The 72089-nt window shown below is 37.5% G+C and overlaps 4 protein-coding genes across 5 annotated transcripts in view; 3 read left to right on the top strand and 1 right to left on the bottom strand.

The window, feature by feature from the left end:
- The first annotated feature begins 15117 nt into the window (after window positions 1-15117).
- LOC132184279 (AAA-ATPase At2g18193-like) lies at window positions 15118-17861 on the top strand. Its single transcript, XM_059597847.1, has 2 exons — window positions 15118-16149; window positions 16972-17861. Exons 1-2 carry the CDS (start codon window positions 15178-15180, stop codon window positions 17485-17487), a joined length of 1488 nt encoding a protein of 495 aa, XP_059453830.1. The 5' UTR covers window positions 15118-15177; the 3' UTR covers window positions 17488-17861.
- Window positions 17862-29711: 11850 nt separating this feature from the next.
- LOC132184234 (E3 ubiquitin-protein ligase RING1) lies at window positions 29712-40095 on the top strand. Its single transcript, XM_059597788.1, has 2 exons — window positions 29712-31105; window positions 39819-40095. The coding sequence occupies exon 1, from the start codon at window positions 29957-29959 to the stop codon at window positions 31094-31096; it is 1140 nt and encodes a 379-aa protein (XP_059453771.1). The 5' UTR covers window positions 29712-29956; the 3' UTR covers window positions 31097-31105; window positions 39819-40095.
- A 4279-nt stretch (window positions 40096-44374) lies between these two features.
- Window positions 44375-56360, top strand: LOC132185670 (uncharacterized). 2 transcript variants are annotated; one of them, XM_059599437.1, is made up of 3 exons: window positions 44375-44735; window positions 44990-45105; window positions 55023-56360. In XM_059599437.1, exons 1-3 carry the CDS (start codon window positions 44619-44621, stop codon window positions 55828-55830), a joined length of 1041 nt encoding a protein of 346 aa, XP_059455420.1. In that variant the 5' UTR covers window positions 44375-44618; the 3' UTR covers window positions 55831-56360. The 2 variants fall into 2 exon arrangements, with proteins under 2 accessions (XP_059455420.1, XP_059455419.1); XM_059599436.1 differs by having other exon boundaries at window positions 44990-45120.
- A 4329-nt stretch (window positions 56361-60689) lies between these two features.
- The window catches only part of LOC132183610 (dolichyl-diphosphooligosaccharide--protein glycosyltransferase subunit STT3B), an 11604-nt gene continuing 204 nt past the window's right edge, over window positions 60690-72089 (bottom strand). The window contains exons 1-6 of the mRNA XM_059596965.1: window positions 71071-72089; window positions 70251-70787; window positions 62675-63129; window positions 61877-61999; window positions 61695-61754; window positions 60690-61079 (exon numbers count right to left, since the gene is read on the bottom strand). The exon at window positions 71071-72089 is cut by the window's right edge and continues 204 nt beyond it. Of these exons, the coding sequence (XP_059452948.1) occupies window positions 60950-61079; window positions 61695-61754; window positions 61877-61999; window positions 62675-63129; window positions 70251-70787; window positions 71071-72003 (2238 nt within the window). The 5' untranslated portion in view covers window positions 72004-72089 and the 3' untranslated portion in view covers window positions 60690-60949. The remainder of the gene's footprint in view (window positions 61080-61694; window positions 61755-61876; window positions 62000-62674; window positions 63130-70250; window positions 70788-71070) is intronic.

The raw sequence follows: 72089 nt of genomic DNA, 5'->3' as shown, positions 1-72089 counted from the left end.
AACAATTTACCAATATCAAAACTATGATCGAAAGACTGATGATCAGGCAAAGTGATTGGAGGAAAATAATGCCGAGGTAAACAGCTTATTGTCTAAGGGAGGTAGTGCAAGTTGCTCGGGAGAGAGTTCAACTGCACGAAATCGTGATAAGCATCACGGTTCATCAAACTCATACACACCAAAGCTAGCCAAGATGGACTTCCCAAAATATAACGGGATAGAGGATCCCACAAGCTAGATATGCCGGGTAGAACAATTTTTCAGCTTCCAACGAACAGAGGAATAAGAGAAATTACCTATGGCGGCTTATCATCTTGAAGGGGAATCACAAATGTGGTATCAATTATTCAAAGACAACGAAGAGGTAGTAACATGGGAATCTCTAAAGGCAACGTTACACATTCGGTATGCACCAACAACATTCGAGGACCACTTCAGGGACCTCACAAAATTGTAGCAAACAGGTGTGATGAGGGATTATAAATTCTAGTTTGATCAACTTCTCAGCCTAGTGGGGAACTTATGAATCTAAAACCAATTAATGCTTTGTAAGCGGGCTCAAAGGCAATCTCCAAACGGAGGTACAAGTAGCGAGACCCAAATCGGTGACAAAGGCGATTGGGTTAGCCTGGTTATATGAGGCAAGGAATTGGAGTTTAAAAAAACCACCCATAAACGAAGATCGACGTTCGGGACAGAGAGATGCAGCCCTACCTATTCCTTCGTACAACTTGGTACGGCCAAGACAACCACCCTCTCGAAGATTATCTCCGGCCGAGATGCAAGACCGGAAAACTCAAGGGTTATGCTTTAATTATGGCGAGAAATTTGTCCCTAGGCACAGGAAAAAATTATTTGTAATTGAGGGGGTTTATACGACGGAGGAAGAGTGGGAGGAGGCAGATTTAGTCGAAATTAAAGGCAAAAAAGGAGAGGAACCTGTAATCTCACTTTATGCACTCACCGGAACACCCTCCCCACAAACGATGAGGGTATGAGGAGCATTGGGCAAGCTGAGCATGACAATATTAATGGACTCCAGAAGCACCACAACTTCATCAAGGCACAAGTAGCTCTACGGCTGGGTCTGAAACCAACCCAATCTAGCGTCATGCAAGTAGGGGTGGTTATCGGTCATATTTGTCCAGTTTTGGGGGTTTTCAGTTACTGACTGATAAGCTATCGGTTAGTGACCGATTGATAAGGGTTTATACTGAAAATTATCGGTTAATCGGTAATCGGTTAAATCAGTTCAGTTAATTCAATTTTCGTGGGTTTTTTATTGGGCTTTTTATTGTTTGCTAATTGGGTCAAAAATTAGTTGTTTTTAAAGTCCAAATACATTTTGTTGGGCTAAAATAGCTTATTAAAAATTAGTTATTTTGGGGGCCCAAATATTATTATTATTATTATTTGGCTAAAATAACTTATTGAAACTTTTTTTATATTGATCTACCACATCTTTTTTATATTATAAAATAAAAATCAAACTGCCAAATGACTACAATAAAAGCCACGATGCTTTAATCCAGTAAATCTTTTACAAACAAGAAAATGCTGCATTAATAAAACAGAGAAGCCTAGCTAATGCAGTTACAAACTTAATTCCATTAGTTCTTTGCAATAATCAATCTGATTAGTATTTCAATTGATATTTCCATCAAACCTACCTAAACCCAAATTAAAATTCATCCAAGAATAATAAACAAAGTATAAACTAAGTAAAGTCACTTAGTAAAAGGAAAATAAGTTAAATAACCCACATAAAGGGCAACACCGATGACACAAATATAGTAGAAAAAAAAAAAAAAAAAAACATAAAGATAGTGATCAATATGGATAAACATAAACACGGTTACACAATAATTTCCAAGATCCACCTCAAACATGGATTATCTTCAATTCCATAAATTTGCTTCCTTCAATAATCCAACAAATCAAAACAAAAACATAGTGAATCTCTATTAGTGATTAATATTAAAGAGTAAGAAATAAATATAAAGTAAGAAATGCAAAAAACTTACCAAATCCTTTCAACAAATCATCACTCCGTAGTTCATCCATCAAGCCTTAATCGGCCAACCAAGTACATTTGAACCTGCAAAAAAGGCAACCTCTGCAACTAGATCACACAGACACACACATACAAAGTACAAACATTGCAGGGAACTTGGCAAAATAAGAGACAAAAAGGCCAGATTTTACAACTCAGTGGAATATTATTCCGCATCCAAAAGCTCTAAACTCATTATGGTTCTCACACTCATATTTACTAGTATCCCATCACACCCAGACCAAGGGGTGGGTATCGATCAAAACGGTTCGGTTTTGACTCTTATCAGTTATTAACCGATAATTTTCGGTTAAACGGTTTCTTAACGGATACCGAACCGATAAGAATTTTAATCGAAATTATCGGTTATAACGGTACACGGTTAAACGGTTCGGTTAAACTGGTTAACCGATTATAAATCTCACCTTCTTCAGTGTTCTCTACTTCACTAACCCCCAAGTACCAAAAGGTAAAAACTCTTACCTGAATTGAATCTTTGATGCTAAAAGAGACGTATGTGAGAGCAGATGGGGCGGATGTGGCGAGAACTAGAAAGAGAACAAAAAAAAATAGGGAAGAAACCCATTATCCTGCAATGATGAGAAGGAAAAGAAAGAAAAACAATGAGGAAGAAAGAGTCTGCTGCGTGGGAGGAGGAAAAAAAAAGAAAAAAGAAATATGTGGCGTGGGAATTGGGAAGAGAAGGAAAATAAAGAAAAACAATGAAGAAAGAGTCTGTTGTGTGGGAGGAGTAGAAAAAAGAAAATAAAAGAAATATGTGGCGTGGGAATTGGGAAAAGAAATGGTGAGAAGGAAAAGAAAGAAAAACAGAGGAAGAAAGAGTCTATAGGGGCTTGAACCCATGACCACGAGGATTTGAGCCTTGTGCTCTAGTTCCCTACCAACTGAACTAGACTAGTTTTGTTACTAGCCTTCCCCATACCGGTTCTTATCGGTTAAAACAGTTAACCGATAACAAATGGTTAACCGGAACGAACCGAACCGATAAGAATATCGGTTAAACGGTTACGGTTAATATCGGTTCAGTCGAAGCCGGTAGACGGCCGGTTAAACGGTAACGGTTAATCTACCCACCTCTACCTAGACCTAAGCTACACAAACTAAACTCCCTCTTCACAATAAAAAAATCAACGATTACTCCATCAAAATCCAAGCAACAATAAAAATCAAACTTCAGTTTGATTGGAACCCAAATCATTGTCGATGGATCTATCCAACCCAAATGTTATAACTTTATTAATGAGCCACAGATCCATTATAACAAGACAACAATCATATCTATAGATCTAGTTAAACTAACTTGGAAAATGATATCCAAAGACTTGAAAAGCCAAAACAAAGCAGGGAGGGTCTGGAGGGAGACAATGAATAAAACAGATTTGCGAAAACCCAGTAACAAAAGATAGAGATCTGAAGGAAAATAACCAAAAAATTATAGCCAATGTCAAGAAAATTGGAGCTAGAGATTACCAAAAGGAAAATAACACCAACAAAATACTAGAGTCTAGAGATTACTTGCGAGGTTGCGACTCAGTGAGAGAGAGATGGGGAGACGGGCGTGCTAGTTCCGACGGTGCGAGAGAGTGAGAGAGGAGACTTAAGAGAGTAGATGGGCGTGCGGTGCGACAGTGCAAACTGCAGAGGGACTCAAGGAAATTAGGTTAAGGGAAAAGAGAGCTTAGAGAGGGTTATATATTGAAACCAAAACGACGTCATTGTGGTTTCAATAAAAAAATCCTTATTGGTCATATTGGTTTTTCGATAGCAAAATTAACCGACCTTTAAACTAATCGGTTTTAACTGATTACCGACCGATAACTATTGGTTGCGGTTAATATCGGTTTGGTTAAATTTGGTAAGCGGTCGGTAATCAGTAACCGGTTAATTTGCCACCCCTAGATGCAGGTTACGGTGGACAATGGGGAGAAGCTTCGTTGTACAGGTATGTGTGCAGGAATGTTGTTGTGGCTCCAAGGAGAATTATTTGTTATAGATTTCTTTTTGCTACCCATGGATGTGTGTGAGGTGGTGCTCGGTACACAATGGCTAAGGACCTTGGGTCCAATTTGGTGGGATTTTGAAAGGTTGCAAATGAACTTCTCGTGGAAGGGAAGAAAAGTGGATTTGAGAGGTTTAAAACCTCCAGTGCACCGTGTGGTAGAGAATAAAGTAATGGGTAAGGAACTAAAAAGAAGAAAAATTGGGTGGCTTTGTCACATTATGCCAACAAGGCAGTGGGTACCCTCGGAGGGAAGCTTGCATGCCATAACATGGGGTGCCTAACAAGTTGGACCAAGCTCAACAAAGAATCAACTCATTGACCTATTAACTCTATTTTCAGAGCTTTTTAATGAACCACAAGGGCTGCCACCAAACAGGTCACACGACCATACAATTCAGCTCAAAGAGGAAAGGGGTCCTATTAAAGTAAGGTCCTACAAATATCCTCATTATCAAAAAAAAAAATGAGATTGAGAAGATTGTCACAGGATTATTAAAATCGAGGGTCGTTCGACCAAGTAAAATTACATATTCGTCACCGGTATTGCTTGTAAAAAAAAAAATTGTTCGTGGAGACTTTTTGTGGACTATCGTGTACTTAATCATGTGACAGTAATTACGGATAAATTCTCAATTCCTTTAGTTGATGAGTTCTTGGATGAGCTCAACGACGCCCATGTCTTCTCCAAATTAGATCTCAGATCAGGGTATCATCAAATAAGAATGGCAAAGGAAGATATCGACAAGACCGCATTATGGATGCATCATGTCCATTATGAATTCCTAGTCATGCCATTCGGGTTAACCAACACACCTTCCACCTTTCAATCTCTCATGAATGAAATTTTTAAAGGATTACTTCGGATGTATGTTCTTGTTTTTTTTTTTTTTTTTATGACATTTTAATATATAGCAAGACTTGGGCAGAATATTTAAATCATCTATGGGAAGTTTTGGAGATTTTGAAAACTCACCAGTTGTTCGTACGAAGGGATAAATGTCAATTTGGGCAAGATACTATTTGTTATTTGGGACATGTGATTTCAGAGCACGAGGTGGCTAAGGATCCCGAAATTTTTTTGGCAAAGGTGCAATGGTCTACACCTTTGTCTGTAAGGGCGTTGAGAGAGTTTTGGGGCCTTACAGGTTATTATCAAAAATTTATTCAAGGCTATGGATCCATTGCAGGCCCGCTAACGCAACTCTTAAAAAAAGATGCATTTGAATGGACAGAATCAACAGGAAAAGCCTTATCCACGTGAAACAAGCAATGACTAAAGGCCTGGTACTAGCACTACCAGATTTTAACAAACCATTTGTTGTGGAATGTGATGCGTTGGGAGTAGGAATTGGGGTCGTACCTATGCAAAATTCATGACCTATAGCATTTTTCAGCCAAGCTTTAAACGAGAGAAACTTAGCCCGATCAACATATGAAAGGGAGATGATAGCTCTCATTGCAACGGTTCAAAAATGGTGACCATATTTGTTGGGACAACAATTTGTCATATGAACAGATCAAAAAAGCTTGCAGCACTTGTTGGAGCAAACAATCACGACAAAAGCTCAACAAAAGTGGTTGTTAAAATTGATAAGCTACAAGTTCACCATTGGTTACAAAAAGGGTCTTGAGAACTTAGTAGCAGACAGCCTATCCCGCAAAGAGCATCAAGGTCTAGCAATGGCTCTCTCAAGCCCCGTTCCCAGTTGGGTCAAATCCATTAAGGATGAGATATCATGTGAAAAGTAGCTACGAGACTTGGTGGCCAGAATTCAACAAGGGGAAGCTATTGGCCCATGGAGTTTGAAATCAAATTTGATTTTCTTTAAAAATTGCATCTATTTACGTGCTCCATCTCCTCTCACAAAAGCCATAATCTAAGTTCATAGTGGTTCTCATGAAGAATTCCATAAAATGTGGCATAGACTTAAATTAGTATTTTATTGGCAAGGGGCATGTTCACAAATAAAAGAATATTTGCGTGAATGTGATATCTGTCAATGAAATAAGGCTGAGCTCACGCTACCCAGTGGATTACTACAGCCTCTATGATTCCCACTACCATATGGGCAGACATTTCGATGGACTTTGTCGATGGATTGCCTAACTCCCAAGGTAAGTCTGTAATCTATGTGGTGGTAGGCAGATTCTCCAAATATGCCCATTTTGTGGCTCTGAAACATTCGTATTTGGCAATCATAGTAGCTCAAGAATTTTTTGGTCATATTTTCAAGTTGCATAGGATGCCCACATTCATTGTGTGGGATAGAGACCCTACATTTACAAGCAACTTATAGAATAAGCTTTTTCGTTTACAAGGAACTAAGTTCAACTTTAGTTCAACTTATCATCCACAAATAGATGGGCAAACTGAGGTAATTAATTGAACTTTGGAAATGTACCTTAGGTGTTTCACTGATGATAAGCCAAATGATTGGGTTAAATGGTTGCCATGGGTAGAATTCACATGCAACACGAGTTGGCATTCAAGCATGGGACGTACACCATTTGAAATGATATACGGACATCCCTCCCCAAGTCTTCTCTCTTATATTTTGGGGACTGCTCGAGTGGAGCTTGTGGAACAAGAATTATTGGAGCAGGACACATTGTTGAGGCAAGTTCGGCTTAAGCTTGGGGAGGCTCAAAATCGAATAAAGCAAGCTTATGATAAAGGCCATAAAGAGCGGGTGTTTCAATCGGGAGATCTTGTGTACGTCTGCCTCCACCCCTACTGAACGCCAATGAATTATTAATGGCATCAGTATCCGACCTATCAGCTAACAATATTTGATCTCATGGAATTACGAAACCTTTGGCCACCGCTACAACAATAGAATCGTGGAGCACGGCAGAATCGTGAATAATGATAAGACGATTGTCAAAGACCAAAGTTGGTTGCCATATGTCAGGATGTGTAGCAAGTTCGTTAGGGTGTGTAACATGTACAATATGATGTATAGCAAGCACTTCGGGGGGAACAACAGGCACGTCAGGTTGTACATTAGGCATAATAATGGGTTGTGCTGCAGGAGCAACATTTAAGTTGATGTTGTTAATAGATGATGATGATGATGCCATATTTAAGAGAGTAAGGAAAATAATTGAGAATACGAAGAATTTGGGAGAGATGAAGTATTGGGAATAAGTGTGCAGAAGAGACTAAGCATCAGAAATTGAAGAAATTTTTTCAGTTTTTGGAAGCAGCAGGTGAGTGGCTTTAAAGAAATTTTTTACTTCAGGTGAAATGAACAGTAAACAGCAAAAGTTAGGCGACCTCGAGCCGTGAAAGATTTTTGTCAAAAGATCTCCTTGACGTAGGATCTGATCTGCTGTCATAAATTCGACTGACTTTTAGCGCTCATTTTTTTTTTCAAATTTACTATTCACTCAACGACTTTGAATTCCATGCGTGGGCAACCGAATCCCCTTATAAATTCATACCTCTTTCTTCATTGCAACGCATGCCTTCTGATCATACCACTTTACTTGAGATTTTCTGCTAATAGTCTTCCATACAATGAAAGCTCGACTTGTCTCCTAGTTGAGCGTATCCTCGAGAAAAATGCAACATCACGACTTGATTCACAAACCCAACACCTTATACTCTCAATAGTAAACCATTGAAGTAAGATTATCTTTGTTCATGTCCTAGTGAAGCAAGATTTTCCTTGATCATGCTTCTCAGGCTAAATGTCTCTCTTTTCTTCAAGTATTCATACATGGCAGAAGAGAGAGAGCATCCGATGTCGGTATTTTGAAAGTCTTTGAAAGGAGTCACATGCATATCATGTCCTAAAATGCTTATCAAATCTTCATTTCTAGAAAATAACAGGACTATCTGTCTCTTTTTTTTTTTTCCCTTGACCTTGCAAGACCCAAGAGAGAGAAATTATAACATGAGTGTTTTGGGACTTCCAGCTTGGAAACTTACCCATATCCTGCTTTGCTTGCTTATTAATTTCATCTCTAGAACGCAGCAAAGCACAACATATATTAGTCAAGAATGGATGAGAATCTTACATTTGATGTCATCGTGTGTTTCGATTGAGTTGGAATAATAATTATAAGTTTCTTTTGCTGAGTTATGATTTATCAAGTAAAGATGTAGTACAAAGAGATTTTCGTTGATATTGTAGCATCGACACAAGATTTGGGATGAGAAAATAGAAACGGTTGTGTATTTAGAATGAATCGAATTATGATGTCGCTTTTGAGGTATATTCATGTAATGACATTTTTGGGAGATATAAATTGTAGAATGTTGGCGCTATTTACTTTTATGGATTTATGATGGTGAGAAGTTAATGATTATTAGAGCATCATATTAATATTTCGTATACATGATTTGGAATACTGAGATACCAAAGAAAATATAGGCAGAGATGATTTTTACACCTTTTTGATAAGATTGATTAAATTAGATCGAGGAAATTATTGCGGGCTGATGAGGTAGGATTTTTAGTGTGAACTGATGAACGATCGCAGAAATCGAGACTTTAGACTGTGAATAAGACTTACTCCTAGAAGAAGGAGATGAAATTTCAATATGATAAAAGTAAATATTAGAGAGTAGGCTCTGATGAATGATTGAAATGAATATTTTAAATCTGAGTCGCTCAATTTGAAGATTGGACGATAATTTATAGACTTTAATTTCAAGGGCGAAATTTCAATAAGGAGGGAAGATTGTAGCACCCCAGATTTAAAATCCTCATTTAAAGATATTAATTTGAAGATAATATTATTTTAATATTTATATTAAGTAATAAGATTTGTTCTTGAAGAATTTATGGATCATATGAGTATTATAGGAATGAATTTTTATTTGAGATCATTACATCCTAACGTTTAGGATAGATTATAACTTGATAATTTAGTTGGTGACTTTAAGAGATATGATGGTATAATGATACATATTATACATTTGAATGAAAGTTAGCTTTGAGGGATAGTTGATTTGGTGTTAGCAAAAGAAGAAGGGTGTGAGAATTGTTAGATGAGATTAAATATAATTTTAATAAGGATTGGGCCCAAAGTGTTGTTAATAATACTCATTTCTTACTATATAGGACCAGACCCCTTCATGCATAATGCACACAATTTTCTTTCTTTTCCTTTATTTATTCCTCTATTTCCACACTCCCCTCTCTTTTTCCATGAAGTCAGACCCACTGTCTTTTCTTCCTTTCTTATTTTTCTACCAACACACAAATCCCTTTCTTCCCCCACTTTCCCCAACACCACTTACTCCCCTTCTTTTACCACGCGGCTTGGACTTTTCTTTTCATTTTCTTGACTTCACCTACTCTCATTGCTTTATTACTTAACGGAGAGCAAGAAACGAAAAGATAGAGAGAGGGGGCCTTACAGATGTAAGAAAGAGAAGACAGGGGGAGAGAGATGTTGCAATAGAGTGAGAGATGGATAGAGAAGCATGAGAAAGAGAAAGAGGGTGAGATGTTGAGGGGGAGAAACAGAGATTGAGAAGATGGCCAAGAGAGAGATTTACAGAATAATAAAAATGGGTTTTTCAAAGGTAAAATTCTTTTTCCTTTAGCTATGGGTATTTGATTTTAAGTTGAGTAATGGATCTTAAATGAGAACCTTTTGATTTAATCAGGATGATATTGGGTGGTTTCACTCTTGAGGATTTTGAATTAGTTTTGGGAGTTGATTCTCTATTTTTTGGGCTAAGTTATAAGATGTTTTGGGTTGGATTTTAATGGGTTAACTTCCCTAAAGGAGTAGACTGGAGTTAATTGATTTTTGTGAATTGTTATTAATTTAGTTGTGAATAAACAAAATGGAACAACAAGATATTTTTCAAGATGATTAGTTAGCAATTTAAAGACTGCTCATAGCTTCAGTCTAGAGGTAAGTAAATTCACTACCCCTTCTAAAATTTCATGTCATGCTATTCTTACATTTTTTGTATCAAATTGTAAATAATTATTTTATTTGCCTATCATGGAGATATGTGTATGCATGAAAGATTTCTTAAAGAATGATTTAGAAAGCTTCTATTTCTTTTAAATGCTTTCTAAATACAATAAGTTTATATTTGGGAAAGTTTCCATTTTGAGAAAAGAAATTTGAGAAATGATGATGATTATAAGAAATAAGAATGATAATAAACTCTCCTACATGTTGCCCTAAGATGCATCAAAAGAAGTACAAAGAAAAGTACAATAGATGAGATAAATGTTTATGAAATGAGGGCACATATATGGAGGAGAGTATTTTGGCCCCAAGAAAGAAATAAATGAGTTCGGTACCGATACTCGAATGGAGGCAAAACCACTGAAGGAGGCTATTCAAGAAGGTGGTATTCCATCATAATGACCGATGAGTACACCAAGAAGAGTTAATTGACGGTCGAGCATGGCTGAGGCACAGTTCAGTGCCATAGTCACAAGGACCTGCAACCCTCGTACACAGGGGTAACAGTGTACATGGGCCCTATTATGAGATAATGACTAAAGATAAATGCATGGATGATTTATAACGATAAATTATAATGATGTTTTATATTGATGAATTATTGACGATAATCTATTGCTAAATGTTATAGTATGTATATACAACGAGAGATGCAATCGTACATATATATATTGTTATGACTGGTTGTATATTTAATTGTGCAAACATTTTTCAAAACTAGGGAAAGGGAGTAAAACTATTTATGGTTGTGGATTTTGCTTACTAAGCCCCCTTTGGGCTCATTTAGTTTTATTTCTTGTTCTCAAATAAGGAGCAAGCTGGAATACAAGGCCGGAATGGGGGCGGAAATATATTATCCAATAATTTATAATAAGCACTCTGATAGACTTTATAGATCTTTGCAAAAAATTTTGTTGTAAAAGAAGAAAAGTGACAAACTCAGCCTTAACGGGCTGGGGATGTTATAGATGTCCTCCTAGGCGTGCTGCCATGCACCATCTCCAAGGTCCTTTATAAAACAAATATGTTTTACAGGTGGAAACACATACACAAAATGATAATTTCACGACTTAGTGAATAGTACACCCTTGTAAACATGAGAATGGTATGAACCTTCTTTTGATGGAAGTCAGGGTAAAACATTACATATAGTAGTTCATCATCTTTGAAACAATGTAGAAAATCATGTCAATGCATTATATACTTATAAATATTTACAAAAGAGTCATAACTCTACTCATTATGGCTTATCCGTGTACTTAACCACTTCACAGTAGGGTTTGCATGTCCAATAAGGACATCAAGTACATTTTCGGTGCCCCAGAATGCACATAGTAAGTAATTCCCTTGTTAGCTGACCGAGTTTTACGTCGGGTAATCCACCTAACGTTTGGGATTGCAGTTTTAATAAGCGCAATTTAAAAAATTACATTTTTGAAATCGTTACTTTTTAAAATCGTAAAAGTGTTTGGTAAAACATGTTAAAAAATACTTTTTTTTTTTTAATCAAATATTTGTTATGCTAAATCGTAATTTTGGTTTAAATTTGCACATTTTCAAATAAGCATCCCCTAGCCTGTTTATAGAAATCACAGATTTTTTTTGTTCCTATTTTAGATTAAGTGCTTTTTAATAGGGCTGGCAATTTTGATACGACCCGCGAACCCGACACGAACACGACACGAAGTTAACAGGTATTGGGTTTGGGCTTATCGGGTTCGGGTCTTAATCGGGTCTACCCGATTAAGACACGATTAAATTCGTGTCTGGCGGGTCCATGGGTCGACCCGCCAGACACGTTTAATAAATAGGTCAGTCGGGTCTGGCAGGTCAATCGGGTCTGGCAGGTGACCCGCCAGACCCATTTATTTTTTTATTTTATTTTTTAAAAAAAAAAACTATGTCTAAGTTCTAACTAAGTTAACCCTAACACTTACTGACTCACTCACGCCTCACGGCTTCATTTCACTCTTCACTTCACGACTTCACAGTCTTCACTTCACTGGCCTATTCTTTGTTTTTCCGTTACTTTTTCTATGTGGGTCTATATATTAAAACATTATCTTTTAAATCATTATTTATATATTAAAACATTCTCTTTTAAAACTTTTTATTCTTCTTGAATGGTTATGATAAATTTGACTAGTCATTTGGCCTAAGAGATCCATTTATTAAATTATTTTTTCCAATTTTGATTAAGGATTTTTTTTTTTAACGGGTCTGGTCGTGTTACCTGTTTAGCGCACGAGTCGTGTCGGATCGGATCGTGTCTACCCGATATGACTCGGTTATGTTAAACGGGTTAAGCGGGTCGTGTCGGGTTACCCAAATATTTTCCGTGTTATAATCGTGTCAGACCCACTAACCCGTTTAGCTAAACGGGTCGTGTTCATGTCTCGGGTAATCGGGTTGCGTGTCTTAACGGGTCCTAATTGGGTCTACTCGATTACCCATTTTGCCAGCCCTACTTTTTAAATCACAATGCCAAACACCATACGTTTTGTGATATTTTTTAAAAACACAAATTATTCTTGTGAAATCGTAATCCCAAACATACCTTAACTAGTGATGCGAGCAAGGGAATGCGCTTTGGTAGAACTCACACACATCTCTTTGGCCACAAAGTCAAGTCTATACAACTAGTATATCCTGTTGCATGTTCATTTTCATAAAGTTACTCAATATTTTACAATAGTGACCATGACATACATGTAGAGATTCATGTTATCATGTGTATGTAAATCAAAGGATAATAATCACTCAATCATCCAAGGGCCATGAATTGTAACCACTAAATCCACTTTAATAGACATCATAAATCACAATAATAAACCATTCCAACGACTAGAAAACTTTCATATTTTCTTTAAAATCGCATATGAAACAACTCCTCTGCAATCTTTGCAAATGAGTTTGCTCCAGATAGAGTTGCTCGCAAAGTGCGTCTCATTTCACCCAAAGCCCATTGTCATTAAACATGATAGAGTGTCGCTTGATGCGGGTGGCTTTGCTGCCGCTATGCGACTATATCTCTTCTCCATCACTCAATTTATTGTTAAGCGTGAAAGATTCCTTATAAACAAATTGACATCTTTGAATCTAGCCAATGTGGGACAAACGTTTTCTTCCTACACTTCAAAATTTTGGAACAACTTAAAAGAGGAAATCTTTCAATTAAATGAAAACATTTGGCCAGTAATTAACCATGCTCAGGAAGTAAAGCTTAATATCAAGAGACAATGTGATCCGTTAACCAACCATATGAAATTAGATGCGCCTTACCTTATAGTTAGGGTTGTCAATTCGTGTTGACGTGTCGTGTGTAAGGAACAATATGAATCTGACCAATTTAGTTAAATGTATCAAATTCTTCAACCCTGAAATGATCCATTTAAATTAGTGAGTGACGTGACACAACCTGCTAACCTGTCTAATAAACACGATGTGTTGGGTTGATTCGACCCGACCCGATCAGCACAATTCATTTAATCAATAGGTCTTGTTTGGTTGACAAAAACACAACATGTTTGGCAATTTTCGATGTGTATATGAATTTAAATTAAAAAAAAAAAAAAAAAAAGAAAAAGAGAATTTTCATTTTTAAGAATTTTATATAAAATTGAATTTGAATTGACTTATTCATTAAATGGATTAATTCTAATAGAGCCAAATTAATCTGGACTCAATTATACAAACATTAATCCCACTAATTTTATGTTAAATTTATATCAAATTCACAAATCATATAAAAAATCATTAACCTTTCTTAGGTGTGTAATCATGTGAATGTTCGGGCTTCGAGTGTCGCATTTAGGCGTGTAAATTAATGCATGCGAATTCCTTGTTGGGCCGGGTTACTTAATTGCCTGAAGTTAAAATTCAGGGGCCTATTGACGTAGACCATGGACCCATAAAAGTGTTTGGGAATCCTTGCGCAGATTCTACGGTCACTGACAAGTGCACTGGCGTCAATGCTATTATCAAAGCGATGGCGACTGGAAATTCTACTGGTTTTATACTTTTATTAGATAGGGCTATTCAACTTTTTCAAGAGTCATTTGTCCAAACGCTTTGGCCATTAGTAGTGGGATGACTGGTAAAAGACACGTATGCTTTTAGAAGGATTCTTTTTTCTTTTATATATAATAATCTATCGAAGTTAAGATAAATCAAGCGGCCAAATTGAACAGCTAGCTAGTTAATCAAGGGTGAAAATTAAACCAAATCTTATTAGAAGAAAAATGTGTTTTTTTTTTTTTTTTTTCAAAGAATAAATTTATTTATTTTTTAACATATGGTGTTCATCTTTATATAGTTTTTTTTAAAAACAAAATTGTGAAATTTAAAATTAATTTGCAAAAGAGATAGAACATGGACAAAAAAGATGAATATATATGGGGAAAAATATAAAAAAAGCTTTTAAACTATCAGCCGTTTGCAATAGAGTCATTCAATGTTCAAAAGGTACTAAAGTAGCTCCTAAACTACCAAAATGTATCAAAAAGACCACTTTTTTTTTTTTTTTATATTCTTATAATACTTATATTCTTTTAACAAATAAAATAATAAAATAATTGTAAAAATAAACAATTTTTAAAAAATACAAGAAAACCAATGGGCGAATAAAAACAAAAAAAAAAGTTTTTTAGAATAAATAATAAATAATTAGTCACTATAGTCGGCCTAAAACAAATTGTTTCATGCGTATTAAAGTAAAATCAAATATACAGTTATTGAGATATTCCAAAAAATAAAAAGTACTAAAGTAGCTCATCAAACTATCAAATTGATTTTACTTTAATATGACATGAAACAATTTGTAATTTAGGCCAACTATAATGATTAATTATTTATTTATTCTTTTTTTTTGTGGTATTTATTCGTCCATTGTTTTTTTTTAAAAAAAAAAAAAAATTGTTTTGTTTTGTTTACAATTATTTTATTATTTTATTTGTTAAAGAATAAGAATATTATAGAAATATAAAAAATAAGTGACTTTTTTTATATATTTTGATAATTTGAGAATTATTTTAGTACCTTATTTTTTCCCCTGTATATATTTCCATATCCAATGATCTACTCGGCCTACTCACATCCAAGCTACCTTTAAATGAAACGAAACGGTGGCCACCAGAGCCACTGATCACTCCCTTTGAAAATGTTTTCTCTCAAGGAAATGCCCTCCTCCGCCTCCACGCTCTTCTCCGCCTATGCCTCCTTCGCCGCCTCCATGATGCTGGTGCGGTCCATGGCCAACGAGCTCGTCCCCCACGAGCTCCGCTCCTACCTCAGCTCCGCCTTGAGCTACCTATTCACCCCCCTCTCCTCCACCCTCACCCTCGTCATCGACGAGTGCTCCGGCATGGCCCGCAACCAGGTCTACCAAGCCGCCGAGGTCTACCTCCGCACCAAGATCACCCCCGCCACCGACCGCCTCCGAGTCAGCAAAACCCCGCGCCAAAAGCACTTCACCGTCGCCATCGAGAAGGGCGAGGAGATCAACGACAAGTTCGAGAACTTCCACGTCAAGTGGCGCTTCATTTGTACCGAACCCAAGAACCAACGCTCCGGAGAGAAGCGCTTCTTCGAGCTCATCTTCAACAAGAAATTCAAGGACCAAGTGTTCGATTCTTACCTGCCGTACGTTCTGCACAGATCCAACGCCATCAAAGAGCAAGAGAAGGTTGTCAAGCTGTATAACCGCGATTGCCCGTGCGATGACGTGGAGGGAGGCGGTTCGGGCATGTGGGGCTCCGTCAATCTGGAGCATCCGGCCACATTCGAGACGTTGGCCATGGACCCGGACCTCAAGAAGGCCATCGTCGACGACATGGACAGGTTTGTAAGGAGGAAGGAGTTCTACAAGAAGGTGGGTAAGGCTTGGAAGAGAGGATACTTGCTGTACGGTCCACCTGGAACGGGTAAATCGAGCTTGATTGCCGCCATGGCTAATTACCTCAAGTTCGATATCTATGATTTGGAACTCACAAGCATTTACGGAAACTCCGATCTGAGGAGGATTCTGTTGTCCACCACCAATCGCTCCATTCTGGTGATCGAGGATATAGATTGCAGCGTGGAGATGCAAGATCGCCAGAATCCTGGCGAGTTTCGAACTTCTTCCAGCAAGGTTGGTATAAAGTTTTCCATTTTTCGTTTATTTATAAAATGATCGGTTTTTTTTTTTAATTTTTTTTTTTTTAACAAAGAAAAAAGCAAAATTAGTCCTTACATGATTTACAATTAGATCATGCGGTGTCAAAATGAACCGAAAGGTTATGCCAAAAAAAACAATTAATCTCTACAGTTAAATTTGGTGCACTAATTTAACCGATTATGTTAGGGTAACACTAACTTAAATATGACAAATATCACAATTTTATTGATTTTAATATTTCACGTTATCAGAATCTGTCAAGTCAGTGGCAAAATTTGATTGAAGGGATTAAATTTTTTTTTTTTTTTGGCATATTTCATGAACTTTTAAGTTTATTTTGATATCACGTAAAGTTAATTGCAAATAAGGTAAACTTTGTAGACTAATTTTACAATTTTTTTTTTAATTTATTTTAAGAAAATGAGAAGCTAATAATGATGGAAATATTATTTAAATTAATTAATAACTTCAGTTTATATATTTTTACCAAAAAAAATCTGTCCTTTCAAAAGCTCCTCCACTACGTACCAAAACAAACAGCTTTGCCTTTTTGGTTAAGCGATTCATGCATTTGCAGGCCGAGTGGGTTTACTTTTTTGGAAACCATCTTATCTTTAAAAAAGAATAATATTCTATCTATAATTTAATAATTTGTCGTGTTCGTGTTGCTGTATCTATGCAAGAAAAAACACTAGTTTTATTATTTGTATTTATAACTTTAATAGAAACTTTTTAAGTTGCAATTAAAGGTTAAAGTTTTTTTTGTTTTTTGTCTTATGAGTTATGATTTTGCAGTTGACACTCTCGGGTCTACTGAACTTCATTGATGGTTTGTGGTCAAGCTGTGGGGACGAGCGAATTATTGTTTTCACCACCAACAAGAAGGATCGGCTTGACCCTGCATTGCTGCGTCCTGGTCGAATGGACGTGCACATTAACATGTCATATTGCACTAGCCGTGGGTTTAGAATCTTGGCCTCCAATTACCTCGGCATTCATCAGCGCAGTAACCACCAACTCTATGGAGAAATTGAAGCCCTAATAGACAGCACAGAGGTCACCCCAGCCGAGGTTGCAGAGGAGCTAATGAAGAGTGATCACCGCGATGTTGCTTTTGAAGAGCTTGTTAATTTCCTCAAACGTAAGAAGGCTGCAAGCAATGAAATTAAAGAAGAAGAAGGGGCCAAGAAGACTGAAGTTCAAGAAGCAAAGAGGTTGAGAATTATGAGAATTGCTAGAAACTTTAGGAGAAAAGCTATAAGAGGAATGGGGAAGAGGAATAGGTCGCGGGCGGTGAGCCGACAAGTGTAAACGTTATTGCACTTGAGTAATGTTAAAAATTATATGTTTATTCCACAACTATCTTGCAACACTGACATAATAATTTTAGCCAACCATTTAATTTAATTTTTTTTGACAAAAATTAATTAAAATGTTGGTTATGATCGACTATTACGTCAGCATTGTGGAATAAAAATGTAATTTATAGCATTATTTAAAGCTCTTTTTTTATATAAATATGAAAAAAAATATATTAGTTTTATGCTCAATAAAAAGCATATTTGTGTCAACTAACTTCATTAGTTTCCTACAATCACTAGATATGATGATTCTAAAGTTCATGCTAATCAATGCCTTGTACCCCTCTAGGTACTATAACTCTACTTATTTATGTGTCTGGAAAAGCTTCCATAGCTTGACTGAGGTTTTATCCTTTCTTCTAATACATGGGGTAAATTTGGAGCAAGTAAAAAAGAGGTTATTATTAATAACTTTATTATAATTCTTTTATAAATTTAGTCATTATAGCTTTTTGACCATCTTATTCTTTTGCAGCAATCTTGGATAAGCAAAGACGTATTACATATCTAAAAGGCTCTGAAAAATGCACAATTCACACCATATCGAAAATTGTTCTAACAAAAGTCATGACTCCCCAAGCTAACACTACTTCTAGGTTGGTTGGAAAAATCTATTGCGGTGCAAAATTTACTACGCTTGACCTTACCAAGATTGATCAAACTAATTCATAATGATAAATAATACAAAATTCATAGAGTTCGATCGATCATTTGATCGTATCACAGTCAATCGGACTAACGCAATAGGATCGATCAGACTAATTATCAATCCTTCGATTTTGTCACAATCGATCTAACTAATGAATAAAGATAATACAAAATCCAAAGAGTTTATGACAACAAAAATGGACCGTGTTTTATTTTTTCATACCCCCAAACTTGAATTATACATTGTCCCCAATGTATGTATAGAACTAAAGAATAAGATCAAGAGTATAGAAATACTTGAATGAGCAGATGGGGGCATATCATACCCCCAAACTTGTATGCCGTCCCAAAAAAAAAAGTGATACTCCAACCAAATACCAGTCAAGTGCAACACATTGCTGTATAAATATAATCAAAGAATGAAACATCAATGGATAAAATAAACCTGGAGGGAGATCATGTACCTTGGTGGAGTGAAGTTCAAGTGCACAGGGTCTGCACTTGAACCTAAGAAGTTGACTCATCTAGTCGAAATATATGGAATCAGCCAAATCAACGGAATCCACATCCTTGATGCACTCAGTGTTCTCGGACCCTTAAATTTAAATTTGAACCACCAATCTTTTCTTCTCTTGGACCAAGAGAATGAATTTTACCTATAGAAAGGTAATTCATAATGTCCGCAAATCGAGGTAGATCACTCTGAGCATTCTCAAGCAGTTTCTCATCTGGAAGGGATTCATGAACTAGATTGAAATGAGGAGAATACTCAAGGAGTTTTTCTACCTCGATGGCCTCTTTTTGTTCTTGCAGATTACTCTCATTGCCTCTTTGTAAGTCATAAGCAATAATAATAGGGAGAGTGTCATATGTCCTTAGAAGTGAAGATTTCAGATTACCTCGAATGGGGGCTCTGGGCTCATATGGTGTCTTAGGAATAGGAGTTGAAGGTGAAGAAGCCTTAGTGCTCACTTCCTTCCCTTTTTCCCGATGTAGATCCGGTAGGGCCTCAATTTGCTCCTGCTTCCTCTCTTCAACGTGGTTTTCGATTTTCTCTCAATTCCTTAGTGTGGTGATAGCTTGCTCAGGATAAGAAGTATTCTTATCCACCATGTCGTGTTATTCAGGATTGGCCACCGGCTGTGACGTCCCACATCGCCTAGGTATGGAGATGAGGATGTGCTTAAATGTATACTACACCCTTAATGACGACAACGCGTTTTAAAGCCGTGAAGGTCATGATCCCATTAGAACTCTTCAGTTAAGCGTGCTTTTGTTGGAGTAGTACCAGGATGGGTGACCTCCTGGAAAGTTTGGTTTGGGAGAGCCAAAACCAGACAATATTGTGTGTCATTGAGGTGGGGTGTTACAAATAATATCAGAGCCATTGCCTAACCTAAGATGGGGGAGCATGCACAAGCCCATGAAAATTGCTAGCGGGCACTCGCTAGGACGGACGCCAAGAATGGGCTAATCTCATGAGGGTCGCCAGCGAGGACACTGAGTCCTAAGAGGGGGTGATTGTGATGTCCTACATCGCCTGGGTATGGAGATAATGATGTGCTTAAATGTATACTATACCCTTAATGACAACAACGCGTTTTAAAGCCATGATGGTCATGATCCCATTAGAACTTTTCAGTTAAGCGTGCTTCTGCTGGAGTAGTACCAAAATGGGTGACCTCCTGGGAAGTTTGGTTTGGGAGAGCCAAAAATAGACAATATTGTGTGTCATTGAAGTGGGGTGTTACACCGGCTGACCTTGAAGCTCTTCTTCGTCCATCCTATTGAGGTGGTTGATGATTTGTTCACTGTGAGCTTCTATCTTGGCTTCTAGTTTGGCGAAGAATTGAGGGGTATAAAGTTCCTGTTGAGACTTCATAGCCTGACTCATCTCGTTCGCAAGTTTCGACATCTTTTCTAACAAATTCTCCTAAGAAGCTAACATATTTTCTTGACTTTTCAATATCTGATCTTAGAAGTTGGAATTCGATTGAAGAGATGGTGTGGCTTGATATTGCTGCTGTGGAGTTGCTTGATATTGAGAGGAATATGATTACTCATTGAACTGCGAATATGGTTGATGGTACAGTTCATGACATTGTGGAGCACAATTCCTAGCAGCTTGAGCTTGCCACGAGATATTAGACTGGTTGCCCCACGCCGGGTTATAGGAATCGGAATAAGGGTCATTCCTCGGTCTATAGAACGGTATGTTCATACGCTCATAAGAATAGTTAGAAAATTGTCCAGCAATAGGGCAATCTCTAACATGGTGATAAAAACTATAGCAATATGAACATGGTGTTGGAATGTCTCCCCACATGACTACAAAAACATAAAGAGAATAAAATAACAAAAGAAAAATAAAAACAGAAATAAAACCTCACAAACGACCCGAAAATGTAGCTTTGGAGTGCTGAAATTGAGGTGCAGTAGCTGCTGGACTGGCATACTGGCGTAGGTACACTTTATCGCACTGTCGGCAGGGACAGGGTGCAGGTGCGCTACGCTTGCTGGTTTTTGGCAGAGTGCGTATATGCGCTCGATCGCACTTGAGGGTGTACTCGATCGCACTGCTTATGATGGGCTCGATCGCAAGCTGGTTGGGCTCGAGTGCAGGTGTTCTGGGGGTTTGCGCAACTCCGCGCCTGTGAATAGAAAAACTAAGGGGAAACTTCAAAAAGCCCCCCTGAACTTCCAGTCGTTTTGACAAGCATCCCCTAAATTTCCAAAACTCTCATTTAGGCCCCCTGAACTTTGGACCCTTTTAAAGTTAAAGTCAAACAATTTGACTTTTTATACCCATTTTACCCTCCCCAAAACTAGTCGTTTTGTGTCCTGAAACTACAACACTTACCCAGCCCAAAACGACGTCATTTTAGGCATTAATTTTTTTTTTTTTTTCAAAAAAAAGCAAAATATTCAAAAGAAAAAAAAGAAAAGAAAAGCAAAGTATATTTTTTAAGGGTGGTGGAGGGACCACCCCATTTTGGCTCAAGAAGGTTGTTTGGAGCAGCCCACACGGCAAATCACAGGGAAGTAGATTAAGAACCACCCTCGGTTACCAGCCAGCCAAAAAAAAACAAAATAAAAAAAAGGGATGGTGCTTTTAGAGGGTGGTGGGACAATGCACCCTTGAGAAATTTTGGGAATTGGTTCGACCACCCTCTAAAATTTGTATGGGAATTAGCGGCTCTATAGGCATAAAGAAGTGTAGAATATCAATGCAATTATTTTTTATTTTTTGGTTACAGTTTCCATTGGGGGGGGTGTTTGAAACCACCTAATTTTTTTTTTTTTTTTTAATATTAATATTATGCTCAAAACGACTTCGTTTTGGGTTGGGTGATGATGTAGTTTTGAAACCCAAAACGGTGTAGTTTTAGAATCCAAAACGACGTAATTTTGGTTGAGGGTAAAATGGGTATAAAAAGTCAAATTGTTTGACTTTAACGTTAAAAGGGTCCAAAGTGAGAGTAAACCAAAGTTCAGGGGGCCTAAGTGAGAGTTTTTGAAAATTCAGGGGGTGCTTGTCAAAACTGCTGGAAGTTCAAGGGGGGCTTTTTGAAGTTTCCCCAAAAACTAAAAAAAAAAACTAAACTAAACTAAGCCAAAAGAAAAGATTAGAAAACAACAAAAAAATAGAAAATAGAAAATAGAAAATAGAAAATAGAAAATAATTAAGCTAAATTTAATCTTTAAAACTTAATAATGAAACCGTTAATCAGTCCTCGGCAACGGCCCCAAAAATTGATGTGGTATTTTTGTGACCAAAAATATCAATTATAAAAATAACCACTCGCAATAGGACAAATCTTTGTAGGATACTGCTATAGAGAGGGTGTCGAACCTCAAGGACTGCAGAGGTTTTGTTATCAAATTCGAAAGATCAAAATTAACTTAATTAAAAAGATAATTGATTTGATTTTTAAAAAAACTAAAGTGCATGAAAATAAAAGAAATTTAAAATAAGAGAGAGAGTGTAGGGTATTGACTTCATCTCTATCCGCACAACAATGGCTAATCATAATTAATTCTACAAATTCATTATATGCATGTTATAAATAAACAAGAAACTACCTTATTAAAGAATAAACATAATCTATCTTCGGTTGACACAGATCGTCCACCTAACCACTAAGATGCAGTACGACCCGTCTTCCCTAGGTATAAATTATCAAATTCTTTAACAGAATACATACAATCAATGAATAAGTGTAACCCATCTTCGGTTGGCACGGATTGTCTACCTAAATTACACTAAACTAGGGTGTAGTACAATCCGTCTTCCCTAGGCATGGCCTATCAAATCCTATTAATCATATGTCAATTAAACCCATTGTATAACCATCATTCTCATAATCACAAAAAACAAGAATGATTTGAGATCAACAAAAGTAAAATACTTTTTAAGACAAGAAGAATTTCACAAATATTGATTTTGGAAATTAAGAACAATTGCATTTAATAATTAAGAACAAAATCAAAAGGTAGCAATTCTCATAGTTATACAATCAACATGCATAAATTGAAAATCAAGAAATTAAATATAATCAAACCATTGTGCTTGAATAGGGTTACATCAACACCCCACGAAGAGGTTTAGCCGCTTATGATTTTCTAAGCTCTAAAGATAATTTTCTGATTTCTAGTTCTAGGAAGCGGTGTGTCTTTCTTCTCAATGCTTAGATGTCTATTTATAGAGATTAGGAGAACCCTAGAAGCCCTAAGAATCCCAGAAAAATCGTAATTCAGTCTCCCAGTCGAATTGGGAAACCTAAAAAAACTTTCATTTTCAATTTCGGACTCCTTTTTGTCTCTGCCACCCGTGTGTGCTCGAGCGCACTGTAGCTGCGGCCCACAAGATCGGTATGGTAGAGATTGTGCAGAAGATCAATCCCAATGCATACCAGTTGAAGTTGCCCAGCCACATCAAGACGTTTGATGTCTTCAATGTCAAACATCTTGTTCTATTCATAGGGGACTTTTTGGATGATGAAGATCTGATTTCATATGTAGTAGGAGGTCTTAATTCCTCTTACCAATCGTTTATCACCTCACTGAGTTTTTCTACCCGAGATGAGGCAATTTCTTTTCATGATTTTCAATTTGACCTACTCAATTTTGAGCACCTACTTGATACCCATCAGAAGACGGTGCCACCTGAAGCAACCCAAGTTGCCTTCTTCACTCAAAGAAGAACAAATTTATGCCTTAGAATTGTGTCTATACCAGACCATTTGTGCCCAACAACAAAGCTACTACATCAAGCATGGATCAGCATGCACAGGTTAAGTCCAATTCAAATAATTCTCAGTTTTTTACCACTAATAGATCTCCCTGTCAGATATGTGGTAAATCAAGCCATCAAGCGTTGGATTGCTACCATCGCATGGACTTTGCTTATCAAGGAAGGCATCCACCTTCTCAATTGGCTACAATGGCAGCCCATACTCATGTTGCAGATGAAGAAGAACAACCTTGGTACCTTGACAGTGGTGCTAATTGTCATGTAATTGCTGACCTTGAGAACCTAACTAAGAAACAACCATATCAAGGCAATGAGAGTGTCACTGTCGGCAATGGCAATGGTTTGCAGATCTTTAATACTGGAACCTCTCTTCTTATTACTCCTCATTCTAAATTATCACTCAAAGATATTTTACATTGTCCTAATGCATCTTCTAACCTTCTTTCCATTCAAAAATTCTGCAAGGACAATAACTATTATTTTATTCTTTCATCATCTTCTTTTGTGATCAAGGACATGCTGACCAAGGAGGTACTCCTGCAAGGGCCGAGTAGAGCTGGGCTATATCCCATTTTTCTGCAACAGTTTCGTTCCAATAAAGCTTCTTGCAAAACTACTTCTTCATTTACTGCTTTCATAGACGTCACTGCACCAATAAATGTCTAGCATTTACGGTTAGGTCATCCCTCAACACCTGTTCTTCAGCAACTCCTACAGAAATCATTTCTCACTGTCACAGGTCCTACAAAAATTCAAACTCTATGCAAACCATGTAATCTCTCAAAAAGTAAAAAATTGCCTTTCCCTGCTTCTAGTCATGTCTCACATAGTCCCCTTGAATTAATCCATTCGGATGTATGGACCTCTCCGGTTATGTCTGTTGGAGGTTGTAAATTCTATGTCGTGTTTATTGATGATCATTCTCGTTTTGCCTGGATGTATCCATTAAAACATAAATCTGATGTATTACTGTGTTTTATGAAATTTAAAGTTTTGGTTGAGAATTTATTTTCTTGCGAAATTAAACAATTTCAAACTGATAATGGTGGTGAATATGTTTCACGTGCATTTCAAAATTTTCTTGAAACACATGGTATATTACACCGACTAACCTGTCCATATACATATGAGCAAAATGGAATTGCAGAACGTAAACATAGACATATAGCTGAAATTGGTCTATCTCTCCTTGCCCAATCAAATCTTTCAAATAAATATTGGGTTGATGCTTTTTTGACATCAGTTTATTTAATCAACCATATGCCTACACCAATTTTAAATCACAACTCTCCATATTTTACTCTATTTTACAAACACCCAAATTATTCTTTTCTTCTCTAATGACCTATTATCAGCATCCACTTATATTTTTGATGTTGATGTGGCTCTTGAGAAGAAATATCAATGTCGGCATGAATGTCGACACCGATTCATTATTAGTAGTATCAACATTTATCGATGCTAATAGTTAATTGTCGCCATTAATTTTTTTCCCACCTCAACACGAGCGTGGTATAATTTCATGTCATGATATTAGTGTCAACTCCAAAGTAGACGCTAATACTAATGTATAGCATTAGGATTGAGTATTAGCATCAACTTTTGGGTCGACGCTAATAAGGTCGCTGCTAATGAACAACTTTCTTGTAGTGTTGTTGGCAGAATAATATGTTCCGCCACTCCCATTATTCTTTTACTTTTTTTAAGAGGAATTCATTTTTAGTAGTATCGACATTTCTCGACGCTAATAGTTAATTTTCGCCCCTAATTGTTTTCCCAACTCAACCCGCGCGTGGTATAATTTCCTGTCATGATATTAGTGTCGACTCCAAAGTAGACGCTAATACTAATGTATAGCATTAGGATCGAGTATTAGCATTGACTTTTGGGTCAACGCTAATAAGGTCGCTGCTAATGAACAACTTTCTTGTATTGTTGTTGGGAGAATAATATGTTCCGCCACTTCCATTATTCTTTTACTTTTTTTTAGAGGAATATTTATTAATCATTTTAAACAATAAATATTATTGTGGAATAACTATTCTTAAAAAAAAAAAAAAAAAAAAAAAAGGAATAAAATAATAAAATAACTATTCCATAAAAATATTATTTCATGTACCACCTCATGCCAAATTTAAAGAAGGGTCATACTAGGACAATGGCATAAAAGAAAAGGATTTGGCTTAAGTAATGTTATAACTTTTTCAACCATTCAGAATTATTTCTAAATTTTTTAATGAGAGAGTAAAATTAATTTGGACAGTTGAAAATTTACGGCACAATTTTTTTTAGGGTATTTGTAAGATAAATTTTCAAGTCAACGTGTCAAAACAAGTTACACCTTCAATGTTTATTTATTTTTATTTTTAGTTTTAATACCCTAAGTTTATCGAAAAGGTGTTATAGATCATTCTGTTAGTTTTTCGTTCGAAATTTTGTTGTCTGTTAGTGTCACATCAGCATTTTTGCCACATCACTTTAAAATATTAATTTTTAATTAATTTAAATAAAAAATCAAATCTTGAAAAAATAAAAAATAAAAAATTGAAGGAGAAGCAAGCGGTTGGGCCACCACCCCAAATCCCCGTGGGGGTGGCTTGCAGGGGCGAAACTTAAAAGGGGGAATTAATTTTTAAAGGTATATTTTATAAAAAAAAATATACCTTATGGTTTGGGTGGCTGAAGTTCCGCTCCTAGTGGCTTACGACCACCCGCCCAACCCCAGGGGTGGAACTACCCCTGGGCTAGCTCAGAGGTGGTCCACCAAAAATAGAAAATAAAAAACTTTAAAAAATAACTTTTGCACCCCAAGTTTTTTATTTTAAAATTTTGCTCTTCAAACTAAATATTTTAGTTTCACCCCTGTCCAACCCTATTGGGAAAGGCTCGCAGGCCATGCCACCCCCTATGGGATAGTTTCCGGCCACTTCCATGGGGGTTAGCTCTAGAATCCCAAGTTCTCGTTTTGCAACACCAAAAACCTAGAAACAAAAAAGGCCACAAAATAGAGAAGGCCATAAAAACATAACCACCAAGACGAAGGCATTTTTTTAGCATTATACAGGAGCTTGAAGTGGTACTAGACTCACGTGTTACTCGTGTAAGCATAGCTCACCACTGAATGTTCAGAATCTCTTTGAAACTATTTTTTTTTTTTTAATTAAATAAGGAAAGGGATACAAGGGCTTCTCTTTGAAACCATTGTATACTCTCATCATTGGCGATATACAAATTGTCCCTGAAAGCCAAAATGTCCAAGCAGTCATCTGCTAGACATTTAATCAAACATCTGGCGATCATGTGCGAACTACCATCTTAATCTTGCCCCGCTTAATTGTCAAGTGCCAAAATATTTATATTTTAGCCCTTAAACTTATATGTGTTAATTCCTTAGTGTTGCTAGTTTGTGCTATTTTACTTTTTTTTTTTTTTTTTTTCATAGGTTTTTGGAAGAAAAGAAAGCATTCCTAGAAGTATCAAACTTAAAGGATAAAATTGGGAAAAAGCTAGAAGACTTAAAGCAAGCAAAAACATTCTAGTAGTGCAATCGATTGTAGGTCCCCTGCGATTGAGCGCACTTCCAGAGAGGTCCAAACGTGAAGAGCGAGGAGTGTGCTCGTGCACACAAGAGAAGACTCGATTGCATTGCGATCGAGCGCAGAAGACATTCGATTGATCGCCGAGATGCGATCGAGCGCACATGGGCTACGATCGAGCACACCCATGTGCTAGATAATTCCAGAAGCTGTGGCCAGACTCCCTTTGCTTTCCATATTAGGGTTTTTCTAGTCATAGTTACACTAGGACTAAACTCTACGATTTTACCAGGGTTTCTAGGTTTTCTAGAATATTCCTAAGCCTATAGATAAGACCTCTAAACCTTTAGAATAATCATCCAGGAATAGACACAACTTTGGGGAGAGGAATTGGAGGCTACTTCTAAGAGTTGTTTTCGGTTCTTTCTTTCCCTTTTCTTTTTAGTTTTATTTTAATTATGTGTAACTAACTCTTAAGGAGGGCTAGATTGAAGCCGTAATTATATTTATTTAATATTTCAATATTGGCGTCTTTGTAATAATCATATTGTATTGCTTAACTTGATTAATTCCTATTTTCTTGAATTCCTCATATGTATGTAATTGGCCATTATATGCATGTGGTATGTATTAGTTAATTAAATCAATTTGGATGATCGAGTCCTGCGTTTAATAGGAGTAACAAAAGAAATCCACACCAGGTTTTTGGGTTAATCAACATGGGGAACCAGGAGTAGACACTCATGCCCTAGGCCTCATGTGTTTGTCGATTTCCATAGATTTATGCTTTCTTAAAGAACAACTTAGTAGATACCCATGCTAAATCTTTTAAGAAAGAAAAGAATTAAAGTAGACACTCATGCCTAATTCGTTGCTTATAAAAATCAATAGCTTAAGGAATAGACACACATACCCTTAGGTTGACAAACATTAAGTATTCATAATATAATTTGATCATTGGCATATTGTTATATTATCTAAGTATGATTAGTGGTGGATATCAAAACCCAACCTTTATCTTATCTTTATCTTTATTTCTTTTCCTTAGTATCAATATCAATCTTGTGACAATTTTTTGGTATTTTAATTACTTCTAAAACAAAATCAATAATCTCCGTGGGATCGATCTCGTACTTGTTGCACTATACTATTGTTTGATCTAGTGCACTTGCGAGTAAAACGTACTAAATATTATCTATTAATTTAGGTAGTATTTGACATAACACTAGCTACCTCCTTAGATCCTTTAGTATGAATCTTGGTGTTGGGTGCTGGGGTTTAAAGTAGAAGAAGATCAGATTAGAGGGTACATTCCGTACATTAGTTGGGGAAGTTTGGGGACTCACTGTGATGTAATTTGGTGTGTTTTATAGTTACCTTTGGAGCTTTCCAGTTGTGATTTCGAAGGTTTCACATTCCACAATTTTCTGTTTGTTTATTGTTCAAATCTCCCAGCAACACTAACGGTCTAACATTGATAATTAATCTCCATGGAAATAAATATGAATGTGAATACACAATGTCGTCAAAGGGCGACTAAGGTTATAAGACTAGGCTCAAATCTCCTAGCAACACTAGCATTGATAATTAACTTCCATGAAAATAAATACAAAGATAAGTACAGAATGTCATCAAGGATATAGGGTGACTAAGGGCATGTTTGTATATGCGTTTGAAAGCTTAAGAGTGCGTTTAACACTCGAAAAATTCGTTTGATGAAAAAAAATATATGTTTGGTAAAAAAAATTGAAAGCACTTTTAAGGTTCTAAAAAATTCAAAAATGATAAAAAAAAAAAAAATTATTTTTTATTTTATTTAAAAACTGTATTTATCAAACATAATCATAAACAGCTCTAAGGTTAAGACTCGCAAGTCACCTCAAAGGGGTGTGGGGTGGCCTACAAGCCATGAAACAGGATCCTCTCCGGTCCATTTTGGACCGGAGAGTATCCAATTCATAATCATGATTTATTCTCAGAAATCTTAGAGTCACAAATAAGACATATGGTCAACTAATAAAAAATATTAATAAAATATTATTTAACATTAAAAAAAATATAAAAAACAAATTAATAAAAAAATAATGAGTGGCTGGTCACCCCATCTTGGTTATAGGAGATGGCCGGACCACCTCCATTTTAACTCCCTAATGGCTAGCGGGGGTGGCTGAACCAACCCTATGGCCCTTTGGGGTGGTTGGACCACCTCCAAGGGCAAACCCATTATTTATTTATTTTCATTCGGCCCTTGGGGTAGCTGGACCACCCCCAAGGACCAACCCGTATATATATTGTTTTGGCTTTTGGGGTGGCTGGACTGTCCACAAGGGCTATGGGATAGCCAGACATTCTTTATTTTTATTAATTTGTTTTTGTTTTTTGTTTTTTTTAATATTATATAATACTTTATTATTATTTTTTATTAGTAGAACACGTGTTTTATTTGTGCTTATAAAATTTTTGAGAAAAAATCTTAATCATGAACTGAATTAGATTGAAGAAGATCCTATTCCACTATACATCCCTAGGAGGTTGGTGGTGATTGCAAGCCGACCACCCTAGGGGGTTTGGGTGCCAAAGTGCCAACGAAATGATTTATTACATCTTTTGGATAAACTTACCGTGCTAAAACTGAAAAAAAGACATTTTAAAGTATGATTTTGTTTTGGCGCATGGACCAAAAATTTATATAACACTGGAACCAAATAAAAAGAAAAAAAGGGCAAAAAAAAAAAAAAAAAAAACTGCTCGCCTCCTCACCTTCCCGTATCGGCGCGTGCTATCTCCAACAACTATACGCCATTGGCGGTTCTAATTTCACACGAAGTTTTACACAACCCCAACTATCTCTTCTCTTAAGCTTAACGATATCATTCCGTTAAAATTCGTGAAGGCTGTGGTCTACATCGTTTCCGTCTCCCCATAACTGGTGCGACTCTCTCCCTCTCTGTCTCTCTCTCTCTCTCTCATTTGGTTTGATAATGTCTAATTCCGGCGGAAACCCCGTTGGCGGAGGAGGCGGCGCAGCCACTAGCACCTCAGCGGCGCCTCAGCTCTACTTCTGCCACCAGTGCGGCCGTACTGTGACCCTCATCCCCTCTCCTAGCTCCGATCTCGCCTGCCCCGATTGCCACGGCGGCTTCCTCGAAGAACTCGAAAACCCCAACCCTTTCCCCAATCCCATGCCCTTCCACAATTCCTTCTTTACTTCCTCCTCCTCTGACCTCCCCGGCGCCCATCCCCTCCTCTTCTCCGCCTCCCCCAACGCCGTCCCCATGTTCAACGATCTCTCTGCCCTCTTCGGCGCCTCGGCGGGCGCCGCCCGCACCTCGCCCTTCGAAGAACCTGACGCCTTCAACCCCTTTGTTTTCCTACAGAACTACCTCCAAACCCTAGGCGGCAACGTTGAGGTCGTCATTAACTCGGCCGGCGACACAGGATTCCGCAGCGGTGTCGCTTCGCCCAACGTCAATCTCGGTGACTATTTCTTCGGACCGGGCCTCGAACAACTGATCCAACAGCTGGCCGAGAACGATCCAAACCGGTACGGGACGCCCCCAGCATCGAAATCGGCCGTCCAGGCGTTGCCGGACGTTAAGATTTCAGAGGATTTGTTGGCTTCGGATTCGTCGCAGTGCGCGGTGTGTAAGGAGACGTTCGAGCTGGACGAGGAGGCCAAGCAGATGCCGTGTAAGCACATTTACCATGCGGATTGTATTCTGCCTTGGTTGGAACTGCATAATTCTTGTCCTGTATGTCGCCATGAGCTGCCGACCGATGATCCCGATTACGAGCAAAGGACTCTTAGAAGGTCTGTGTCTTTGGGGGCTGGGAATCAGACAGCGGCTGCTGGTGCTGGTACTGGTGCTGGTGGCAGTGGTATTGCCGATCAGAGTCAGGCTGAGGGTTCTGGAGAGAATCCGCCGACCCCGAGGACCGCGGAGAGGAGGTTTAGGATCTCATTACCATTTCAATGGCCATTTAGGGCGTTCGGGTCACCTGCCGAGACAAGCAATAGTGGGAGTGGCAACAACAATGCAAGCAATGATGGTGAAGGGAATCCTGGAAATAGAGGAAATCAGAACTTCCAATCAGAGACCAGAGAGGAAGATCTTGACTGAAGACCAATGGTATTGTTCTTGGTGCAAGCCACGGAACTTTCTTTTTCGTTTTCTAGAACTCTTCTTTTTTTCTTTTATTTTTTGTTTCATCATTTCAACTTATTGCTTATTCTTGTAAATACCTCGGTTGTTTATTTATGCATAGGATCTGACACTCCGCATTATCAAGCTAATGTGAATGGGGCATTGAATATCAGATAAGCTTGATTCTATGACTTTTTTGTTTGGTAATTTGTGATTTGGAGTCCCTGTAGAGGACTCGGCATTCACTTCCTGACCCTATCTATTCTAGTTGAGTAAGGGAGGCCTCTTGTGACTGACAGCTTTAAACAGTTCTTTCCTTCTGAGGGGCTTGACTTAGACAGCTTAATAGATAATCTACTGACTCCACTTAAGCGCAGTTCACTAAGTCAACTGCCTATACCTGAGTTCCTTTCGTGCACCAAGTTGCAAGAACGAGACTAGAATGCTATAACAAAGGAAATAGCGTGTTTAGCATGCATGGGACGGTAGAAGCATTGGCGTATGACGCGCGATACTACTAGCTCCTTGGTCAGTGGGTGAGGGGGGAAGTTAGAACAACATAATAAGAGAAGGAATCCTGGAAGCCTGTTTTCCAACTAGTCCAAAAGCCAATTACCAAGTCCATTTCCTTGAAAGAATTGAAGGAGTTGAGTATAGAGTTCTTTTTTATTTCCAGGTTAGTAGGCAAGAGCTATAGCAGCTTATGATGCAAACCATTTTGTGTAGGTCATGTGAATGATCCTCTTAGCTTTATTGTCAATATGAAAATAAGAATACATGAGAGTCTTTAAAGGCTTTAGGATGCACACAGTTATGTTGATGGTACTAATTTCTGTATTCACTGAGATGGTTTACTTAAATATCATCAATTGCGGTTCTTGACAGTTTGACAAGATACAAGACAAATGAGAGATTTTAAGGTATTGAAAATTAAAATTTAAAGTACTATGTGACTTATCAAAAAAAAATTTAAAGTACTATGTAGAAGTCAAAAAATAGGTAAGATGCGGGCTTCATTTTCTTGTTAACTGTTTGAACTGCAGTGGAGGAGCTAAGATTTTTTCTTAAAAGAATTATAAACATGAAAACATGGACAGTTTTTTTCCCCCTCGCTACAATCAGATAATGGATATACAAAGAGTCCAACAAACACTGATACACACACAGACATGCACTCGTTAACAACGCCTGGCTGTATTCTTTGAGCAAGTGACCGATTTCTAATCAGTCAGCAGAGACAAAGAATGGCAGGTCCACCATGAACATTATCGCATTTACCACCTGGGCATTGTCGTTCGGGGAGAGTCAAATTTGGGAAGTAGGAAGGTGGTGCCAACTCTATTTTTGTTGTTGCCTGCTGGGTTAAAAAGTCTCTGACTGTACTGTTACCATGTGTTATGTGTGTGGTACAGGAAGGACTGGTGATAACCGGTGGGGAAAGGATTGGGGTTACTGTCTACCTGAATGGTGGGGAAGATTGGCTGACTGGGTCCTATTACCTACTGTCTACGTATGTATGATTTTGCTTTGTTAATTTTTGAGGGGGCCATGGTCGTCTGGGAAGCATGTGTATCTGCTCGAGAGGTTTTAGTAATTGAGAATCTTCTTTGATTTGAATTTCTGGTTGATCTTATTTCTCCTCTGAGTTTGTCAGAGACATGATTTAGGACTCCTATCATCATTCTCACCTACTAGAACCATCCCTAGATGGTGGCGGGATGAAGTTGCCTACAGATTAATCTCCAAATGGAATAAACTGTGCAAGGAGGCTTTCTTAGAAATTTCTCTTTGCTTTCATGGCTAAGATTAGTTTGTACTGCTTTGCATCTTCTACTACTGGGCCATCAATAAAAAAGTCTATGATGAGGAGTGAGTAGTTGGAATGCTTCTGTAGATATGAGGATCAAGATAGTAATACCACCAACAACTCCTCTTATGATGATTGGATTTACAACTAGTTCCCTACTAGCTAAAGCTGTTATTTGAAACCATGTTAACGTCCTTGGAGGATCAAAAGCTCAAGACTTATTCTCATTTTGGCTGCTAACTTTCATTTTTTTTTTTTAACTAAACTTGTTCATGACATTTTCATTTTGTTGTGAATTTTATTTGTGACTTAGCTGTACTTTCTCATAACAGGTCTTAATTTGAAATCATTGTGTTATGCACTTCCTTTTTGAAGTGCAGAAATTGATTGTAATACATAAGTGTGTAAAAGAAAACATCCAATTTGATTTAAATTTTTTTGTGGCTAATAGAGCCTTGTCTGTATTTAAATTGGAAGTAGAGGTGAATTCATTTGTTGGATGAGATTGCTCTTTTCACCTTTTAATGAATCTGGTAAAAGATTGTGTAGATGAGCTTAATGAGCACAGTTGTGGTAGTAGCATATAATTGACACTCTTCTAACATCTGATGCTAAAACTACTATGCCACCTTCAGCACTCTTATTTCGAATAAACCTGGGGTCGTTGATATTAAGAACTTTCGTTCTATTAGCTTAGTAGGTGGAGTTTACAAAATTGTTTCCAAATTCTAGCTTACAGGTTGAAAAGATCATTTCCAAGCCTCATAATTTTTCATCTAGGGTAGGCTGATTCTAGACTCTCTTTGCCAATGAGTGCCTTGATAGCGGGATTAGATCTGGAGATCCAGGTGAGCTATTCAAGTTGGATCTTGAAAAGGCTTATGATCATGTTAACTGGGAATTTTTATTGTATATGCTGAGGAGATGCAGTTTTGGAGAGATGGTGAGATTGCATAGTGCATTGTATTTCTTTAGTGCGCTGTTCTGTTTTGGTGAACTTAGTAGTTCTTATCTAATCTGCTTACTTCCTTCCTATTGCTTTTTTCCCCTTTCGGTTGGTGTTGCCAACCGCATAGAGAAGTTGTGGCGTGACTTTTTGTGAAGTGGTATTGGTGAAGAGTTTAAATTTTATTTGGTTAGTTGGTCTAAAGTGTGTGCTGCGATCTTTGAAGGAGGGTTGAGGGTTTGTAATTTGGGGAATTGGCTTTGACCTAATGTTCACTAGAGAGAGGCCTTATAGAGGGTGGTTGTGGATTCTAAATATGTTAGCCTGTGGGGTGAGTAATGTTCAAATGAGGTTCATGGGTCGTATGGGGTGAGCTATGGAAGAGCATCAGGAAGAATATCAAGAGGGGTTGGGGGGAAGTTTTCAAGTCATATTAGATTTGACGTCAGTAATGGCTTTAAAATTAGATTCCAGCATGACTTGTGGTGTGGGGATCAAGCCCTCAAGATCGCTTTTCTGGACTTGTTCAATTTGGCCCGTTGTAAGGATGCCTTCATGGCATATTATTTCGAGTTTTCTAGTGACTCATTAGTGTAATGTTAACTTTATTAGAGTGGCTCACGACTGGAGGTGGATTTCTTTACCTCATTCTTCAATTTGTTGTACTTCTTTAAATTGAGACGGGGGTGGCAAAGACAAGCTTTGTTGGGTACCCTCAAAGTGTTTGATGTTAAATCATGCTACAATGTCATTGTTTCCTAATAATAGCAGTCCTTTCCCTTGGAGTATATGGCGGAGTAATGTTCCCTTGAGAGTGGTGTTCTTTGCTTGATTTGCTCTCTTAGGGAAGATACTAACCACGAATAATCTTAGAAAGTGGTATGCTGTTATGGTTGATTGGTTATGCATGTGTAAGAAGAGTGGGGAGCCAATGGACCACATTTTACTGCATTGTGAGATGGCTAGTGCCCAATGGAATACCATCTTCAGCCTTGTAGGGTTGGCTTAAGTTATACGGTAGACCTTTTCGCTTGCTGGAAAGGGCATTTGGTAGGCTTAGGAATGCCATCATGTGAAAGATGGTGTTGTCTTGCCTTATGTAGTGTCTTTGAAAGGAAAGAAATGATTGGAGTTTTGAAGACCACGAACGGATGGTGGTGAAATTAAAGGATTTTTTTTTTCAAGTCTCTCTACCATAGGACAGCCGCCTTTGACTAAAATATTTCTAGCTTCTTTTTTTTTTTTAGTCGTTTATCTTCTTCTACCTTGGTGTTTCTCTTATATACTTCTTGTGTGTTGGGGCTACACTTTTACGTTCTTTAATAAATTGCAATTACTTATCAAAAAAAGTTATGTAGTTAGTGTCAAATTTTGATTGATATCATTTCCATGAGATCTAAATCATAAATTTATCCACTTATATTTGATGCAATAGCCATGATTAAATGAATTCAAAAACTGTTAGGTTGATCCTCTTTTTGTAAAATTCTACTGAATGCACATGATCATCCTGTGAACATCCAGCGTTTAGTGTGTCACCAACTTTATATGGGTGCCTATTAGTGGTCCTCGATTGTTCATATATTCTCAAGGATTTGGGCAGGTCTTATTCTAATCGATCACCTAACAGAAGTAAAAGACTTACCTTTATCTTTATATCTGTTATGTAAGAGCATTGGCCATATGATACATGACCTGGATCAAAAGAAAAAATAGTTTTCTTGGAAGGATGAGCGTTATTTGTTCAAATTGGACTTCCCCTGCCTTGAGGCATGAGGATTTTGTTGCGTTCTTCAAGAATGTGATGCACCATCTATTCTTTCTTTTATTCATTTGCTTCCATGGTCAAAGCCTCTTGAGGATTAACAGAATTAATTTCTTATCTTCACCTTTAAGGTTCAAAATTGTTCTTTCTCAGTTGTCATCATCCTTTGTGGACATTTATAAGATTCAATGGTTCCTTTTATTGTGTACTCATAGCTATTTCATATGATTAAACTATAGAATGTCATGGTCTTGCCAATTCAGGCCACGATCCTTTACTTGGTGGGGTAGGCTGAAGTTAATCCAGTAGATTGACTGCCATGGTTCCTTACTTTGATAGGTTACAAATATCTAAATCTGATATTTTTAGATACTTTTTCAGGGAGTAAGGCCCCTTTGAGAGTGACTTTCTTCCCTTGATTAGCCGCTTTAGGTAAGGTCTTCACTTTGGTTAACTTAAGAAAGCGGCATATCATTGTGGTAGATTGGTACTGCATGTGTAAGAAGAGTGATGAAACTGTTGACTTCCTTTTACTCCATTGCGAGATAGATAGTGGCTTATGGAACTATGTCTTCGCTCTTTTCAGTTTAGCGTGGGTCGTGCCTTGTCGAGTGAGAGATCTTTTCGCTTGTTGGAGAGGGTAGTTTGGTAGTCTTCAAAGTGAAGCTGTTTGGAAGATGACTCCGCTCTGTTTGATGTGGTGTGTTTGGAGAGAAAGAAATGATCGAAACTTTGAAGACAATGAGAGGACGGTGGCGAAGTTAAAAGGCCTTCTTCTTCAATACCCTTTTTTATTGGATGACTGCCTATGATTGTTTCATATTTCTAGTTTTCATGTCTTTTTTTAATCTTTTATCTTTTTTTCTGATTAGGTGTTTCTTTTGTATACTTTCAATATACTTGGCGTGCCCTTTGTTTTTTTTTTTTTAATTTATTGAAATTTGATTCTTTAGAAAAAAAAAAAAAAAAACCTTTTCAGACTTGTTGATCCTAAGTAGTAACCAGATATTTGTATTTATTTTTCATGATATTATGCATGGATAATTTATATCATAGAGAATTATTCAAAAGAAATTGTGTCCACAATGGAATCTAAGAGCCAATTCATGAGACAGCTGCCAGCAAGCCTGCACTTCCTTATTCACTCTTGAACTTCAAGAATGCTTGACTGAGGGCCTTCATGCTTACTTGAATATTTTGTTCATTCAAGTTTCATCATGTCATAGATCTATAATTTGAATTAGGTTTATTATTGATATTGACCCCAATAAAGAAACAGTAGGTATGGGATTTTTTATAGTTTGGATATGCTATTGTGGGGTCAATCTATTGGGAATAGGGCTCGTAGCAAATCCATGGGTATTTAAGGCCGATTATCCGGGAAAAAACAGAATATTTGATGGAACAAAAGCGGTTAGCAGTGACCATTGAATAAGTTTCTTTTGCTTGAGTTGTGTTAGCTTTGCCTTATGAGGGACTCTATTATGGGCTTCTTAGTTGTTTTGCTAATGCCAGCTAGCTTTGGAAAAAGAGCAAATTGGTATTTTCTGATTATACAAGGAAAAGACAAAAGATCAATTCTTTCTTCTCCTGCTTCTACAGTCCGAGCTCAGAGAAGGAAGAGATAATTGTCCTACGGAAAATGTGGTCAAAGTGATTGAAGAGCTATCGTTCAGCTGCTTAACTATTTTTTAAAGCTGTATTGCCCAAAGGGGCATGCTACAATAATACTAATAGTCAGACACAGGATGATCTGCAGATGGCGTGCCGCTTGACAAAGAGAGGAGATGTGTGGGGGGAAGGAAAACACTTTTAGAGATCCAGATTTTATTTTATTTTTATCAAAAGTGGGATTACAAAAAATTTCCATCATCTTCTTGGTGCTCGGAAGTTAAAAGAAGCCTGCACTTGGTTACAGGTAGCCATTCCCCTTCACTGAGAGAGCAGGGAGATGAAAACGAGCTGAACATATTACATGATAATGAGGGAGAGTACCATTACTAGCTATATGGGATTGCTCGAGTCAAGAGAATAGCCTGATGGCCTTCGATTTCTTTATAAAGGCATAAAAGAATCTAACAAATACACAATCTTCATTAGACGTGAGATTGTTAAATACACTAGTATAATACTGCACTTCTCCATAGACTCACTGAATTGATAAAGTTGGAAAAGTAAGATCTTCTACACGTTTCATACTTTGGCTAATGTTATAAAGGTTGAAGGGTAAGGTCCGACTTAATTGCGAGGAAACGATTTGGGCACATTCTTCTACTGATCTTTTTGATCTTTAATCCACATCACCTGCATGTTTGAACTCCCAATCAGCAAGGAAATGCGACCTGTTTTATTGAAAAGTTGTTGACAGGAGACGGCCAATATCAATTTTTTTTGGGATGCATTATTGTCTTAACTTTGTTCTTCTTACATTGGATTATGATCAAACTTCCAATGTTCCTACATTAGGGCTGTGAAACAACACTTAGAATTACAATTGGAATGGTGATAGCTTCTTGGTTCTCATCCCTTTTACTTAATTGCACAACTGTCCCTGATTTTTTTTTAAAAAATAATTCTTCATTTTTCTGTTGATCTCCTACCACTATGTTTCTAGATATTGCTATGTCGGGTATATTGTATTTTTTCTTGCAAAACCAGAGCTTTGGTAGCCTGATGCCTATACATATAATTGCTATAATGTTTTCTTTTTAGTAATTTGAAAACTAGACTAAGATCTGAGAGAATAGCTGGAGGAGGTTGGTGATTTCTAAGAATCTTGTAATTTAGATTCCAGGAAAACCTTTTTGTTCTAAAGAACTTGCCACTGCCTTCTGGATAATCTCTTTACCTTCCTGCCTCTTATTTTGACTATTTATATTTAATGCAGGAACTGGGCTCTAAGCTTCAATGGAACTGTCAGTGCTGTTCATATTTGCTTTACTGTCGCACTAAAGATATTTTGGCTCGTTGACTCTCTGACTCATTTAGCATGTCAGATTTTGACAGAAATTATTGAAACTTGATATTGGCGTATTGAGTTACATTCTTAGGCTATAATCATAATAACAAAAAGTTACTTGGTTGTGTCTGAATGTGCGGAGAGTTATGTGCCTGTGAGATTGTCTGTTACATTCCTTCCATTTGAAAGACATGGATAGTTGAGCTTAGTTTCTTAGAATATTAACATCAATTATTGCCATTGTTTTCCTGGACGGCCGCTTGGCTTGCTCCTATAGGGATTAGTTTCTCAGATTTCCTTTTTTATTTTTCTCCCTCTTAGACGCTCTCTTTTATACTTCCCGTGTATGTGGGTTGCGCTCCTCTGCGCTTTTTATATCATTATTACTTATAAAAAAAAAACTATTGCCATTGTGTATCTGTTGTACCTTTATCCCTTCACTATACTGCATGATTAATTTGTGTAATAATAAGTGCTCTGTGGACGTATATGATTTCTAAACATTTAGTTTCTTGAGCCCATCAAATTCAGAAAACAATATTATTGATACTGGGGGATTTTGTCAGGCAAACATGACTTCTAAAGCTGTAGCGGTTTGGATGGTTCAGGTTATTGGATGCTTGATTATGGAATGCTCTGGTGTTACAAATGGTTAACCAAATAAATAATCTTTAGGTGACATATAAATTGTTGAAAGATTCTTCTATTGCCGGAGAACAATTTTGTCAAATGAAACCGAATTTCTCTGAAGTTCTTGTCTGTCCTCAGATGTGGTCTGAAGACCTTCCACATGAGTGCCCGATGCTTCTAGGACATGGGACATTTATCGTTTGTTGATATTAGTGGATGTGTGCATCAAGAACCATATAGTATCCATATGAACTGGAAATTTATGCTTCTGCTTTTGGTTAGTAATGGCACTTAAGGTCAATTTACTCTACTAATATAATTTTGTTGGCATATGGATCAATTCTTGTATTTATCTACAAATGTTTTGACGATCTTTGAGGCAATCTGATATATTTGATTGGCTTGAATAATTAGAGGAGGCTCTGCTTAAGTTGCTGTATGTTACTTTTCTGGTATTATGTTTTGACCTTTTATGGTTCTTCTGCTGGTCGTGCAAGATTTGTGTGGCTTTTTATGTGCTTTTAGTACATGTTGCTCTGTTGCAATAAATCTTATCCGAGTGTTTTTAACCAAAGGACTGTCTTTTGGCAGGTATCAAGACCGGTGCGAATTTGCAAGCAATGAGCAATGTTGAATATAGAAAAGATCTTACATATAAGTGAGTTGCATTTTAGTTTTTTTTTTTTTTTTTTGGTAATAATCATAGGTAAATACCCATCTTCAGTTTGATGTTTAGAATTTTTTATAGATCGATCATTTTACGAGAGATTTATGTGCATTATTATTTGCATATTGTTAACGTTTTACCATTTCGGGATTACTTCACACTTTCTGAATGCTATTTTTCATGGAATCCTTTTTACTGTCACATGTTGAGCTCGTAAGTGATGCTGCAATTTACTCTTATTTCCTCTCTGTGGCTCTTGTATGCATCACCACAGGGTTAGTTAGTCCTTAGTTTTTGAACAGGCGAAAAATCATGGACACTTTTGGGATGCCATGCATCAGTCAGTGGTTTCATATTCACATCATTACCAAATGGGTAAAAGAAAAAGAAAAGAAAAGAATATTGAGAGCTCTCCTGTATAGTAGGATATATGGCTTGTTTTGATTGGTTGGGTTCAGGTTGATAACCAATAACCGGTTAATCCCTAAGATTTCAAACTGCGCAGAATCTAAACTAACTATAACCAACCGAAAAAGGAGTATTTAGTATTTTTTTTGAAGACTCTTTGTCTTCCCTATGCCTTCCCTATGCCTTTTAGTCCCCTCCCCTCTACCTCATGTTGCCCTAACTGTTGTCTTACCCCTTTTCCCTCCTTTCAAGTGTCCCCCTCCTCCCCATTCCCCATCCATCCCTATCTACCCTCCTTCATTTCTTTTCGGTGTCAGAATATTTTCTTGGATATGATTTTATTAGATGTAATTTCAGTATTCATTGTAATCAAATTAAATCAGATTTGAATACATTTAAATATGATTTGATCTCTACTCTCTCCCTCCCTATAAATAGGGACCCGTTGTATTGTAATTCTATCAATTGAATAAGAGCACAATGTAACTCTTAAGGCTTTATCTGTGGACAAAGGTCATAGATTGAATCACGTAAAATTCTTGTGTCTCATCTATTTTATTTTCTACCTTTAATTTTTATAGCTTTATCTTTTCTTTCATGGTTCAAACCTATAGGCTAACGTCGGTGTTCATTCTTGGTCCTATGAATTCTTGTTCTTGATATGATAATCAATACTTTTGCAGATCTCTACGCACCATAGATCTTGCACTTATATATGATGAAAAAAAAAAATTCACCCAGTGGCATTCTTTGCCCGTCACCTTTAGCTGGTTCCTTTTTGTTATTCTAGTTGCTATTCATTTTGATTTGTCTCACTTAGATAGAACAAATTTCACTCTCTCACACAAAGAGCTAGGGGTGAAAAGGCAAGCGCTTATTAACCGTCCACTAAACGCTAACTGCGCTAACCGCTTAAATGACATCGTTTTTTTTTTTTTTTTTTTTTTTTAAATGGTTAGCGATTGTTAGAGTTATTAACTGCTTAAGCAGTTAGTCAATTTTACTAACCGCTTTTTTACCCCTAGAAAGAGCACATAACAAGCACCATGGGCTGTGAAGAAATTCTTGCAGCAGATGGATGCCTTGGCGAGCAGGCCACCAGCATATTTCTTTCTATGAGATCGGTCTTTTCGTTCTTGGAGACCAGAAAATCTGGTCCCCACACTTGGGCTTATTTCTTTCTATGCCTGGGGAGATTTTCCTCGATTTGGAGGCTGAGGATGTATGGTATTGTCCAGCACTACTCAATTGGTTTGAAGGTATAATACCTCATCTTTTTTGCATTCAGCTCGAATATATATATATATTAAAAAAAATAAAAAACAAGGTTCGTGTGGCGTGAGAAAGAAAGAAAAGGGAAATATATATATATCATTTCAAAGTCAAATGTAGCAACCTTTGTTGCTTTGTAAAGATTATGTTGGATTAAAAATAAATAAATAAATAATAATAATAATAATAAAAAGAACGGTTGAAAAAAAAAATCATGGGTGAAAAAAAAAAAAAGAAAAAAAGAAAGAAAGAAAGAAAGAAAAAGGAGTAAAAGAAAAGAGTCCTAGTTACCCATATTATTCTGGCCATTTGATGGCCTAGTTATTTGGTCTTTTGTTATGTTAGACTTAGAATACATTCTTAGATATAATTTTATGAGATATAATTTCAGTATTCATTGCAATTAAATCAAATTAAATTTAAAAACATTTAAATCTAATTTGATTTAATTTCCTATACCTTTTTTTGTATTTTCTACAGCTCGGGACTTTTTTGTATTGTAATTTTATCAATTGAATAAGAGCACAATGTAGCTCTTAAGATTTTATCTATTGACGTAGGTCATAGACCGAACTACATAAAATTCTTGTGCCTAAAGGCTGAGAAGACGGGCCAAAACATGCCCCTATTATCTGAGAATTATAGAGGGTTAGCTTGTACCTCTTATTGTATCTCCTTAATTACTATCGCTTTATATTGTCATTATCAGCATTATTACTTTACCACTTACAACCCAAAAATAACTCATTTAACCCCAAATAAAATCCTTAGATACTTTAGATCCCCGTAGTAAAATCAAAGCCTAAAATAAATTCTTTAACAAAAAAAAATCAAAGTTTATAAACTAAATTTCACCCACCAATATTTATGTCTATATCTATCTATTCACGTATTCTCTTTAAGTTCTTCCAAAACTATTACTTTGTCCATAAAAAATTACAATTTGGCCTAAATCATAAAATTAAAACCTCTTTATTTGGAGATTAAAATTCAGGGCGTTACAGTTACCCTTCTTGTTGATCACAACAATCTTGTACTTGGTGTTGCCATGTTGATACAATTGATCGTCTCCCTTTCTTTTTCTTTTTTCTTCCCAGGCATTTTGCTGTTTTTATACTTATATATATAGATTAGTCTACCATATTTTTTTTCTTAATAGAAAAATAAAGAAACGGCTCCATGTAGCCTGATTCATTATTTTTTATTCCAATAAAGGTGAAGGAACAACGTGAAAGTGTTTTCAAATAATGATTATGAAGTGAAAAATAAAAAATAAAATAAGGAAAACTTCATAAAGTATCTCTAAACTATCACGTGTCTTTAAAAGATGTCTTAAAATTTAAAAACTCTCAATTTCACTACTCGAACTTTCAATTTGATGCAATTTACTCCATCCGTCAATTTTTGCTATTAAACCCTACCGAAAACCTTTAAAAAGATTAAATTACCATTCGATTTTTGTTTTAGTTTTAACAAAAAATGAAGAAAAAAAAGGTCACAATGTGACTCAAACCGTGGGTCACCTTGTGAATTTTTTTTTTTTAAGGATAACTTTATATTTTTTTAATTTTTAATTTAAAATTAAGGGTAAATTTTAAATTTTTAAAAAAGTAAAGGGTATAATAATCATTTGATTACTTTTAATGTTTAAAATTTGACGGAGAGATACGTTACATCAAATTAAAAATTCAGAAAGTAAAATTAAAAATTTTTAAAATTTAAAGAACCCTTCTCAAAACGCCAAACAATTTAAGAGTTTAAAATAAAATTTTCTCAATAAAATAAAAAAAGATTACACGTTAAGAGTTAAGCCTCCTACCGTGCGCGAGAGGTGCGGCCCTAGTGGAAGGCACGAAATAAGTAAGGCACTAAAAAACATATCACGCATCTCACGGAGCTGGAGTAACGTACGGCTGATAATTGTTTGGGAAAATGAGATTAATATTACACGAAAAGTAGGCCCCACGAACCACGACCGGTCCTTTCTCGTCTCTCCGCAAATGCAAATGGCCTTGCCGGGGGTTGTCGGTGGTCGGTAACATGGAGTAAAAATGTCCACCGAATATTATCTTAGAGACTCGACAACTGTTGTTTACAATATTATAAGATCACATAAAGCGAAGCCATCAATATTTGAGAGGAATAAATTTGAGCATGGTTTATTAATTGTGCTCTACGATTTTTTTTTTTTTTTTACAAAAAATTTTGGTTTAAGCAATTATTTTGATATAAAGATAACATTTAATTATTTATTTTTATTTTTAAAATTATTTTTTAATGTGTTTGTAAATTGGAATACAAAGAACAACTTGAGATGAAAAATGGGTTAAATTTTGTCCATTACCAAGTGTCACAAATTTTTTAGTTTTGATGTCGCACGCTATCAGAATTTATTGTCAGCGAACAAAATTTGACTGTAAAAATTAAATTATTAATTTTTTTTTACCTCAAGAATCTCTAAGTTTATTTTAATACTATATGTGTTAATTGGCTCATAGGTTATTTGGTAACTGGTTTTGGCGGGTGAGGTCAGTTACCTGTAGGAGTTTGATTAATGGTGAAAATTGTTGTACAGTATACGTTTGCGACGTACAATTAATCTGAGTACTAAGTGAAAATATAGTTACGATTCGGTTAGCTATTTTAGCGTAAAAATTGATAAATTACTATAAATTTGACTATTTAAAAAAAAAAATAGTAAAAGTAGAAGTTAAGTTGAATGTGATTTGAAAAAGTTTATAAAATATTATATATATGTTAGTTTTAATTGAGATAGCATATCCATTTACTACTATTTTAGTCTACTGGAGTCCAGTTGGCCGCTTACCAGATTGCAGCCATTTCCTATTTCTTTCCTTCATTCCTTTTTCCAGAGCTTTGAAAAATGAAATATCAAAGTCCAAATTCCCCGATCTCTTGCAATTGAGCACCCAATTCTTGTCAATGGATCTGGAGGTGGGGCCAGTTTCATAGATCGTAGAGGGGGGTGTCGGTGGCTGTTGAAGAAGAAGAAGAAGAAGAAAGAAGAAGAGAATAGGAGGGACATGTCTCCGTCTAATGGACGGAGTGATAGCGGAGGAGGAAATGGAGTGAACTACATAGAGCACCAAGTGTCCAAGCTTGACACCCTCGCCGGTGTGGCCATCAAGTACGGCGTTGAGGTACTCTTTTTTCTTTCCCATTCATGAATTTCCCTATTTCTTTTATGTCTTCCTTTGTTCACCCATTTGTTGTTCATTTGATAGCCCAAAAGCATGAATTATTTGTTTAATCAGGCTGTATGATGATGATTATTTGTTTCTATTGATTGGGCATTCAAGTTTTTATCTGCCAAGAAAAACATCATGAATTATTGCCTCTCGAGCTGATATTGGGTTTTCTTTATTCTAATTTAAATGTTTTTATAATGCATTAGGTAGCCGATGTTAAAAGGATAAATGGCTTGGCCACAGATCTTCAAATGTTTGCTCTCAAGACTTTGCAAATACCATTACCAGGAAGGCATCCACCATCTCCCAGTTTGTCTGATGGGTCTGTTTCTCCAGGGTATTGATATGCTTCATTTGTGCACATAATTCTTTTTTTACTTACAGCCCATCAGTTTTTCGTTGTCATCTTTGATTTTTAGCCTGCAAAGAATTACATATTAAAAAATAAGGAAAAAACCCTGCAAGGATTTTTTTTTTTTTTTTTTTTTTTTGAGAATTTATATATATTATACAATGCTATGACATATAGACCTCTTCTTCTCTTCAGTTTATTCACTCATCAATTTACTTACTGTGTCCTTAGTGTATGGCAACTCATTCTTGTAGTATCCACTTGTTCAATGTTAATTTCTTCTTTTGTTTTTCCTAGGAGACTTGCATATTATACAGAGAGGTTTTAAATTTTTTTCTTTCTGTTTAACTTTTTTGTGTTCATGAGTACATAGAGAACACTATAATTCTTATTATAGCCATATTATGACAATGAATTGCTCTTTTAAGCAACTATGCATTTCTTTACAAAATCAAGCATAAAATAATTGGATATCTTCAGTTTAATGTAATCTATTGCTATGCTCCTCTACCTTTAATTTTGGAGAGATTCCATGTGTTGCAGCTTATGTCCTTATCGGAGTGTGGCTTGAGCTTGTGTCCTAGAGTTACAATTGTACTCCCTTGGTCTCTTCCATCATCTAAATCTTGCTGCTTAGTGATTGTGATGAATCTCAAAAATGAAGTACAATGTGTGCTAAATAACTTTACTCATTCCCTTTTTCTGTTCATTGCACAAGCATGAGATCATGATATACACTTTCATTAATGAGATATAGTATGGAAGGTTACAAGGAATGGTCCTAATGTTATTCTGCTGGATGCTAATACTGAATTTAGGGCTTACCTTACCACCGAAAAAGGTATGCATCTTTTGAGTTATGAAATACGATTTGTATGGGGAGCATGGCACAATGAAAGCCCCATGTCACATACTCCCCCAGAGTTAACTGCAAGGAGCAAATTCCAATATTACCTCCTATATGAATGAGATATGATAGAAGGCTACAATCATTTCTTATTATATGTTTGAATTTCTCATAATATGATTGAATTAGGACTTGTTTCTTCTATCCATTTGAGCATTATGTCACTCTTTGAGGCCCAATGACATATGCCCCTGGGACAAACTGCAAGGAGGTCAAGTACTGCATGCTTGCGCCTGACCATCTATATGTATTTATATGCTTGTAATGAAAAACCCTCAGTAGAGTGTGAAACATAGATCTGATATTTGTGTACCCTTACATCAAATTGTTTTTTTGGGTAGGATGGGTAATAATATAAAATAAAAAACACTGTACAAGGGCACAAGAGCATATCCCAATCACAAGCAACAAAAACCAAGCTAAGTTTGAGGGAGACAACACAGGTCACTCACCAAATCAACAAAGACAACAAAGCAATTTGTAACCTAGTTATTTAGGTCGAGATACATCCTTTGAAATGCCCCATGACTTTTGGAGCCACCTATGTTTTTTAGATGGCACTAGGCCATGAAGGGTGTTTAGTCTCTTACATGAGTGTCTTTGTCCTTCTAATGTTGCACTACGTTTTTCTTGAGCTAGATTTTATGTTTCTATAAATGGTGACTCCTTTTTCCTTATGGCTAGGCTTGGTAGGCAATTAGCAACTAGTTAAAAAAAGGGTTAAATACTAAATACCCCCTGTGGTTTCATAACTTTATTTTTCCCCCCTAGGATTTGATTTTTATCACAGATCCCTGTGGTTTTGATAATAGATCAAATTAGTCCTTCTGTCAGTTGACTGTTAGTTGACTTAACGGAATTCCACGTGAACTAATCAGATGTTGACACATGACACTTAATATTTTTTTTAAATTAAAAAAAAATGTATTTTTTATTTTATTTTATTTTTATTTTTTAAAAAAAGGAAAAAAAAATTGGGGGTGGACGAGCCACCCCCTTGGCCATTTGGGGGTGGCTCGGCCTCCCCCTTTGGCCATAGGGGTGGCCTGGCCACCCTCATATGGCCGGATGGGGATTGGGGGTGGTTTCGGCCACCCCCACCGGGCTCGGGGTGTCATGCACCAGATGTTAACAAGGGGGTGGTCGAAACTCACCCACGAGCCACCCTCATGGAGCCTAGGGGTGTATCTGGCCAGATGGGGGGGGTGGCTCAAAGGGCCAAGAGCCACTCCCAATTTTTTTCTTTTAAAAAAAAAATACATTTTTTTAAAAAAATTAAGTAGGTGCCACGTGTTAACATCTGATTGGTCCACGTGAAATTCTATTAAGTCAACTAACGGTCAACTGACAGAAGGACTAATTTGGTCTATTATCAAAACCATAGGGACCTCCTGTGATAAAAATCAAATCTTAGGGGGATAAAAATAAAGTTATGAAACCCCAGGGGGGTATTTAGTATTTAACCCTTAAAAAAATACCAAATTGTAAGTTTTTTTCAGTTACAGGGTAGTTTCAAGCTAAGCCTCTAAAGTAGACATTTTGTTTCTCTTCCGTCTTGGGCATTCTTTTGTATATTTCATGTGTACTAGGATTGTGCCCTTCTGCGCTTTTTGATATATAATCATTACTTATAAAAAAAAAAAAGTAGACATTTTGCTTCAAGATTTTTTTTTTTTTTTTGAAAAAAAAAATTGTATGTAAATTCATTTCATTAAAAGCGAAAAGAGGCACAACCCAAGTACACATGAGTATACAAGAGAAATCCCAATTAGGGAGAGGAAGAACATAAATTCAAAAATTATGAAAAATTAGAAAAGAAAGAACTGTAGTAAGCTGCCATACAAACATACGGTGATTTGAACATAATAGCTTTTAACTCTAACCCGTTTTCTCACAATCTTCAAAGTTTTGAGCATTTTGTTCTCTCCAAATGTACCACATTAAGTACAGAGGAGCCAACCTTTAGGCTTCTGATCTACAACGGCTTTCCAACTAACCTCTCTTGCACACCACCAACTGCACCACCCTTTGAGGCATAACCCACTCAAAGCCAAAAAGACGAAAGATTGAAACCATAAGTCTCTCGCCACTTCGTAGTGGAGAAGAGGATGATTTATGGTCTCCCCGCTCTTCTTGCACATGCAATACCAATCCGTCACTATTACGTGCCTCTTTCTTAGGTTGTCCAAAGTTAAAATCTTCCCTAGTGCTGCCGTACAAACAAAAACCGCTACTCTCGAAGGAGCCTTATTTCTCCAAATGCACTTTTAAGGAAAAGTGGATCCCTTTGGGCGCAAAGTGCATTATAAAAGGATCTAACCTCAAACATCCGCCTTTTAGATGGGATTGTTGTGAATTTCAGAGAAAATATAAATGAGAAAGACAAACCTAAGCATCAGACCTGGGGTTCCTTGGCATCATATCTCGGATATGAGTGCATCACCATTCATAAAGCATTGTTGGAACTTATATTCCTTTTAATCATCACTGTAGAAAAAAACCATTACATCCATACGTATAGTCATCTAATGCCTAACTGTAATAGACTTGGTGTAACACCCCGATCCCATATTAGGAAGATGAGAAGAAGTCCACATAGAGTGAGTGGTTTATAAAGATAGTCATAGGTGCTAAGTCCCACATTGCCTAGTTACTAGGTGAAACTGAGTTTTATAATGAATTCTAGAGAAGCTCCAAATTGACTAGTCCTTTTGGGGTGATAGCGCAGATGTGGCTAGCGCTTTTCTCTGGGTTGTTACACTTGGACTCCATGGGCTTTAACTACTAAGCCCAAACCAAATAACTACACAATAAATAAGACCTAATAACATTATAAAACCCAAAATAAAACCTCATGCACTCAAATTTCTGCCTGTACCTAAAAAATTGAAAATTATAAAAATATCCTAACTCCTAAATTTGAATAGAATCAAAGAAAACCAGCTTATTGCTCTCTCCATCAAAGATTTTATCCACTTCTATAAAAATGTGGAAGTTGACTAAGGGTAGTACTTTGACTGCTCGCCTATTCTCGGTGTAGTGAAAGCTTTGCTGAGTGCTTGCCTGGCTGTGAAGCAAAGGCAAGGCACCAAAAATTGCCCCAAGTCCCTTCAAGCAAGGTGACTTTACTAGCATTTGAAGGCAGATATTACCTTTCTTTTATATGAACCTGATGCACAGCTAGCTGATATAAGATGTCTATTTTACACCATTTTCACATATCTTATACTGTCTATTTCTTGATGATTTCTACATCTCTTTAGCTTGCTTGCCAGCTAGGCTTCTAGACCTCTATGCTTATCATCTCCTCAGATTGGGGCTTCAAGAGAATTTGAAGATAGTTTTCTTCTGTGCCCATTAGAGTTCCTAAGGGATCAAATAGTTCTATGTGCCCCTTTTTCAGAAAATAAGCTACCCTTGTTAAAATGACACTAGACATGGTTCTGAATCTGACGTATGTTTTCAATTCTTATATGTTCTTAATGCTGATTTCGTCGGCGAAGCTAACGATGGTCGAGCCCACTGCCGATCAAGAGTTGCTAGTGTTTGGGAAGGCTTCAGGCGGTGTTGGCGTGCAAATATCGGACAGCGACACCCTGACCTCGCTGGAGTGCGTGTCTCTGGTCCACAGGGAGACAGGGCTACAACTGTCGACAGTGGAGAGGTCAAATCCAGTGGGTGAGGACAGTTTTTTAGAAACCGGTATTCACGGCGATGAGATACAAAAGGTTGTGCAAGTCAGTGAGGGGCGGGACTCTTATCAGGACGTAGGGGTCTGGGTTGGTTCCCCACTCCGGAATGCAGGAGTGGTCGAGCTCTGTGATGTGGGCCTGCTTGCTGGAGAGGATGGCAGGGTGGTTGAGCCAGGAGTCGAAGTTCAAACTCTTGGGGACGAGGACGGAGGATGCTTGGGTAGTGAGGATGAAGGGGTTGGGGGTCGAGACATCATTGTGTCTTCTCCTCGGAACAAGCATGCTCATGTGGCAGGGGGAGCTTCGGGTTATTCAAATTGGGTGATCCAATGCGCCAATGAGATCTATCCGATTGTGGGGATTTCTTATAGGTGCCACAAGCTGCAGCTGTTAGCCCTTTTGACTTTCTTAGAAGAGGAACGAAGGAATAATACGACGGCTACTACAAGCAGCGGATTGAAGGGCAAGAGGGAGGTTAAGAATTTGAACGCTCAGTGAATTATGATGCTAGAAGTATGGGTTCAAGACGTGGCAGCAGGAAGGGGAAGGGGCAGATAGCAACACTATGAAGTTAAACATTTTATCTTGGAATGTGAGAGGGTTGAACAAGAGGGACAAGCGTTTGAGGGTGTGTAATTTGCTTAGAGACTGGAAGGTTGACATTGTTTGTCTTCAAGAAACCAAGCTCAGAAGTATGTCTCGCAATATTGCCCGTAGTCTTTGGGGGCGGAGCCATGTGGATTGGTGTTGCTTGGATTCAAGTGGGGCTTCGGGTGGTATTCTAATTATGTGGGACAATAGGGTGGTGGAGAAGGTCGATGTTTGTGTGGGGGCTCACACCTTGGCGGTGTCTTTCAGGAATATGGGGGATCTCTCGGTTTGGGCTTTTGCCGGGGTGTATGGCCCGAATTTATACAGGAATGGAAGAATCCTTTGGGAGGAGTTGGCTAGCATTATGAGTTGGTGGGACATGCCGTGGTGTATTGGGGGTGATTTTAATGTCACTCGATTCCCTAGCGAAAGATCAGGGGGAGCTCATCTAGATGCGGCTATGATGGAGTTTTCTGATTTTATCCTTGAACAAGGGCTGATGGATCTTCCCCTGGTTGGGGGCTCGTCTACTTGGTCGTTATCCAACAATCCCCCGGTGTGGTCAAGGATTGATCGGTTTCTTGTTTCCCCAGCTTGGGAGGCTTGTTTTCTAGGGGTCAAGCAGAAGAGGCTCACTCGCCTTTGTTCCGATCATTTCCCAATCATCCTTGAGGTAGGGGAAATGCCCAAAGGAAAAAGGCTGTTTAGATTTGAAAATATGTGGCTGAAAGCGGAAGGGTTTGTGGCCCAAGTGCAACAATGGTGGGACTCTTATGTGTTCCACGGTTCACCGAGTTTTGTTCTTGCCCGTAAGCTTAAGGCTTTGAAGATGAACTTGAAGACTTGGAATGAGGAGGTGTTTGGCAACATTGAGAGGAATAAGAGGCTGCTTCTTGAGGAGCTCCAGGTGTTAGATGCGAATGAAGAAAATAGGGCCCTGGTAGAGGAGGAGGTAAGGAGGAAGACGGAGGTGGTTCGTGAGTTAGAGAATTGTTTGCTTATGGAGGAGGTGAGTTGGAGGCAGAAATCCAGGGTGATGTGGTTGAAGGAAGGTGATAAGTGTACTAAATTTTTTCACTACATAGCCAACTCCAATAGAAGACACAACGCTATTGATACTCTTATGATTGGAGATAACCCCTCTTCAAACCCGACCGAGATTAATGAGCACATAGTCGAGTTCTATAAAAAAACTCTTTACGGAGCAATGCCGTTGGAGGCCTCTGGTTGATGGTATTTCTTTTGACTCCATTTTGGAGGAGGAGGCTAGTTGGTTGGAAAGAGACTTTGAAGAGGAAGAGATCAGGAAAGTAGTGTTCAAGATGAATGGCTTTAAGGCGTTGGTGCCTGACGGGTTCTCTATGGCTTTCTTCCAAACTTGTTGGGAGGTTGTGAAGGGAGATATTATGAAGGTGTTTAGAGATTTTCATGCAGGAGGTCTGTTCGAAAAGAGCCTCAATGCGTCTTTTATTTCGCTCATTCTAAAGGTTCCCGGCGCCATCAATCTCAAGGACTTCCGGCCGATTAGTCTTGTGGGAGGTACCTATAAAATCATAGCCAAGGTATTAGCAAATAGATTGAAGGTAGTCTTGGATAAGATTATTTCTCAGTCGCAAAGTACTTTTGTTAAGGGTAGGCAAATTCTAGATCCTATTCTGATTTCCAATGAATGCCTCGATAGTTGATTGAGATCGGGGGAGCCAGGGATCATTTGCAAAATGGATTTGGAAAAAACTTATGACCATGTGAATTGGGATTTCTTGTTATATATGCTGAGGAGGTGTGGTTTTGGGGGGATTTGGTGCTCTTGGATTGAACATTGCATTTCTTCGGTGCGATTCTCAATCCTAGTTAATGGATCTCCTAATGGTTTTTTTAGCAGTTCCAGGGGTTTGAGACAAGGGGATCACCTATCTCCTCTGTTATTTGTTTTTGTGATGGAAGCCTTGAGCAGGATGATTTCGGCGGCAGTGAATGAGGGGCTGCTTGATGGTTTCAAGGTCGGTAACACTGTGGTTTCTCATCTTCTGTTTGCTGATGATACTTTGCTGTTTTGCAATGCTATGCCCTCCCAAGTCCGTTATTTGCAGAGTCTATTTCTATTATTCGAAGCTGCTTCCGGTCTGAAGGTCAATTTGGCTAAGTCGGTGTTAATTCCAGTGGGGAATGAGGAACAAGTGGGCATGCTAGCAGGCATTCTAGGGTGTGGGGTTGCAACTCTGCCTATCAAATACCTAGGTATGCCGTTGGAGGCTCCTCATAAGGCGAAGCATATTTGGGATGAAGTGATCGAAAAGATAGAACGTCGGTTGGCCGGATGGAAAAGGTTGTACTTGTCGAAGGGTGGCAGGGTCACGCTTATCAAGAGCACTCTTGCTAACTTGCCTACTTATTATCTATCTTTTTTCCCTATTCCGGTTAGTGTTGCCAAGCCCATAGAGAAGCTACAGCATAATTTCTTATGGGGTGGGCTAGGCAAAGAGTTCAAATACCATCTGGTGAAGTGGTCGAAGGTGTGCACTCCAATTAAGGAAGGTGGATTGGGGATTAGAAACCTAGTGATCTTCAATCACTCATTGCTAGGAAAATGGCTGTGGCGTTATGGTTCAGAAAGAGATGCTTGGTGGAGGGTTGTGGTGGATGCGAAGTTTGGAAGCTTATGGGGAGGGTGGTGCTCTTTGGAGTGTGGAGGCTCTTTTGGGGTAGGGTTATGGAAGAATATTAGGAAGGAATGGGATACTTTCCAAGGCTTCACGCGTTTTGAGGTGGGTGAAGGGACTAGGGTTTGATTCTGGCATGATGTGTGGTGTGGAGATACGGCTCTTAAGACAGCTTTCCTTGTTCTTTTCAGTATTGCATGTGCGAAGGATGCTTCTGTTGCGACCCTTTTGGAGGAGAGGGGTGGCTATAATTAGTGGAATGTTTGTTTTTCTAGAGGGGCTCATGACTGGGAGGTGGATGTTTTTGCCTCTTTTTTCCAGATGCTGCATTCGGCTCGAGTGAGACGAGGGTGTGAAGATAGGTTGTGGTGGATCCCCTCCAAAAGAGGCCAGTTCAAGGTCAGACTTTTTTATGCTTCTTTGGCTAGTTCTGAAAGGAGGCGCTTCCCTTGGAAGAGCGTGGCGTATACATGCCCCACCAAGGGCTAGCTTTTTTTTGTGGTCGGCTGCTTTGGGCAAAATTCTGACCCTAGATAATCTGAGGAAGCGGCAGGTGATTGTGATAAACAGGTGTTGGTTGTGTAAAAGGGATGAAGAGACGGTGGACCACCTTCTTCTTCACTATGAGGTGGCCTATGCTTTGTGGAGTGCTTTTTTTGGGCAGTTTGGGTTGTCTTGGGTGATGCCGAGACGGGTTTCTGAGTTGCTCGCCTGTTGGTGGACTTCGGGAAGGAGGGGGAGTGCTACGGTTTGGAAGATGGTGCCTACTTGTTTCTTTTGGTGCCTTTGGAGGGAGAGAAATAATAGGTGCTTTGAGGATGTGGAAGGATCTTTGGAAGACTTACTATCTTATTGTTTCCACACTTTGTATCTTTGGACTGTGTGTATGTCTTCCCGGTGTCAATTAGCTATGATGATTTCCTTGTTTGCTTTTCTCTATCTAGTTAGGTGATCCTATTATATACTCCCGGTGTACTTTGGAGCGCCTTTACGCTTTCAATAAAACTGGCTATTACTTATCAAAAAAAAAAAAAAAAAAACCAATTAACTCTATGTGTATCACTTGGTCTATGGTAAGATTTCCTTTGTCCATACTTTTAAGGGCAAAAACTATACCAGCATGGAGACCAGTTTCCCTGCCTAGTGAGTTGCTGTTGGGATTACAGTTTTCTCAGTTCTTGCCCAATCAAGGTCAACTATTCTATGTGCAAATATGAATAAAGCCTGTGAGGCCACTGTCTCTCTTTTCGTGCACATCCCAATCAGCAGTTTTTCAGAAATTTAAATTTTAAAAAAAGATTTAGAAAAATCATGTACTCTTCTTTAAGTCCTAATTCCATGAATAGGACATTGAATGTAATCTATCTTCTGGTATCTCTGCCAATTCAAACAGAACATAGGCTTGTAATATAGGGCTGCCAAGTCGGACTAGAAAAGAATCATCAGTCATCAGACCCCAGTTCAGCTAGATAGTTAATTTGCTTGCCCAGTTTGTGGGTTGCTTCAAAATAATAGTACAACACTATTTAAATTTTGACTCTGTAAAATTTTATCCATTTATTCACCGCTTTAATTTCATTGTCTTACACAAGCCTAAGCCTTGGTTTACGTATAATGCAATTGAAATCTGGATGCATAGTAACAGTTTGTGGAACTTTGAGAAACCTTTGTAACCGTTCCTTCTTTGTCTTTCAACTTCCTGAAAACAATCCAACCATAAGTCAATTTTACCATGTTATGTGACTTATCATTAGTTTTAACATTTCCTGCCTGGTATTGACTAGCACCTCTATGGCTCTATATCTCCTATACCATGCAAGTATAAAAGATTTATGCCCAAAAATTCATTATTGGACTGCACTACCCTGGTTGGTTGTTGTAGAAATTAAAGTTTTGTATAAGAAATTAAAATATGTCAGGGTTTCTCATATTCTGCTATTTGTAGATAACTTCTGATGTGTAGATTTTGGAGTAACATATTCTGGAATTGATATCCAGATCAGGTTTACAGTCACTTATAATAAACTTGTTATGCAGAGAAAACAGCACTCAAGAAACACCCCCACGTCTAGGCCAATCTAGTATGTTGGGATCACTCCAGTCCCTAAGATTGAATACACCCCAACAGAAGGCTACTTCAGCCATGAGCAGTTTACAGAAGTACTATGGCCTGAAATCTCCAAATCTCAAGGGTGCAGCTGAAGGCACAGAGATGGCAGTTTATAAAACTGGAAGTTCAGATTACTTCGATGATGGACTGCTGCCCAAAGCCTCACCAATTGCTGATTCACCTTCAAATTTGCATCAGAACTCCAGAAATTCAATTGATGGTTTCTTGCCTCAGAATGGTGCAGTTGCTGAGTATGGGCTTCTTCCAGAACTTGGAGATGGGGAGGGTGAGAAATCTGATGAAAAGTCTGTCCGAAGGCGTCAGAAAGCTGAGGTTGATGCTGGGGCTGGAACACCAGAAAGGCTGTTGAAAGGAGAAAACAGTGGTGGAAGCAGCGGTTACTCAGTTTCAACAGGTAAAGGTTTAGCCATGAGGCCCAAATCAGCAAGCCGAACGACACTGTTCACTGATTCAGAGTCAGGTTGGTTGAGTTCTATTCCAGTGGGGTTAGGAGATTCCATAATAGCTGATGGGCTAGCTGCAGTTCGGAAATCGTCAAGCGCATCAAGCCTGAAAGACCAGGAAACTAATAGCTCAACATCAGCTTGGCCAACTTCAAAGTGGAGTTTAAAACCAGATTTGCAAGCTCTCTCAACTGGATCCATCACTAGACCAATCTTTGATGGCTTACCAAATCCAATAAGTGGCCGCAGGAACAAAGCTGCCCTTGATTAGCATCATACATTTGCGCATTTGTCGAATTAATTTGCTTCTCCACTTCAATCTATTGCACTGAAATTTCGCAGCCAGACATTACCATTTACAGATACATCGTATACTTGCAAAGTGTATTTGAGAAGGAAGAAAAAGCTCAAGAGAGGAAAAGGAGGGAAGATAATCAAGTATTTAAATATCTATTCAACGATTGATGATTACCCAATTGTATATGAGAATGAAATTTCTAGTACGAGGCAGTAGCAGCTATAGAAAAAAAGTGTGATGAAAAAGGTAAACAACTGCATTCTTTTTTCCTTCAATTTTTAATCCCATGCTTGGACTGGGAATTTAAGTGTAGATTATTAGTCTCATTTGTCACATAATTGAGTCAAATTACGTTGCTTCCTTCCCAATAGTTCACCTCATCACAATTGTATTATTTCGTGCTTTGGGTATGTCATGAAGAATGTATATTGATCTATATTGGAGACGCTTGTTTTCTAATGTATTCCCATCGGAGTGATATCACCAGCAATGAATTAAACTAATTGGGACCAGGTGCCAACATTTCTTTTAGAACCCGTTAAAATGGAACCGGTGCTTTGTTTTATACTCGGTTATTAGTGGGGGTGTCAAGGCGGGCGGTGAAAAACCGCCCGCTAACTGCTATAATCGCTAACTGCCTAATCGCTAACCACATTAACCGCTAACCGTCTAACTGCCTAGCGGTTATTAGGTCTACTAACCGTAACCGCTAACCGCATTTTTATATAAATATTTTTATAATTGGTTATTGGGTCTACTAACCGTAACCGCTAACCGCCTTTTTATACATGTAACATAATCACTTGATCATTAAATCACAATTTTTTTTAAAAATAATTAAACCACTATTTGAGTATTAATATATTATCACTATAATTTATATGATTATATCACAGGATCAATTGATCATTAAATCATTTGATTATATAATAATAAATTATAGAGGAAACTTCACTAAAGACCCCTGAACTTCCACCCATTTTGAAATACCCCTCCTAAACTTCAAAATCTCTCAATTTAGTCCCCTGAACTTTCAATTACTCTTAATTTGGACCCCTCCGTCAAATTTTAAACGTTACATGACGTTTATACCCTTGATTTTGTATAAAATTTCAACTTTCAAAACGTTTTTTTATTTACAAAAAAAAAAACAAAAATCAGGGATATTTTGGTCTTTTTTTGAATTTTTATCGGCTAAAATTAACGGAAGGGTCCAAATTGAGAGTAATTGAAAGTTCAGGGGACTAAATTGAGAGATTTTGAAGTTTAGGGGGGGTATTTCAAAACGGGTGAAAGTTTCGGGGTCTTCAGTGAAGTTTCCCCTAAATTATACATATATAATATGACATAACTCATAAGTATACTAATTCATACTAATACAACAATTAAATATCTAGAGACTTATTTTCAATGTATGTTATAAACTTATAAGTCTACATATGCATATGAATAATATAAATGTATAATATCAATACTTAATCATATGATTTAATGACAATTCAAATACTTTATTCAAGACTTCAAGTGAATCATATTATTAATGTAAAATGATGATATAATTCGTATAATATCAAATTAAGTAATTGACATTGGATTAAACAATGACCAAGGTGTTACTTATAAACAAAATTTAAGTATTAATGTATTATCACTATAATTTTAGTAATTTATATATTATCACTATAATTGATATGATTATATCACATGATGACTTGATCATTAAATCATATGATTATATAATAATAAATAATACATATATAATATGACATAACTCATAAGTCATAAGTCTACAAGTTAATCATATGATTCATGTACAATGATAATCACAATTGATTCAATTGAATTAAACAATATATTACTTATAACTACAATCTAATTAAAGCATTATTAGATACTTTAGGAATTTAGGATTTAGGAGTTTGAACATTACCATTTACCAAAGAAAAAAGATTATAAGTAAATATGATAATAATTTAAATAATTAATCATATGATATAATTTAATGAGATTATATGATTATATAATATCAAATTAAGTAATTGACATTAGATTCAACAATGTGTTACTTATAATCACAATTTAAGTATTAATGTATTTTTTGAACATTTTTTAGAAAAAGAAATTTAACCATTTTTGAAAAAGAAAAAGAAAATTAACCATTTTTTTGAACAATTTTATACATTATAATCACAATTTACGGTAAGTAAAAACTTAACAATTTGAATTTAAATCATATATCGTGAATCGTGATAATAAGAACATATAATATAAGTATATAAGTTATAACAATTAACATTGATCCATATAAATTAGATAATGATACAATCATATAACTATATAAGTATATAAATGTTTACATATAAGATACAATGTATATTAATATTGACATTATATACTTGACCCGTGTTAAGCATTAACATTTTAACATATTAACTAAATAATACTATATGTAATATGATAATAGTGATTAGTGTGTGTGAGTGTGTGACATAAAACGTTTTACGTTGTGATTTGAAAAATATTTAATCTAAAATAAGAAGAAAAAAAAATACTCAATTGAAAAAACCACAATTTTTAAAATCGTAATTATTGAAATTGAAATAACAAATTGATCCTAAATAATACTATATAACACAATTTTTATTCCTAATTCCTAAATTTTGAATTTTATATTTTATTGAATTTAATCATAGCTGAATTTGAATTTGATCTATGGTATATAAGTGTAATCGTAGCTGTCCAAAATGTTTTGATGATCTAATAGCTGTTGGATGATATTAATGGAGGACAGCTATCAAGCATTTACTAAGAAGTATGTATATGGTTTAACAGAGACACCGTAAGCTTGCCTTTTTTACATTTTTTTCATATAAAATATATTTTTTCGTTTTTCCCCACAAAGCATTTTCATTAAAACCAATCAAACACATATTCCTAAAAAAGTGCTACAGTACCAGCCCTGGTACAGTACCAACCCAGGCTATTGGCAAACACTGCCATAATGTCCACAGCTGCATTCGCAAAATGTGAATATTACTTTTAGATATTTGCATCCACATTCATATCATGTTTTTACAAATCGTATCCACGCGGTTATTATCCGCTATCTGCATTTTAGGTAATGGCCTATTTTAGTTTTTTGAGCCTTCTTTGGGTCTCTATTATATCGACAAAATTGTTTGACTTCCCAGTGCCCATCATATTGGATTATGATCCTCATTTCACATTGAGTTTTTGACAATTTTTAGTCCGCTATTGGGACAAGATAAAACTTTAGCACGGCATTCCATCTATAGAAGGGTGGATAGTCGAAAATGATTATTTAGACCCTAGAAAATATGTTAAGAGCCTATGTATTGGACTTTAAGTGTCTGAACCACCACTTGGCCTTAAAAGCGTTGTTCAACTATCCCCAAAAGCCTCAATGAGTGGTTGACCACCCCCTAACCCCTCCTCTTTGGTTTTTTTGTAACTTTTGTTACATGTTTCCACACAAAAAAAATATAGAGATAATTTGGATATTTCAAGTCTAAAAGATGCACGGGCAAGTGACTTAAGCATTTTTCTTTTAATTACCTAAATTCAATGTTGGTGTAAATTCAATGGCAAATTACAAATTAGTATGGTTCATTAATAAATTAGAGGTGCAATAAAATTAGAAGTGTTTGTTATGGTCCTTATGGAGCTCTATTTTTGGTACTCTGAAATCAACTTTTGCGAGAGAGAGGTTGAGAAAGTTCATTTCCTACAGTTGTATTTATTTGAAGTTTTAGTCATAATATATATAACTTCACAAACTCCTCTCAAAACTCAACAATTTTTTAGTGATCTCTTTTCGCAAATCCAATGAATTTATCATTGAATTTGTAGATTCATATAAATTCCATACAAATTCAATAGTAAATTCACCGATTTACTATATGAAGATAGTTGAAAAAAATGACCTTTTGTAATTTTCCAAAATTGAAGTGCAATTTCAATGTCAAACCTTAAGTGCAAGATGGCAAAAAGCCTCAAGCGAATAAAAATAAAGAGTTCCTAACTCTTGGCTAGTTTTGCGTAGTGTTCCATTTAACATCAATACTTAAGAAATTGCATTTGATCCTATAATTTTTAGGGAAAAAATGTAAAAGTAGTCGATGTAGTTTTCCAAATTGACAATTAGCTCTCCGTAGTATCAAAATGAACAAGGTTCCTAACATATGCCAAAAAAATAATGTACTTCTTATAGTCAAATTGTTACCGACTCAATAGATTCTGATTGTCATATTAAAACCAATAAAATGGTAACATTTGTCCTATTTAAATTAGCGTCACTAACAAAATATGTTAAGTCAGTGAAAAAAATTTGACTCTAAAACCAATAAAAATTTGACATACCTCAGAAACGTTTGAATTCATTTTGATAACATAAGAATTATAAATCAAGCAAAACAAGGACTGGACTGATTTTGAATTTTGCATTTTCCCTAATCTCTAAAATGGCTATTTCCCATCTCAATCTCCTCCTGTACAAACCGCATCTCGACTCAATCAACACGGGGAAAATCAAAATGAAACCAACAGAGACTACCCAATCCAACAATTCTAAAGGCGTTCGAAGAAAACCTGAATCCATTCATCATATCCAGGCCCAGCACAATGAGGACCCACTGTAAATGGAACTCACTCTGCTGTTGAGCCATGAATTAATGATTTCTAACTTCTTGCAGCAGCAGTTAACTTTGAAGATTAGCAAAATGTTTTAAGCCCAGCCAAGGACTTTTTCACAAGCCTTTCCAACAAATTATAAATGATAAAGAGGAAAATTATAAGGGCAACAGATATCACCATTGAATTAGAAAGAGTAAGTTGCACCATGTATTAGAACTGTCGCTCAACCATGCCATTAAATAAACAGTATAAATAGAGGAAGCAAAACGGCATTTCAAAATCTCCAAAAAGGGGGTGGTCCAGAACATTAAGAGCCTTGAATGCTACAAATGCAGACTCTATGAAAATAGTTTTCTATCTCTAACACTATATTTCAAGACTCTAGCTCTGAGGGAAAAGTTGCCTCTACCATCTTCTTTACTATCCCGCAGAGAGAGCCTCACCACCTATTATTAGGTGGTTTGACTTTGTAAATACGAACAATCCAGTTAGATGTTGTAAAAGCCTCTTCCAAATGTTCAAGTTTGATATCCTTGTTTCCAATTTCAACCCCTCTTGCACGATCATACCTGCCATTCCAAAAAAAGCCATTACAAAGTATAGCATGTTCAAACTAAAGTCCTCTAATGCCACGAATCTGTAGAATTGCAAGCATCTCTGAGCAGAAACCAGACTATTAAAGGTCAATGTAAATGGTCAATCTAATAATATTTGAGAAGGAACATTGGAGGCATTGATCACAAATTCAGTACTCAGCTGCACAAAAAATTAATTAAGTCAATGAGCTCTTTGGCGTCAATTTTTCTCCATGGCTTTCAACTGCAGTTATCACACATTTCCAGAGGGATTACCTCCTAAGCCTTGATTAAGCAAAACCAAATCAACTGGTGCTTGTTGATTTTATTAAAAGGCCTCCCGATGATGTAAATGATTAAAACACCCCAACTAAGTGAATTGCAGGTAAAAACTTGTATTCCAAGTGTCAAATTCATGTTCTGAATTCTAATTTTTCTTCTCTGCTTGCATGTATACACAACTGCAAGTTCATTCATGAAGTAGCTATGACATGCAATACCATGCTATAATTGACATACGCGCATCCACAAGAGTGTGTGCCTGTGGTTACAAACACACTTTCATATGATACCTTTTCTAGTAAAATGGAAGATAAACTTTGAACTTACCCAGGTGGTTTGCCATATTCTGTTGTCAGTTCTCCAAATCGATAATATGACAGCTTGTACCTGATTACCAGAAGAAATAAACACGTAAAACCATTGAGTGGGCACACACTTCTGACAAGGGTAATTCACTACAATTAATAGAAGAAATGACTAAATCATTATAGCAATGCTAAGAAACTTACATGAGACAGTTCAACATCTTGGGAGCTGCCCCTTTGTCAACACGGTAATCGCCATTAACAAGGTAATCAGGTTCCTTTATTACAGGAAAAACTCCACCTCCAATTCTCACCATCCACAAAAATCTGGGATAAATCAATTTCGAGTTAGCATATGATGGAAGGTAAACATAGACATATAAGGTCCAGTACTTCAAACAGAGATTTTTTGTTTTGTTTTTGATAAGTAATTCAAATAGAGGATGAAAATACCAAAAAAATTCTAAAGTACATAGAATTAACATTAGCAGGAGTGCGTTTAAGTAGCATTACTTTTAATCCCTACAGAATAGATTAAAAGGACAAAGGTACCAAAATTGGTCTGGGCATTAGCCAAAGATGCAAATTTAGGATCAGAATGTTTCCCAAAATTATGGCAATTCAATGGACAATTGTTAGTAATTTCAACAAACCACACCAAGTAGTTTTGGAATTAACTCTATTATTTTTTGGCAGATTGTCCAACCGTTATGAGAAGAGTCAGAAAAAATGCCACAATTGCTTAATACATAACCCACATAAGTTATAACTATTCTCTAAAGGTCACACCACATGCCTCCAAAAAAAAAAAAAAAAAAAAAAATAGGGGCTCTGGGGTTTCATTTGCAGGTGCTTGCCATAAAACCTTAAATATATATTACTCAGATGACAGCTAATGTTGCGATCTAAGTCAAAAAAAAAAATTTTCGAATGCTTCAAGAAGTCTTTCAAATAGTGCAGGACATTCCACATGATTCGAAATGGAATTTCATATGGCCTTACTTGTTAATATCATCGGAAGAATAGCCTGTAACACCTCCAAAGACAACTAATACATAATCCACATCGAGCGACCTCATAATTTCATATGCCTCATCTTCATAAGATGACATTGCACGCCCGACAGTAGCAATGTGTGTATTATTCCAGGTGTTATTATCAACTATAACAGTTCTGTTTCCCATTGCAGTGATCTGGTACCCATAATCCCACCATGACATCACCTTAGCATCTTGAGGAGTATTCTGCCGAAGCCAAAAGTACGCCTCACGATAATCATCAAAGATGACCCTGTTGCCATGGGCACCCCTTGCGGCCAAGACAATTGAGGGAGATGAATATGCCTCTGATGTGACCCAGGTACAGTGGGTAGCATACTTACTGAGCAAGTAAAAAGCACCGAGAAGTAACGCAAAAGCAACATTTCTTTGGAAAGGCTGGGATTGATCAAGTGAAGCCTGTTTGTGCAGGAGAAGTAAGTAACAATACTTTTTAATATATACAACATAATTGAAAGGAGATCGCTGCATAATGTTTTTAGCAAGAAGCAGAGTCCAACTATTCATGTTCCTCTATCTTATCTCTAAACTGTGTTTACTAACATATACTACTTGATGAACCTGAATACTAGTTTAGCATCAGAAAAAAAAGTTTAGAGGTCCAGAAAAGGAACATGTTATACTTAAGTTCTTCCAATATGGACTCCAGACCAACTAAACTTTTGAATGCAAACCATTGAAACAATGAGAAATAAAAGATTAATCTAACAAAATCCAAATAGTAAGCCACCAAAAAATTATGTTTCACAGTACCAACTCATTAACTCAATGGCTTTGTAATTGGATGCTTACATTGCCATCTGTAGAGACAGCCATAAAATTCTGAACAACAAAGCCATTGAGTTAATGAATAAATAAAATAAAAGAAAAGGAAGAAGGAAAGGCTTTGGTAGATTGGTGTTAAAAATAAAATATGATCAAACATACAGTAATTATGGATATATGTGATAAGCAAGCAATTAGGCATCGACTTTTGGAGTTCATATATCCAAGACTAGAGGTCACCTAATCCTAGATGAGCCACTAGAATAGATCATCAATGAATATAAATATAACCGAATTTAAGTCAACGAATTAAATTATTTTTTATTTATTGGAAGTACAAAAGACAAATTAACACCTTTAGATAGATATGGTGTCTAGTGATCGTCCTAAAGTTTAAGCAACATGACTGATCTTATAAAATCAGTTGATTTGAAAACACTGACCGAGAGCTCCTTGACCAACTGACTTCCATATTTCATCTCATTTGAAACCAAGGATTTATCATGCAAAAACCTTTTTTTTTTTTTTTTTTTTTTTTTAAAAAATGTGGATAAGAAAATAAATGGCCTACTTAATGCCAAGCTGAAGGGATAAATCAAATAGTCAAAATTAACAAGATTCAGTGCAAGTGAATGTTCCTCAAAAGTGAGTAGCATTTAACATCATTCTAGTATCTTACTATGTAGACAGTAGATACTACTTCGAGTGCACATGGAAAGAAGCTTTAGAACATCAAAAAATAGCAAGATCAGCTATAAAATAGAGGGACGATCACACCAAAATTTGGGTTTTCTTTTGGGCCGACACAATGGAAATCTTAAGTACAAACATAACATACTAGACAGCACGGCCTCAATTATTCTCTAGCTGACGAGCATGATCAATTAGTCAAATTAACAGCATCTGAGTACTTGCATATGTCTGAGAAGTAAGCAGAATCTAAAATCAGTACATTACTACACCGCTTACCATGTAGAGAACCAATACTTGCACCAAGTACATCTTCAAAAAAAAGCTTTATCACATCAACAAGTAGACCTATACTTCTTTTTTATAAGTAATCAATATATCATTAAAAGCACAAATATACAAGAAGTATACAATAGAAACTACCTAACTAGTAGGAGTAAAAAAACAAGAAAACCATGATAACTAATCACCAAAAGAGCAATAAAAGCAACTATTTGAGATACAAGGTGTTGAGAAACACTAATGCTATGTACCATCTTCTTATACTCATTTTATTTCTCTAAAGTTGATGTGGCTTCTAAAATTACCATTAGATTTGGGATGGATCACTATAAGATTTCGATCCAAAGATGATTTTAAAAGGCACATCAACTTTGGGGGATAAAATGATGATATATAGCATTACTCATTGAAAAATAAAGATTTAACTTCCTCCAAAGTCCCCTCACGGTCCCCAAAACTTATATCATTCATTTTCCTCCATAGACACTACAAAAGGCATGAAAGCACCATCTTTCACACAATACCACACTGAGAGCTGTTGGGAGTTCGCCAACAAGCATACAAGTCGACTATTTGTCTATGCATAACCCAAAGCAGCCCAAAATGACAGAAGAAAACATTCTAAATGGCACAAGTAACTTTATAATGAAGAAAAAGATGGTCCAAAGACTCCCTATTCCTTTTTACACATAACACTTGTCAACCACAATGACAAGTCGCTTTCAAAGATTATCCATGCTAATTATCTTTCTTAGGGCTACTAGCCAAACAAAAAAAAAAACCACCCTCAATGGGACCTTAGTTTGTTAAACACTCTTCCAAGGAAAATGAAAACCATCATTACAACCCATGACACTGTAGAAGGATTTAACACCAAACAACCCACTTTTGTAAGGGGTCCACCACAACTTGTCCTCCCCTTCCCTTTTTATTCTCACTAAATACAACACCCTAAAGAATGAGACAAAGATATCCATCTCTCAATCATGAGCCGCTCTAGCAAAGCTTACTTTCTATTGAGCAGCACCTCCAAAAACATTTCACTAGAGTCGCAATAGAAGCATTCTTTGCGCAAGCAATACCACATAAAACTGGAAATACTTCCTCAAGAGCCATATTCCCACACCAAAGATCATGCCAAAATCTAACATTGGAGCCATCTCCCACATTAAATCTGGACTACAAAACTTCCCCTAGCCACTCCTAATATTTTTCCATAAACCCACCCCATACGCCCCAACTGACTAACTAGAACACCAACCTCCACAAGAACTTCCAAACTTAGAGTCCACTACCACTCTCCACAAAGCCTCTCTCAAGCCTAGAACGACAAAGCCATTTACCTAAGAGAGCATGATTGAACCTCAGCAAGTTCCTAACCCTTAACCCTCCCTCAAAGATCAGTATACAAACCTTGGACCAACTCACCAGGTGATATTTGAACTCTTTGCCTAGCCCACCCCATAAGAAATCACATGAAGCTTCTCAATATGGAGAGGAAAGAGGGACATGAAGTACGTGGGTAAGTTAGATAGGCTGCCCTTGATAAGGGTTAATCTTATCACCCATAGACAAATGCAATATTTTCCAACTAGCCAACCGATGTTTTTACCTTCTCAATAATATCGTCCCATATATGATTGGCCTTATAGGAGGCCTCCAACGGAAGACCAAGGTACTTCATGGGCAAAGATACAACCCCACAACCCAGCCAAATTACCAACATTTCCCATAGGAACAATTCCGAATTGGCTAAGTTTGTTTTCAATCTTGACACAGCTTCAAAACATAAGAATAAACTCTGTAAATTGCATAGATGATTTGGGTCGGCCCACAAAAAAAAAGTAAAGTATCATCAGCAAATAGAAAATAGGAGATATTAGTCCATGTTCCCACAGAGAAGCCAGACAACAAACCTCCACTGACTGCGGCTAAAATCATCCTCCCCAACGCCTCCATCACTATAACAAGCAGCAAAGGAGAAAGAGAGTCTCCTTGCCTCAAGCCAAGCGAGTTGCTAAAGAAGCATGTGGGAGAGTCGTTCATCTAAACTGAGAAAACACATCGAGGAAATATAGTAGCTATCCATGAGCATCATTTCCCCCCAAACCACACCTTCTCAGCATGTACATCAGAAAATCCCAATTAACATGATCATAAGCTTTTTCTAAGTCTATTTTACATATAACCCCCGGTGCTCCAGATCCATTTTACTATCAAGGCATTCATTGGCAATAAGAATAGGATCTAGGATTTGCCTACCTCGGATGAAAGCGTTCTATGACTTAGAAATATTCTTCTCTAGCACCATCTTAAGCTTATTTGCTAGAATCTTAACAATAATCTTGTAAATGCTACCCACTAGATTGATGGAGGGAAAATCCTTAGGGTCAAGAGCCCCTATAATCTTCAAAATGAGGGCAAGGATAGTAGCATTAAGGCTTCTCTCGAACTTACCACTAGCATGGAAATTGCGGAAGGCCTTCATGATGTCCTCTTTCAGAACAACCCAACAAGCTTGAAAGAAAGCCAAAGAGTAATTGTCAAGGCCCAACACCTTGTCACCACCATTCATAACTTTCACAACCTCCCACACCTCCCTTTCCTCAAAATCTCTTTGCAACCATCTCACCTCAGCCTTATCAATAGAGTCAAAGGAAAAGACCATCCACCACAGGCTTCCAATTGAACTACTTGGTGAACAACTTTTGGTAAAACTAGACAATGTGCTCGTTGATCTTCGACTAGTTGGTAGAACTTGTGTCGTCAATCAACAATGAGTCAATAGAGTTCCTTCTTCTATTGAAGTTAGCCATTATGAAAAAAACTTAGTACACTTGTCACCCTCCTGCAACCACAACACCCTAGATTTTAGAAACAGCTCACCTCCTCCATGAGAGTAGATCTTTCTCCTCAACACCTAAGGCCCTTTCTTCTTCAAGGACATGAAAAAACACATATCTCTTCTAAAAGGAACTTCTTCCATTCAACGTTTTCAAACACCCCCTCATTCCATTCCTTGAGCTTTCTTGCTAAAATGAAGCTCTAAAAGCCTTGGAAATGATAAGAGTTCCACCATTGTTTCACCTTGTCCACAAAACCTTCATACTTTAGCCACATGTTTTCAAATTCGAAGGACTTACTACCCCTTAGAAAGTCACCACAATCAAGGAGGACAGGAAAATGATATGAACAAAGTCTAAAAAGCCTCCTCTACGAAACAGTAGGAAACTAGGCTTCCCACACTCGAGAGACAAGGAATCTATTAATTCTGGACTCAGTATAAGAATCCTGATTATTTGATCAAGTAAAAGATCTACCAACAAGAGGAAGATCCATCTATCCCTGCTCAAAAATGAAGTCAATGAACTCCAACATCGCTGGGGTTAAGCGGGCTTCTCCCAACCTTTCACTGGGGAAACAAGTGACATTAAAATCACCCCCAACACACCAAGGCAAGTTCCACCAACTGAGTAAACTAAGCAACTCATCCCACAAAAGCCTTCTATCTCTATTAGAATTATGGCCATGAACACCCGCAAAACCCCAAGTGGAATGATCTTCAACGTTTCTAAAAGAGACAGCCAAAGAGAATTCCCCCACACACTTGTCTATCTTCTCCACCACTCTTCTATCCCGCGTAATCAAAATACTACTTGAACCCCTTTGGAGTCCAAGCAATACCAATCTACATGATAACACCCCCACAAGCTATGCACGACACTACGAGACATGACTTCAAGCTTAGTTTCTTAAAAGCAAACAATATCAACTTTCCATTCTCTAAGCAAATTCCTCACACTCACACTCATACATTTATCCCCTCATTCAATCCTCTCACGTTCCATGATAGCGATCTAGGCTTCATAAAAAATAAAAAATAAAAAATTTGAAAGCCCCCTTATCAGGCTTGAACTCTCACCTTTGGGATCATAGTTAATGGAACTCTCCAACCCTCTTAGCTCCCTGTTGCCTTTATTACCAAGTTTAGAAAGAGAAATTCACTCCTCAAGACAACATTGGCGCTCTTCGATAACTGTCAAAAGAGTCATGAATTGCTCCTCATAAAACCCAATTTGAATAACCAAAGATACCCAACACAACAAGGAGATAGGAGCTCAGAGGGGCGCAAAGAAACTCCACATTGAAATCCTGACCCAGAGTCAAGTTGTAAACTAACCGCCTAATCCCACCATCACCACCCCATTTCCCCTTCCCCAAACCACGGCAAAAAGAAATGTGGATAAACGAGGGGAAGGTGGATAAAAGAAATGTGGTCCTACTCAAGGGGTGGAGGTCGTTTCATTGCCAGATTAGATTGGTTCCTGGGTCTGGGTCCAATATCAGGTTTTGGGAGGATATCTGGTGTGGTGACAGGTCTCTCAAGGATGCTTTTCCTGGACTTTTCAATATTGCCACCAATAAGGAGGCGTCTATTGCGGATAATAGGGAGTGTTTAAATGGCTCTGTGCAATGGAATATTTCCTTTATTCGCAGGGTTCATGATTGGGAAGTGGAGGTCTTGGCCTCTTTTTATTCTCTCTTGTATTCGCACTTGATGCGAGGAGTAGGGGAGGATAGGATGTGGTGGAACGCTTCAAGAAAAGGAAAATTTGAGGTCAGATCTTATTTCAGAATCCTTGCTTCCAAAGACCATCCCCCTTTCCCTTGGAAGAGCATATGGCGTACCAAGGCTCCTTCGAGAGTGGCTTTTTTTGCGTGGACGGCCGCGCTCGGGAAGACTCTAACCCTGGATAATGTTCGGAAGAGAGGTATTATTGTGATTAACCGTTGTTGCATGTGTGAATCGGATGGGGAGTCAGTTGACCATCTCTTTCTTCATTGTGGGGTTGCGAGTACCTTGTGGAATGCTGTATTCTCGCGGTTCGGTTTGTGTTGGGTGATGCCTGGGAGCGTCAGGGGTTTGTATGCTTCCTGGTGGGCGGGTGGCAAGTCCCGTAGCGCTGTTGTGTGGAAGATGGTTCCTCTGTGCCTTATGTGGTGCATCTGGATCGAGAGAAATGCTAGATGTTTCGAGGATTCGTCTAGAAATATTGAGGATCTTCTACACTTTTTCTTGTATACCCTTTTCACTTGGACCGCTGGATGGCTAGCGCCCTTAGTGATAAGCTTCCCTGATTTCCTTTTTATGTTCTCTTCTTCTTTTTCTTCCTCTTAGTCGCTCTCTTGTATACTCCCTGTGTACTAGGGTTGCGCCCCTTTGCGCCTTGATAATATATCTTTACTTATCAAAAAAAAAAAAAAAAAAGAAATGTGGTCCTACTTCCAAAAAAGGGAGCTGCAACCCCATCTATGAAGAAGACAATGACAACCCAGCATCACCGGTAGAGGTACCAGCAAGATGTGCACCAATAGAGGCATGGTAGAGGCCCACGAAAATTCAGGGCCACCGGGGAAGACCACCTGAATTCAGATGCTTCAGAAGTTTCGCTATCCTTTTATCAGTTTTTTTCTTTTTCTTTTAGTAGGGCTTGAAAATAGGATCTATTGGCGTTTACTAGATCAGCTAACACTCAAGGCGCATATAGATATAACTTCACGATCCTATTAAGTATTAAGCAATAAAAATGCAGTTAAAGAGCTAAGCATGTAACAACATTTCCTCTATCATGGAACAAGTAGTAACCTCATTTTATAGATGCTATAGGCATTTGGCAAAGACACTTGAACCACTGAGATCCCCACGTATTCAATAAAAACAATGCTTCCTTTTACCAACTGAAATAAAAAGTGCAAACTATTTGAAGTGGCAATGGCCTCACCTTAGATGATCCCTTCGAACTACCGCTTCCCTTAGCAGAACCAGTCTGGGCAACCTTATTCTTTGCCCTTGCTACCAGAGTCAAATTCTTTACAGTAGCAGAAACAGCAATGGCACTAATAAGGCATACTGCAGGTGTAGCAACAAGAATTAAACGAACCATGACTCCAGCAAAATACATGCTGGTCAGACCATACAGAACGATAAAAATCGTGGCATCTGACAACCGCTTGAAGCAAAAATAGAGACCCGCAGGGAAAAGAAAAAGCAGGATATGGAAATCAAACATGAAAGATGACCAAGCCGTTGGCTGATGCTCAGAGACGGAAGCAATAATTGGAATGTGATCTTTTGCATATGTTGGATCAAGCAAAGAGTAAAAGCGACCAGTCCATGGAGAGATGTACCCAGATGCTGTGCCTATTCCAAGAGCAATAGCACCAACACTTACTGCAGTCGTCACAGTGATCCTCAAAAAGGCTTCAAACAATTTTGTGTCACTTAGCAAGTGCTTAACCCATTCTAAGAAGTAGAATACCTGCACAAATGGTGCAATTTAGTGCAACAAACCGACTTGCAGAGAAGAGTTAGGAATAAAGCCAAACATTCTTGATGATAGCCAGCATAACTACTATACAGGCCATGTGTGATATACGGAAGTCCATAGCATACAAGTATGCACGCATACAGAAGACCATAGTTAGTCAGTGCTAAAAAGCTTGCAGTCAAACATTTTTTCTTTTTAAATTGAGGCAAAGTGAAGTGAAATGAGAGAAGAGAGGGGAAGTGAAGCAGCAATTGTAAAGAATAGGAAGCAATACCTGCATCAAGAAGAACACCCCCATGGCCGCCATATGCTCCCCGGATTGAACATGCTGAAACCCCACAAACCGAATCTGCATAGCCAGCAGCATTCCCAAGATATACATGCAATTGTAGGCCACATAGAGCCTCATGGAATACCTGCCCGTGATCAGAAGCACTAGCACGTACAGCGGGATCAAATTGATTATGAACACGTATCCTCCCCACGCCGAAACCATATAGAAGTAGCCGAAAGCGGAGGCCAAGGCCCACGCCAACGACCCCGTGTTCACGGCCTTCACAAACATGTAAAAGGTGAGCAACAGCGCGAATATGGCCACGCCCTCGTTGTCGTACGATCCGGCCACCGATCTCGATATGTAACCCGGGCAAATGGCGATCAGCGCTGCCGCCACAAGCCCCGCCCCCGAATCCCAGAGCTCTTTACCGAAGAAATACGCGACAAGGGTCGTGTTGGAAGCGAAAAACGGCGCCGTCAACACACAGACCTCGCGGATATGGACGGCGAAGTGGAGGAAGCGGAGGATCCAGTAAATGATGGCGGCGGTGACCATGAGACCCGGGTAGAGCGTCCCGCCGATGATGCGGCCCAGCGGATACCAGCTCTCGGAGTCGAACCAGTTCCAGAAGTCGTAGAAGCCGTTGCGGGTGAGGTAGAGGGTGGTGCGGTAGTTGAAGTAAGGGTCAAACTCGTGGATCATGGACTCGTAGCGAAGCACGCTGAAGAGACGAGTGATGAAGGCCAGGACATAGACGAGGCAGAGGATCGACACTCGAATCAAGAGCTCTTGCTGTTTGGTCTTCAATTTTAGGGATTTGAGAGAGAAGTATGAGCTTAGATCGGGCTTCTTCAGGCTCGCTGGCATCGGGGCACTCTCCTTCGATCCCAATTTCACAGACCCGTTTATGGGTTCGGTTTTCCCCGCCATGTTTGGGAGATAAGAAAATGAGGAGCGTTTAACTTGAGATGATTCAGAAGTTGGGGTTTTCCATGGAAATTGTTGCCCTTAGTAGA

Source organism: Corylus avellana, chromosome ca6 (genome assembly GCF_901000735.1).
Source record: "Corylus avellana chromosome ca6, CavTom2PMs-1.0".
Classification (NCBI taxonomy): domain Eukaryota; kingdom Viridiplantae; phylum Streptophyta; class Magnoliopsida; order Fagales; family Betulaceae; genus Corylus; species Corylus avellana.
This window is presented reverse-complemented; position numbering and strand designations above follow the sequence as displayed.

Excerpts from the sequence above, each read along its gene's own strand:
- LOC132184279 (XM_059597847.1), top strand. The coding sequence starts at position 15,178 with ATGTTTTCTCTCAAGGAAATGCCCTCCTCCGCCTCCACGCTCTTCTCC. Across the intron at positions 16,150-16,971 it reads TTCGAACTTCTTCCAGCAAG|TTGACACTCTCGGGTCTACT; the intron begins GTTGGTATAAAG and ends ATGATTTTGCAG.
- LOC132185670 (XM_059599436.1), top strand. The coding sequence starts at position 44,619 with ATGTCTCCGTCTAATGGACGGAGTGATAGCGGAGGAGGAAATGGAGTG. Across the intron at positions 44,736-44,989 it reads CCATCAAGTACGGCGTTGAG|GTAGCCGATGTTAAAAGGAT; the intron begins GTACTCTTTTTT and ends ATAATGCATTAG. Across the intron at positions 45,121-55,022 it reads GATGGGTCTGTTTCTCCAGG|AGAAAACAGCACTCAAGAAA; the intron begins GTATTGATATGC and ends CTTGTTATGCAG.
- LOC132184234 (XM_059597788.1), top strand. The coding sequence starts at position 29,957 with ATGTCTAATTCCGGCGGAAACCCCGTTGGCGGAGGAGGCGGCGCAGCC.